Here is a 72,089-nt window from a genome sequence, read left to right as displayed (position 1 = left end):
ATCCACCACCTCGGGTGTGCAGGCCACCGTCGGGCATTTTGACTCTATCCCGGCCACGTCTCCCTCCGGCGCTTTTGGCTCCAACCACAAGGGTGAGCAGTGTAACTCCCCGACCAGCAAGGCAGGAAGCTCGGTCTCCCTCTCCTCTTCCACCATGGCTGGTGAAGGAGGGGCCACGAGAGTTACCTCTAACATGACCTCCACCGTTAGCACTGGGATCACCACCAACACCACCGCCGCCGCTGCCACCGTACTAGCAACTGACCTAGGGGGCACCACCCTAGAAAGGAAGGACTCACCGCCGTTGCTTGGTTCCCCCCACCGCTCACCGCGACATGCTGTAGGGTGGGCCTCCAAGCCTCCTACATGGGAGTTGGGGCGAAGCCCAATCCCATCATCGCTCGGCCACTGACAAAAGGGCAGGTAAGTCAAACTCCAAAAGACTCAACAGCAAAAGATTGAAAAGAAACAAAGGAAAACATATCGGGAGGTGAGTGGTACGACTCTGAAGGCAAGACCCGACGTTGATGGGCCTATAGGACAAGGACTGCTCCTAGGCTGTGACTCGTGCCCCTCACTTTAGCTGAGGGCAGAGTTGCCCCAACCGGCTCCTACCCAGCCTACGGGTCACCGTGACCCTCGCCTCAGGAGTTCTTGATCAGAGCAGTGGGTGGGGCTTCCTCTAGCTGTGAGTCACATGATGCATGGGTGCTAGTCTGCTCCTTGGACCACCTGGCATGCTCGACCGCTTCTACAGCAGGTGGGGCTTCCTTTGGCTACGAGTCATGCGTTGGCACTAGTCCCAGCGATGCACAAGTGCCAGTTCGCTCCTTGGACCGCCCGGCTTGCTCGGCCGCGTCCACGGTAGGCGGCGATGGGACCGGCGACGCCACCAAGGGGCATGGTCACTGCATTCGCTTTGCCTCCCGTTCGCCGATGGTGTCTGTGCTCGCCGCACACTTCCTCAGTGTGGGAACCACCGCATGCTGCTCCGCCTCCTGCTCATCACCAGCGGACGTCGCTGTAGGGTCACGACGCTTCGCCGAGGTCACAATGACCTCCCGACTTTCCTCCTCCTTAGAGAAAACCATGTCATCTACATCCGTGGGATCCTCTGATGCGAGCTCTGACTTGACGTCGCTCCTACATTCCCCAGCCTTCACGCGTCGGGCGATCTCCTACTCCTTCTCTTGCTTTCGTCGAACCTCCCTGGTTCTCTTCTACCTCCTGGCATCCGTCGCCTCCTTCTAGGTGACCTACCGGGCCACACCCTCTGGTCCCTTGGGAAGGTGCGGCTGAGACTTGTAAACTCCAAGCCCCTATGGAATAGGTGGCCCAAAATCAAAAATAGGAAATGTAGAGGAAGAAGCATGGACAAAATAAAAGGGAGCATACCAGTCTAGACACGATCATGGAGTTGAAAGGTGCGGGCTTCCCTTCAACCCTCTCTTTGGGCTTCAGCTACAGCACCTGGCTAAGGTGACTCCAGACCTCATCGTCCGGTAGCTCCTCCTACGATGCACGGTCTGGGTCCGATGGGCCGCTGTACATCCACATCGGTCGTGTCCTCTCTGCCAACGGTGCAACCCGGTGGTGATACAGGGTGTGGAACACCTGCACCCCATCAAGACTGTGCCATACAATCTTCTAGAGCTCCTCCTCAATGACCTCCACCTTCTTCTTCTCTTTACGGGTACAACCCCATGACCAACTGTCCTGCTTCTCTAGCCTCCCGCCGGTGAACGTCGAGAATGGTGCCTCCACCGGATTTCTGATGTAAAACCACTCCGCATGCCACCCTCGGTTAGAGTCATAGGGGATGTACGCGAGATATGAACCTCCCGCGCTTGGTTTCCTCTGCAGGGCGAAACCTCCCACCAACGCAATCTCAGCCGGATTCCCCGCCGTCAAAGCTCTCCTAGAGAACAGCCGCCAAAAGAAGTCCATGTGTGGCTCCATCCCAAGGAAAGCCTCATAGACGGTGATGAAGCCAGCAATGTGCAGCACCCCCATCGGATTATGGTGCTGCAACTCTAGGAACTAGTGCACGAGGTATCCTAACCCACGCTCATGGAAGGTGAGAAAGGACACCACCTCATTAGGACGAGGTTGTGGGAACTCCTCCCTCCCGGGAGCCCTCTAGTGCGCCACCTCCTTCGGTGGCAGGAACCCCTTCGCGACAAAGGCCTTCAACACTGACTCCCTCATGGTGGATGAACTCTAGTCCAACATTTTTCTCTGAGATCACAAAAGGATTTGTGAGTTTCTTTTTCTCTTCTCCCTCGCTCTCTCCCCTTTCTTTCCTAGAAACCACCGCGGCTCTCAAGAACAGTCTCAGCAAAAAGGAAGAGAAAAGGAGGTGGCAGATGAGGAATAGGCAAAAGAATAGAGCGAAAACCTTCTCCCTCCTCCTACTTAAGGAAAAGGGTACAACAGTTAGGGGAGGGCACGGTGATCAGGAAAGGCAAAATGGTGGAGCGAAAAACCCTCTCTCTTTCCCATTTAATGCAGATGAGACGAGCCCTGACCGATAAGACGTGCCCTGCCCGACAGAACAGCTCCTAATCAGATGGGATGAGTCCTTGGTATGGCCCACCACTACTGCACGCCAGCCACTACCACACACCGGGCATGAGAACCAAAGCACCACCACACATAGGCGGCCCTCCGCTTTCCCAGGCGGGACTTGGAAAAACCCAAAACGAGATCTTCGCCAGGAGAGACCATCGGGTTTTCTAAAAGTCAATCAAACAGCTCAGGAAAACATGCCGAGAGACATGTAGGGAGCAAAGGGATGCCTCATGTAGGCCATGCTGACTCCATCACGAACGATGAGCACGGGTCTCGGTCGGACATTTCTGACTGCAGCTCTTCAAATCCCGTCACTCGAGTCATCAAGGTAACACTACCAACCCCCGCTATTTTCTTTATTTAAATCATTTTCATACATCCATATGCGCATTCATTCCATACGCCCATGCCTCCTAGATGATTTGGGCCCTAAACCACCTGGGGGCTCGAGAACTAAGCATCACACATATAGCGAAATGCATCACGATGCTCTGTCTTGCGTCACGAAGTGGTAGTTGCCTCATTCGACATGAGCAACAACAGAGCTAGGGGAGAAATGTTGGGAGTATGCCCTAGAGATAATCATAGAGATGATTATATTGCCTTGTATCCATGATATATTATGAGTTCATTGAATTTCCATTAAAGACAACCTGTATCGATTAGCAATTATGTGAATTGTTTGTGAAACTCTTTTACTTGAATGGTTATTCTAATGTTGTCCCTGGTCAGAGTTCATGTGAGGACACACATGAATAATGGATCAGCACATTATTAGTTGATGACTATGTTTCATAAGTCATAGACATGGAGATGTCAAACTAATAATGTGGGCACATGTATGACATGGGGCTAGACTGACCCAACGTGAGATGTCATTATTATCTCTATTCACATCATGTACGTTATGTCCTTAGACCTGAGATTGTTGTATGTATTCAAGATGTGAAACAACCTACTCAAGGACTATCAAACGCTACTCCGTAACAGGGTAGTTATAAAGGTGGTTTTCGGGTTTGTCGGGAAACATGCTATGAGACATAGACAATTAAGATGGAATTTGTCCCTCTCTATATGAGAGAGATATCATTGGATCACTCTAATGATTAGATCAAGAAATGCATGGCCGTGCTTGGGTTAAGTGTTAACCTATGAGTTGGACCAAATATCATGAGGCAAGGGAATAACAAGTATGTTGTTTTGTGGTGGTTCGTCTAATATGATCTTTGCATACACATAGGAGTTGACATGCCTTGCTAGAGGCCGCTATCAACTAATGGCTGAGTAGGAGTACTCGGGCCATGTCTATGTGTGTGTGAACCCATAGAGTCGCACGCTTAAGGGGCTAGAAGCCTAATTTAGATTGGATCCGAGTTAGACAAGGCTTAGGGTTACTAATAGGCCTCCAACTCAGGAGCTCATTAATGACACCTATAAATATGTGGGGTGGGCAATGGGGCTAAGCAATCCATGCCTTTTGGCAGCTGTTGCCGCCCATCCTATGCCCATGCCTGCTGCTCCTCATGGATGTAGCAGTCTGGAGGCGCAATGCTTCCTCCCTGTATGTGTGGATACCTCGGAGGTGCTGCATCTAGAGCACAAGGATGAACCGCACGAAGGGGACGGATGGATGGATGACCTCGCAATTGCACGGCACTGCTACGATGCGTTCGACTACATCGAGTCGCTTCCGCTGCACCTGCGCGTCTAGTGGTAATCCCGTGATCTATAACTAGCAGTAGATCCTGGTTTATGAGGTTGAAACTTTTGTTTTCCGGCTAGCGTAGCATCCTCATAACCCTACAAGAAAAACATAGATGAGCCCTGTGTGGTCCTCACCTAGTCTGGCAGACAGGGTCATCTCAACCTTCTTATTTGATCCTGAACCTCTTGCCAAGCCCACAGAATCTCCATCGAGGGGAGGCCGTTAGGCCACCCGGGTTAGTCTCTGGAATGACCCAGGCATCTGTTGGGTTGCAGGTAAAGGAGTAGTGGAATGTCACAAGAGGGCTATGTCGACCCCATCATGAATAATGGACCCAGATTCTACTCGATCATACCCATTAGCGAACTCACCAAGCGTGTCACTCGAGCCCGAGCGATCGGGACAAGCGACAAAACTCAGCCCCTCCAGTTGTGAGGAACCTAGGATAGGGTAACGCACACAACTCACACTGACCCCTACTAAGGCCTAATAGGGCTCAGTGGCTCAAGACACAAAATGCCTGGGTCTATGACCCCAAACTCGCCCCATCCAGCTACGCTCCGACTACGCTCCAAAACTACCTAGGTCTACGACACCAAACTTGCCCCATCTGGCTACGCACCGACTGTGCTCCAAAACTACCTAGGTCTACAACCCTAAACTCGCCCTATCTAGCTACGCTCCAACTGTGCTCCAAACACCTAGGTCTATGACCCTAAACTCGCCCCATCGGGATCTAAGAGCTCTGGCTCGCCCGATCCCAAACTAACTAAACTAACTGCCTCGGTTGCATGGGCCGCACCGAGGCCAAGATCCATGACTTCGACTCGCCTAATCCAATAGCACACACCGATGCTAGGATCCATAAGCTCTATCTCATCTAATCCCTAAAAAACTAACTGCCTCGCCCGATCCCATGGCGCGCATCGATGCCAAGATCCACGAGCTCCGTCTCACCCAATCCCTAAAAACAACAAACCACCTCGGCTGCACAATGATGCCTTGGTTAAACAACTCCATCTCAACTAAAAACACGCACACACACCTACTAAACAAACACCCCCTAGACGATTCTACCCAAACCACCTAAGGGGCTCGGGGGCTACACCCATGGGTGCGCTCGCGCGCACCCACCGACAAAACAAAAACCTCCCCCGCTGACAAACATAGAAAACCCCTAGATGGTTCTGCCCGAACCACCTGGGGGCTCAGGGGCTACACCTGTGGGTGCACTCATGTGCACCCACCGTCAAGGCAAAAATCCCCTAGATGATTCTGCCTGAATCGCCTAGGGGCTCGGGGGCTCCTGTCGGGTTCATAAACCTAGGGTCCCTCACAGACTGGCTTTCTGACAAAAGGCTTGGCCCAAGCAGACAGTGAGCAACTCATAGGACGACCCAAGTAACTGAACAAACATGCCAGGAGGGTGATATAATCACCAACCAAAAGGTCTGGCCAAGGAGGAACAGCACCCGCTTGTTGACTCCGGCCCACCTCTCCGACCCGAGCACTGACTTCGGTCTCCAGCCGCCTTCGGACGATCTCTCCAACCGGAAGGCCTGGCAAAGCACTACCTCTGACTCTGACCCCATGCCTCTGACTGGGCTATGCAAAGACCCTACTCACTGCTCTTCTTTGACTGGGGCAACTAGAGCCGACTGGGACCAACCGACCGAGGACGCCCACCTAGAAAGGACTAGGGAATGAACAGAGAAAGCAAGGCAAGGCGCTCCAGTCAAACCATGATACCAGGGACCGTACCCTGTACACCTATAGGAATAGTACTCTGCAACCGCTCTGACATAAACAGTGTTGTAGGCGCTGACATTTCCCTCTACAGTATTGTGGGTGCCGTTAATTCCCATATGATAAGGCCCCCCACATGCCTCTAGGCATTGATAGTGTTGTGGGCGCCAGGATTTACTGTACCGAGTGAACATGGTGAAACTCCTCACATGCCTCTGCACATCAATAGTATATGCAGGTGCCGACATCTGCCATACCCGAAACAAGACGATGTAACCTCCCACATACAACCAACATCCAACAGTATTATGGGCACCTGCCATCCTCCTATCCCTACCGATGTGGGCAACAAGACTTAGAAGCATTCGTACTCTCTCCCTCGCATTTGTAAGGCCATCCCTTCATCTATAAAAGGGGATGCGCTCTCTCCCAAGAGACTCAGTTGATTCAAGTTCATACAAGTTAATCCAGATCGATCAAGTTCACTAGCTCACAACCATAGAACCGCCAGGTTTGGACCTCAAGCACACGCTTGAACACTTAGCCCATAGAGGAGCTCATGTCGCTCTCAGCCCTTCTGACCGGACCTCTCATGCACCCCATCTTTCTCCTTCTCATTTGTAACCCCACAGCAAACTTCGAGCACCTAGGCTCAGGAATAAAGTCATCGACTGACTCAAACTGGACATAGGGCATGTTGCCTAAACCAGTATAAACCCTATGTCATTGAGTGCTAGGCCACATCCAATCACAATGTATGGCAAAACTATAAATATTTACTTGTTGGTCACTTTCTGCACCGACAGGTAGTTTTTTGAAATGGTTCAGATTGCCCTCCATGGGCTTCCGACCACCCCTCCGGTCAGCGACGACCATGAGTGAGCCCTCGCGCCATTGCTTCTTGTTTTTCTTTTTGGTGGGATGATTGGAGGTGCCTTCACCGGTGTCCTCGCCTCACCTCACCTTGCCATTGAAGCAATCGAAGATGGCTCTGACCGCTTCTTCACCTGAGGCTGGTGGCGATGTCTAGGAGTTCCTTGGTGGTTTGTGGGCCCTTACATCCCAGCTTGTGGACCAAAGACTCACAGGTGGTCCTAGATAGGAAAGCTCCTATAACATCGGCCTTAGCGACGTTAGGGAGCTCATTGCATTGCCAGTAGAAGTGCTGGATGTACCCATAGAGGGTTTCTCTGGCCTTCTACCAACAATTTTTGAGGTCCCATGGGTTTCTAGGGCACTTGTATGTGCCCTAGAAGTTTCCCACAAAGATCTCCTTCAGGTCTGCCCAACTTTGGATTCTATTGGACGGAAGGTGTTCCAACCAAGTTCTTGCCGAATCGGCCAAGAACAATGGAAGGTTGCAGATAATAAAGTCATCATTATCCGCACCACCAGCTTGGTAGGCAAGCTGATAGTCTTTGAGCCATAGTCTGAGGTTTTTTCCCTAGAGTAGTTTGGGATATTGGTTGGTGGTCCATAACTTAGCGGGAAGGCAGCGTTGAGGATGTGTCGGCCAAAGGCCTGAGGCCCTGGCAGGCCGATGCTCGGGCTTCGGTCTTTGCCACCATCGTAGTGTCCACCATGATGACGGTGATAGCCACGTCTAGCTCCCTCTCTCGAGTCATTGTAGGTGCATCTGTAGGAGTCAAGGGTGTTGCACACGTCATGGTTGTGGCTGAGATGCTGATGCACCAGGACCATGGTGTGCTGCCTACTTTCTTATGGTTCCTAGTGGACCAACGCGTCCCTATCGGGATGCTCTGAGGGCGCGCGCTAGCTAGCGTTGAGCTCACGTCGCCGAGACAATGAGCTTTCGGCCTACTACGCCGCCACATGCTCGAGCAGCTTGCGAATCTCATTGTGGGCCTGATGATCCTTGGGCGTCATGGCCTCTAGATGGCCATGGAGCAAGGCCACCGTGGCGGCGATGTTCTGACTCACTCAGGCGAAGTGAGGGAGGGCTTTATCGTCGGCGATGATCCTCTGGTTCATGTCATAGGCCTTGGCATGGGCGCACCCACCATCTCTGCAGTGCTTGATCTCCTGATCAAGCTCCACGCATTCCAGCTCGAGCTGGAGTTGTGCTTCCTCGATCTCTTGGTGTTGGGCTTTTAGCTGCTCCACCGGCATGCATGGCGGGGTTGCTGTCTCCCTCTTAGCCTCGTCGTCAAGGTCGTTTGTTGGGGTAGCCTCCCCCTCATGGATGCTTTCAACATGCCCCTTAGGGGTACCCATCATGAAGCATTCACGAGAGGAGTGATGGCTCCCCCTACTAGAGTTAGAGCTAGAGGGCGACTCTAGCTCCTCTGCTAGGAGGTCATGGAAAGATTCCACAACATGTTCGATCACCCCCACAAATTCATTGTTCATGGGAGGTGGGACCATGCATTGTGCCACAAGGTGGCTAATGGTCGCTACGGTGTTGCGGAGACCAAACAAAAGCACTATCGGGGTGCTCCGAAGAGAGGGGTTCCCCTCCGCCGCGCCACGCCATGATGTTGGCATCAGAGAAGGTGAGGTAGCTTGGGTCCTCCCTGGATGGCTGGGGTCCTAGGGAGACACCGAGATGGCACTCAAGCCCCCCGTAGTCGAGGTCAATGGAGGGGAGAGGTTGGATGGTGGCTTGAGCTAATGCCAACTCTCCTCCCACCATGATGATGAAGTCTAGGCCCCTTGAAAGGTCCTTGTGTGGTTTTGGTAATTGAGTGACAACCTAGGTGGACTAATTGTGTTTATGTGAGATACATAGGTGATTAGTCCACAGGTACATATGCGTGAGAAACATATGCCATGAAGGTGAAAATGGCTTGGAGATGTTGCGAAGCTCACACATGTGATGATGAAGGAGCTCATTGCACATGAGACATGACATTGAGTCATGTGATCAAGGTGGAGAAGATCAAGACAAGACTTGGCTTGATGGACCAGTTGCAAGCGTGAAGGGCAAGTCAGAGGCTTTGGAGCAATGGACCGCGTGGCGGTGAAGCTTAAGCAAGACTTGGCGGTGATGGATGAAGGCAATGGTGAAAAGCAAGTGAAGTCAAGATCGATGAACCAATATGATCATGTGACGATATGAAGTGGATCATATCATTGCTGATCATGTTGGTGCATGTGTTGCATCAACATTGGAGGAGATGGAATGGAATGCGCAAGGCAAAGGTATAACCTAGGGCATTTCATTTCACCGGTCATAGGTGTGTAGAGAAGTTTGTGACCGGGTTAGGATAGATGGCCGTACTATCAAGAGGGGCAAACTTGTTTGCATATCGGTCATCTAGTGCCACTCGAGTGATCTAACTTTGCATCGTCACTAGGATTGAGTGGCATGGCAAGTTGAGTGGCTAATCCTTTGAAAAATGATTGTGAAAATGCTAACACACATACACATAGTGGTGTACACTTGGTGGTGTTGGCACATTTCCAAAGGAGATGAAGTTAGAGTTGATGTGGATCAACTCGGCGATGGAACGGAGGTGAGAAGGGTTCGTAACTCCACCGGCGAAGTGTCCGCCCGTAGAGTGCGGGCAGTCCGACGGTGCCACCAATGCCCTATTCCAAAAAGATAGGGTCTCACAGAGTGGACTGGACACTGGTCACATAGTGACCGGACGCTGGGTTCCAGCGTCCGGTCAGTAGTGGCAGTCAGCGGGCAGGCGTCGGTCATCGACCGGACGTTGGTGCTGGAAGTGACCGGACGCTGACAGGGTGCGTCCGGTTAGGGTGATGTGTGATGACACGGGCATAGCAGAGAAGCTAGAAGTGACCGGACGCTGGTACTGCATCCAATCGCGACCAACCGAACACATCCGGTCATGTCTGGTACCTTACTAGAAACGACCGGACACTGGGGTTGCTGAGTCCGATCAGTTCAAGCTGCTGCGTCCGGTCAACATATGACCGTTGAGATCGGGTGAACTATATTTGAAGCAGGGGACACGTGGCGTGCATTGCATGATCAGACACTGAGGTCTAGCGTCCGGTCGATCGGACCGAAGCGTCCGGTCATCCCGACTTCTGCCCAGTGAAGGGGTAATGGCTCTATTTGTTCATGGGGTTATAAATAGAAGCCATGGTCAGCCTTGGGCTGGTAGCTGAGCACACTAGAGCCTTGGTGGCTTGTGTAGTAGTGCTTGGGAGCCCTCCATCTCACATAAACTTGATAGTGATCATTCGATTGTGTGAGAGAGCGATTCTAGTGTGATTGCATCATGAGGTTGCATCAAGTGGCACTAGGTGATCGAGTTGCAAGCTGGTGGTGCTTGTTACTCTTGGAGGTTGCCACCTCCTAGATGGCTTGGTGGTGGTCTCCATTAAAGCCCGCAAGAAGCTTGTGCGGTGCTCCAGAGAAGAGCTTTGTGAGGGTCATTGTGCTCGCCCCGCGGGAGCCGCGAAGAGCAACTCTAGTTGAGCATGTCATTGAGCTACCCTTACTTTTGGGGTAGGTTCTTGCGGTGCTCGACGTGCGGGCTTGGAGAGTGATGCCAATTAGCCGCTGAACCACCAAGTGAGCGGTCGACACAACAGGGACGTAGTGTGTTGGCAAGCACATGAACTTTGGGAAAAAAATCATCATGTCAACCTTGTTCTTCTTGTTGGTTTGCATCCTCGTTACACAAGCTTGTAATTATTTTCATATACATTGTGCTTGTGTAGTTGCTCTTGTAACTAGTTAGCTTGTGTAGCTTACTAGTTAACTTCTTGCTTGTGTAGCATAGAAGTAGCTCCCTTGCGTGGCTAATTAGGTTTGTGTAACCTTGTTAGTCACTTTGCTTAGTTTGTGTAGCTAAGTATTTGCGCTTTCTAATTTGGCATTGGTTGCCTTGTTATTGAGCATTGCTAGTGAGCTTAATTGGCTTTGTGCTTTTGCTTACTAGCATGTGTAGGAGCTCCCTTGTTACTCAAAGTACTAGTGGCATAGGTTTGTGTGACCTTGCTCCTAGAATTAGTTAGGTGAGCTCTAGCTAGCCCGGTACCTTTGTTGCCTAATTAGTATCTTTGGAAGGTGCTAGAGAACATAGATAGAGGGGTGTAGTCTTGGCTAGACCGATAGTTCTAATTCCGCACTTGTTTCGATTAGCCGATGCGATTAATTTTAGAAAGGACTATTCACCCCCCCTCTAGTCCGCCATCTCGACCCCATAAGTGGTATCAAAGTGAGGTCTCTCATTTATGGTCTTCATCGACCCAAGAGGATGGCGTCTAATGGGCTAGATGTTTGTGAGGCACACATTTTTTATGGCACAAACTTTGCGCTTTGGAAAAATCACATGCTTGATCATTTTTGTGCAAAGGGACCTAAATTTTTTTAGGTTGTCACAAGTGGTCTCACCCATGTCTTGGACCATAGAAATCTCACCAAAGCTCAAAGAGTTCTCTATGAATTTGATACACATGCTTGTTGATTTCTAATGGATGCTTTAAGCTTTGATTTGATGAAACAAGTAAACATCAAGGGAACCACTCGTGAGATATGGGAGTCCATCAAGGAAACCTTCGGTGATTCCTCCACATGGGATGATGGCAAATTCAAGAAGGAGAATGAGCCCAAGAAGGAGGTGCATGAGTGTGTTGAGCATGACCACAACTTGGTTATATTGGAAGATTGCTCCACCTCATGGTCAAGTGATGATGATGATCGATCCACTACAAGTTCACTTGACAAGGTTGATGATGATGCTACTACAAGCTCTCCAACTACACCACATTGTCTCATGTCACAAGGTGACACCAAGGTATCAAATGATAATGTGGTTGATTATGTTGATTCATATGATGAGCTTGTTAGTAGACTTGCTAGCATGACCATGTCTTTAGAAAATGAGAAAGCTAAAACATTGAAATTAGAAAATGAAAACTCATTTCTAAAGAACTCGTGTGAAGAACATAAGAAATTACTTGATGCTTATAAATCTTCACATGATGAGCTAAAATTGAATCATGAGACACTACTTGCATCTCATGATGAATTATTAGAACAACATGCTTCTCTAATTAAATTATTTACAAAGAAACTTAAAAATAATGAGAGCTCATCATGTGGATCAATTGATCAATCACATATTGTTGCTAACCCTTGTGATGTAGGCAAGAAGCATGTATCCACCTCTTGTGATGACTTAGTAGATATGCCATGCTCTTCATAATTAGATGCTTGTTCTACTTCTATGTCTTGTGAGACTAACCTTTTGAAGGAGAACAATGAGCTCAAAAATGAAGTGAAAAAATTGAGCAACAAGCTAGAGAGGTGCTACAACTCAAAAGTCACCTTTGAGCACATGTTGAAGACTCAAAGAAACTATGGTGACAAGTGTGGCCTTGGCTTCAAGAAGAAGATGACAAAGGGTAAAAGAAAGAGAGAAAGAAAGATGAAGAAGCAACAACAAAGAAAGCTTTCTCATACCATGTGCTACCGGTGTCATGAAGCGGGACACCTTGCAAATGGTTGCCCTAATATTGAGAAGCTCAAGAAGATAAAAGAAGATGAGAGGCTCAAGCATGTCAAGTGCTTCAAGTGCCGCACTTGGGGTCACCTTACCTCAATGTGCCCAACCAAGCAATTGGTGAAGCAACTAAAAGAGCCTCAACCAAAGCCACAAATTGAGCAAGAGAAGACACCCCAAGAGAAAATCAAGATCAATCATGAAGATGGTGGTGACTTGATGATGAAGAAGAAGAAAACAAGAAGGGGTGGAAAGGCAAGGCATCCAATGCAAACTCAAGATGCCAAGATGATGAGCAAGAATGAAGATGATAAGAAAGATTATGCTCACATCAAGTGCTTCAAGTGTGGAAATACGGGACACTTTGCCTCTAAGTGTCCTACCAAGCTTGAGAAGAAGGCTCAAGCAATCCATGAGAGGCAAGGCAATGAGAAGCACCACATGAGCAAAGAAGAGAAGGCTCAAGCAAAGAGAAAGTGCTACTCATGCCGGGAAAGGGGACACATAGCACATTCATGTCCCCTAGGTAATATTTCTAAGCCAATTTCAATTGTTGATGATAATTTGCTTAGAAAGGATGGTAATGGTACCTCTATGGTTGCTATTGCAAAATATCCCACTATTCATACTAAGGTTATGCCTAAGTATGTTGCTCCTAACTTGAGAGGACCCAAACTAGTTTGGGTACCATCAAAGAGTGGATGATTATTTATAGGCACCATCGGTATTGGAGGCTTGGTTCAAAAGATATTCATCTTGTTGATCATGTAGTTGAGCCAAGTATTGCTAAGTGATGATCATTATCCCAAAGGCATGACAAATTGAGTGAAGTCCAAGTGCTATCAACATACAAGTGTCATTTCAAGTTGGGGTGATTTATTGGAATATTTGATGGCTTGAGAAAATATTTGAGTTGAAACTTGCGAGTTGGATGATCATGAGCTAACCAAGGTATATCTCTTGTTGATCATTTCATTTGGGTGCATATGAGTTGATTGAATTGGATAAATATGCAATATTGCTTGCTATGAGATGATTGAATGGATAATTGATTAGTAGTCAAGTTTGGATTGATTTGTGTTGGGTAAATTCATGAGATGACTTTTATTAAGTGGTTCATGAGATGATTTGTGTTCAAACAAGTTAGTTTCAAGTTTGATTCATATTTGATGAAGTATAGCTCAAGTGATTGAAATCTGTCCTATATTGAAAATCTGAGTGAGCTGTGATCTTAGCCATATTTGAGTAATTAAAACTTACTGGATTGGCATAAAAATTGGTGTACATGCTCTAGACTTATGGTATAAGATGCTGTACAATTTTCATGAGAACTGGATAAGAAATGCTTCGGTTTTGGAGTGGATCTTGTCAGCTATAGTGCAGTTGTTTTCAGCATGCAACAGTGGTGGAAGAATTGAAATCTGGTAGCAATCTAGAAATCAAATGAAGCTAAAATTTTTACAGCTACTAGGTAACTTAGTATTGCACACCTCCACCAAATTTAGTGGTATTTGGATTTGTACTTTGGGAGATATGCTTATTTCTTTGAAGGGTACAAAATCTGTCAGAAAAGTGACAAATGTTGGATTGATCTAGAGTCACTCTGATTGAAAGGTCCTCAAGTTGGAAATATATTTACAAGTGATTGAGGTACCTAAGTTTGATTTTGAGATGATCTAGAAGCATGACAAGCAAAGAGTACAAGGCTATTTGATTGTGGAGTGTACTTTGCACACATTCGGTACTCAAATTGAAAGATCAAGATCAAACTCAAGATGAAGTTGAAGTTTAAGTTCTAGTGACTATTGAAAATCATTTGGTAGAAAGAAAAGGACTTAAACAAGAAGAAAGAAAAGGACTTAAAGAAGTAATCAAGGTTACTCACCAAGTTAAGTCCATCACTTGGATCAATCAATCAAGTCAATTCAAGTAAGTATCAAGAATGATTCTTGGAGAGAGGTCACTTCTCCCTAGTGTAGGGGCTTGCCGCCTACGTGTAGGTGAACCAAGTGTGGTACTTGGAAGGCTAACATGGAAGTGGTGATCCGAGGAACATTTGAGATGCTTAGTTGAAGCAATCAAAAGGGTTGATCAAGAAAAGCAAGCAACACCCAAAAGAGAGCTAGTCATGATATTTCAAATGGTATTGTCAAATTGATGCTCTCATGCAAGCAAAGATCAAAAGATGAAGCAAGCCAACCACAATAAGAAAGTGCACTTGATCATAAGTGGTATTCATTTCATATGGGTGAAGAATGGAATTCAACATGGTATCTATTGGTCTTCACCAAGTTTATAATTGGATTTCACATTGCTATTGGAGTAATGAATTGGAATTTATGTGACTATCCTCTACTCCAACATAGCAAAGGTATCATTGTAATGTGCATGATCATTTCATCCCTTACTAGTATGCGGTTAGTGCATATAGTACATACTTCATAGGATCATGCATAACAAATGAAATGCTTAAATTTATAGCCTACCACTATTGTTTGAATGATTACTTGATCTAGTGGTTAGTACATGAATTTGTTCATGAGCTAGTGAACCCAAGTACTTGACTCAATTTGGATTGCTAACAAGTGATAAGTACAACATTGGCAAGATAACCCTTGCAAGAGGTGTGAAGAAGCTTGTCATTGGTTCAAACCGGACTTGGAAGCTTAGACAAATCAATTTAGTTCAAGTCAATCATAGAAGGTCATGATAGTGATAAGAGTATAAGCACAAGACAACAATGCAAATGGATATCTAGTTTGTTTATTTCAAATGGTATCTAGACTTAAGTATTTCATCAAGAATCTACAAGTAATGCCTAAATCAACTCACAAGTGATATCCTACAAGTGGTACTCATGAAGATAGCAAATGTTCAAGAAATGGTTCTTATTGATAAATCCAACAAGTGGTTCTATACTAAAAGATTCTTTCACGTGATATCACATCTACACATAATATCAATCATGAAAGATAGATGGTTCCACAAGTGATCCTCAACTTTAAGTGATTATCAAATGAAGAATGCATCCCTCACCTACAAGAGCTCAAGTGTATCAAATGGATGACCCATGCTATCACATAGGGGGAGGTGTCACACAAATTGGTATCAAGATCAAAGATCCTATGTGTGGTATCTCAAGAAGCCTTACATAAGATACAAGTGGTATGAGTTACAAGTGGAATCTATAAGTGGTGTCATTCCAACAATCAAGTGATGTCCATCAAAAATACAAGATTCAAGTCTCAATCATCTACCCCAAAATGCATACCTTTGCATCAATGAGAAGCACACCTTTTATGGAAATTGATGACAAAGGGGGGGAGATTGTACAAAGATATGAAAGCTTTGAGATTGAGATTATACAAGGAGGAGAGATAAGATATAAAAGCTCAAAGAAGTAGAGGTTGGACATGGATATGGACAAAGAGGGAGCAACATTGAAGAAAAGAGATAGATCAAAATTTCTTGGATAAGAGAAGCACACAAGTAGGGGGAGCAAGCTCATGAACTTTGATTGATTGCATTTGATATGTGCATATTCATGTGCTTGCTTGCATTGCATAAGCTTTCAAATTCAATATGCATGCTTGTGTGGTGTATGCTAGTTGTAGAACTTGAATAATGATTTGATAACTAGCATGCATAGGATGATAGCTAGACACTTGGTATGCTTTTCAAGTAATGCTAGTACCTTGCCTTTAATATTGATCTCACAAGGTATCTAGTGTTTTTATTTCCAAGTGATATCTAGCTAACCATGGTGCTAAGGATGAACTTAAAGGTGCAACTCTGATTGGTACACGTTTCAAAGGTTTATTCTATACACCTTAGCATCATTTAGTAGTAATTACTCTCCCACAATTTTAATCTATGCATATGTGTGAACTTCAAATCAAACACTCTAGCACATATGTAGGGGGAGCTAATACTACCATCTCAGGTTTGTGGTACTTGTCCAAAATAATTTTCACATTGTAAAATTGCTTGGGCAAACAACATGAATCCAAAAGAGCTTAATTTCCATATCTTTGTAGAGTTGTCATCAATTACCAAAAAGGGAGAGATTGAAAGGTCCTTGTGTGGTTTTGGTAATTGAGTGACAACCTAGGTGGACTAATTGTGTTTATGTGAGATACATAGGTGATTAGTCCATAGGTACATATGTGTGAGCAACATATGCCATGAAGGTGAAAATGGCTTGGAGATGTTGCAAAGCTCACACATGTGATGATGAAGGAGCTCATTGCACATGAGACATGAAATTGAGTCATGTGATCAAGGTGGAGAAGATCAAGACAAGACTTGGCTTAATGGACCGGTTGCAAGCGTGAAGGGCAAATTGGAGGCTTTGGAGCGATGGACCGTGTGGCGGTGAAGCTTAAGCAAGACTTGGCGGCGATGGATGAAGGCAACGGTGAAAAGCAAGTAAAGTCAAGATCGATGAACCAATATGATCACATGACGATATGAAGTGGATCATATCATTGTTGATCATGTTGGTGCATGTGTTGCATCAACATTGGAGGAGATGGAATGGAATGCGCAAGGCAAAGGTATAACCTAGGGCATTTCATTTCACCGGTCATAGGTGTGTAGAGAAGTTTGTGACCGGGTTTAGGATAGATGGCCGTACTATCAAGAGGGGCAAACTTGTTTGCATATCGGTCATCTAGTGCCACTCGAGTGATCTAACTTTGCATCATCGCTAGGATTGAGTGGCGTGGCAAGTTGAGTGGCTAATCCTTTGAAAAATGATTGTGAAAATGCTAACACACATACACATAGTGGTGTACACTTGGTGGTGTTGGCACATTTTCCAAAGGACATAAAGTTGGAGTTGATGTGGATCAACTCGGCGATGGAAAGGAGGTGAGAAGGGTTCGTAACTCCACCAGCGGAGTATCCACTCGTAGAGTGCGAACAGTTCGACGGTGCCACCGGCGCCCTGTTTCAAAAAGATAGGGTCTCATAGAGTGGACCGGACACTGGTCACGTAGTGACCGGACACTGGGTTCCAGCGTCTGGTCAGTAGTGGTAGTCAGCGGGCAGGCGTCGGTCATCGACTGAATGCTGGCGCTAGAAGTGACTAGACGCTGACAGGGTGCGTTCGGTCAGGGTGACGTGTGATGACGTAGGCAGAGCAGAGAAGCTAGAAGTGACCAGACGCCGGTACTACATCCGATCGTGACCGACCGAACACGTCCGGTCATGTCTGGTACCTTACTAGAAATGATCGGACGCTGGGGTTGCTGAGTCCGGTCAGTTCAAGCTGTTGCGTCTGGTCAACATATGACCGTTGAGATCAGGCGAACTGTATTTGAAGCAGGGGACACGTGGCGTGCATCGCATGATCGGACGCTGAGGTCCAGCATCCGGTCGATCGGACCAGAGCGTCCGGTCGTCCTGACTTCTGCCCAGTGAAGGGGTAACGGATCTATTTGTTCATGGGGTTATAAATAGAAGCCATGGTCAGCCTTGGGCCAGTAGCTGAGCATGCTAGAGCCTTGGTGGCTTGTGTAGTAGTGCTTGGGAGCCCTCCATCTCACATATACTTGATAGTGATCATTCGATTGTGTGAGAGAGCGATTCTAGTGCGATTGCATCATAAGGTTGCATCAAGTGGCACTAGGTGATCGAGTTGCAAGCCAGTGGTGCTTGTTACTCTTGGAGGTTACCACCTCCTAGATGGCTTGGTGGTGGTCTCCGTTGAAGCTCGCAAAAAGCTTGTGCGGTGCTCTGGAGAAGAGCTTTGTGAGGGTCATTGTGCTTGCCCCGCGGGAGCCACGAAGAGCAACTCTAGTTGAGCGTGTCATTGAGCTACCCTCACTTTTGGGGTAGGTTCTTGCGGTGCTCGACATGCGGGCTTGGAGGGTGATGCCAATTAGCCGCCGAACCACCAAGTGAGCAGTCGACACAACGGGGACGTAGTGTGTTGGCAAGCACATGAACCTCAGGAGAAAAATCTTCGTGTCAACCTTGTTCTTCCCGTTGGTTTGCATCCTTGTTACACAAGCTTGTAATTACTTTCATATACATTGTGCTTGTGTAGTTGCTCTTGTAACTAGTTAGCTTGTGTAGCTTACTAGTTACCTTCTTACTTGTGTAGCATAGAAGTAGCTCCCTTGCATGGCTAATTAGGTTTGTGTAACCTTGTTAGTCACTTTGCTTAGTTTGTGTAGTTAAGTATTTATGCTCTCTAATTTGGCATTGGTTGCCTTGTTATTGAGCATTGCTAGTGAGCTTAGTTGGCTTTGTGCTTTTGCTTACTAGCATGTGTAGGAGCTCCCTTGTTACTTAAATTACTAGTGGCATAGGTTTGTGTGACCTTGCTCCTAGAATTGGTTAGGTGAGCTCTAGCTAGCTCGGCACCTTTGTTGCTTAATTAGTATCTTTGGAAGGTGCTAGAGAATATAGATAGAGGGGTGTAGTCTTGGCTAGACCGATAGTTCTAATTCCGCACTTGTTTCGGTTAGCCGACGCGATTAATTTTAGAAAGGACTATTCACCCCCCCCCTCTAGTCCGCCATCTCAACCCCATACCCCTAAAGCGCACATGTGCACCTAGGACCCAGCTGATATCGTGGCTATCCATCTGTGGCCTAATGTTAATGTCGGAATGAGCAAAGGTCCCCTACCCGACGCGCCAACTATCGGTGTTTTGAGTAAACACCAACGAGTAAATTTGTGTTATTACGCGTCTGGCCAAGATGGTGTGCTAAATGAACACAAGGTTTATAGTGGTTCAAGTAGAATGTCCCTACATCCAGTTTGTGGCTGCTGCTTATGTTATTAGCACCAAAAAGTTTATAGTAGGGGTTACAAATGGGCGAGAGAGGGAAAAGGCCCCAAGTCTCTGATGGAAAGGTTGAATGGGTGCTGAGAGCTTGGTTGCTGCTCAGCTATGTGTGATGTGATGCATGGTGTATTGAATTGATTTGTCCCCTTAGTGGGGTCTCCTGCCTTCCCTTTTATAGACCAAGGGGAAGCAGGGATTATAGATGGGAGAAAGAAGAAAAACTAGAGGCAAAGGAGGTCCTTCAAAGATGTCGGGTCTTCCTTTTCCTCTGAGCGAACCCCGTTGACACAGCAGACGGTGCTAGGGGTAGCTCCATGCTGGGTGCATGTCCATTGATCCTGATAGGGCCACGCTGGGTGTCTGTCCACTGATGATGCCATGTTCTAGCTTTGTCAGCAAGTGGTCACATCCCATCCTGCTCCGGCGGTCGACGCGACGAACCAGGGTTCTGATCCGTGACCCTAGTGGTTGTTGTATGCTTCTGTCAGGATCCATGCCTGAGGGCAAATGGCGGCGCCGACAACACTGTAAGACAAATGTCAGTGCCTACAACACTATTCAGGCTCTGACATGCCTAGAATGGCTTAAAGTGCCCGTCTTGTCATATCCTGACAGTACCTTCCTGTAGGCGTGTAGGGTATGGTCCTTGGTATTATGGTTGACTTGAGTGCCCTGCCTTATTTGTGCACGTAGTTATAAAGGAGCAGCACGTAGATGTCGGGCAAGGCAGAGCCAGCCCTCGGATGTCAGGCAAGGCAGAGCCAGCCCTTGGGGGTCGAGCGAGATGGAGTCTACCCTCAGACATCGGGCGAGGCGAAGCTAGCCCTCGGGGGTCAGGCGAGACGGAGTTTGCCCTCCGACATCGGGCGAGACAGAGTCTGCCCTTCGACGTCGGGCGAGGCGGAGTCTACCCTCGAGGGTCGAGTGAGACAGAGTCTGCCCTCAGACGTTGGGCAAGGTGGAGCCAGCCCTTGGGGGTTGGGCGAGATGGAGTTTATCCTCAGACATCGGGTGAGATAGAGCCAGCCCCTCCAAGGGGGTTGGGCGAGACAGAGTCTGCCCTGAGATGTCGAGCGAGGTGAAGCCAGCCCTCGGGAGTCAGCTTGAGGTGGGCCCCATGGTCTCGGTGGACGAACGAGGAGTGACCCGGTAAGCGGTGTAGTCACGCTCTCGATCGCACGAATAAATCAATGTTGACGGTCATTAGCTACTCCTCTTTGGGTACCCAAATATTGGTCCCCGGCACGTGCTTTCTCAAACTCCTATCAGACTCTGAGGTTTGACGATCTAGCACCGAATTTTTTACATTTTAGCCCTTTTTTTAAAGTTTCTCACAAATAGACCCCTGGAGGAAAGATTTCAGAATATGGACCCTTAGCTCAGCGCCATTGATGCTAGCACCGAGCTAACACGTCTCGGTGCCAGCGTCCCTAGCGCCGAGCTCCTAGGCTCGATGCGAACGTGGAAGGTGACATGGTAGGGAGCTTAGTGCCAATCACTCTGGCGCTGAGCTCGGCGCCGTAGATCTTCGCGCCGAGCTCGGCGCCATAGATCTTCACGCTGAGCTCGGTGCCAGAGTGACTGGCATCGAGCCTTTATTACCTATGGGCCTCGCCTCTCTCTTCCTCTCTTCCTCTCCCTCTCTCGCCCTACCAGAGCCCAGCTGAGCTTCGCCGTCGCTGCCGCCACCCGTGCCCACACCTCCACCGGCCGCCCTTGCCCACGGCGCGCCGCGCTCACACCCACACCAGCCCCCTGAGCCCACCGAGCGCCACCGCGGCCGCCCCACGCCGTGCCACTGCGGATGGCCTGCGCCCCACGACAGCCCCCCCCCCGCGCTGCACCATGCCCCGCGGCCACCGTGCCTCAGCGTGCAGGAGCGCCATGCCCCATGGCTGCGCCCCTCCCCCCCCCCCCCCCCCCGCGCCGCGCTGTTGCACGCCGTGGCTAGTGCCCCTCCACCCACGCCCCGGTCCCCTCACCGGTTCCTACTCCCACGTCACGCCCTCTCCTCGCCTTGGCCTCGCCCCACCTTGCCGCCCTCCACCACTGGCCTCGGCCGCGACCACCGTTCCTCCCATGCCCGTTGAGTCGGACTCACCGTGCGGAGCCTCGGGCATCCCGCGCCTGCCGCACGCCACCGCTGTCGTCGGCCGTGCCACCGCCGACCCCGCCACCTGTAGCGGCCGACCGTGTCGCCGCCGGCCTAGATCGTTGGCCTAACCCACACCCATCGTCCGCTACGACTCCATCGACATTCGCAGACTAGTCGTTGGAAAGGTAAAATTATGAATATGCATTGTACCTACTTAGTTGGCATTTGTTATTTACTAGTTAATGTGATAACTCAGGTAGTTGATTTAGTTAGTGATCTAGTGAGATATATGTAGATAGATAGAAACATAGATATATAGGTACATAGATATAGTTAGATAGCTACTTAGATATGTAGTTACATATTTAGTTAACTAAATATGATCTAGCTATTTAGTTAGTACAATGTATATATATACGTAGTTATTATCTTATTTACTTAGTTTGTAGTTAGAAAGTACTTGTTAGGTACTATCTATCATCTAATTTGGACTAAAGGACATGTGTTCCATTATGTGTTTGAACTAGATGGACAACCTAGTGACCATATATCATGGAGGCACCATTGAAAGTGATTGCTATGGATATGTTGAGTTTGTTGACATGCAAAGCATGCCTATGCTATTCAATGATAGGCCTTCATTTAGTGAGATAGTTGCAAGGGCTTGGGAGGAGCTACATTGCCTTGGAGATGATGGCATTGCAGTTGATGGTGTACTACACCTAGGTTCTCCTCCCAACATCTTCAGGCAAATGATCTCAATTGGTTGTGCGGATCAGTGGGAGAACTATGTGAGATCGGCTATGAAGAGCCAGTTCCAATGTTTGAACGTGGTTATGTGTCGGATGTTAGTTGATCCCATCCCTCATGGGTTTTCCCCAACAATGGATCAGTAGGCACACATTGACCCTCCCGTTCTGGAACCTTATATGCATGTGGAGATTGCACCTACGGTTCCCGATGCTCAATCTGCCCCCAATGCGGTAGTTGGAGATGGTTGTCAGACTCATGTTTCCATGGCAGATCCTTCTCATGAGATCCCTTTTAACACATAATCATCCGAGTAAGTGTCTTAACCGCATGGTTTTTGGGAGCTTACCCCGTTCCTTACATCTACTTCTTTCATTCTTTCCTCATTTCTCTACTTATGTTGCAGGAGACATTCCTAAGAATGTGGATGTGCCCCCTATTGCTGCGCAAGTGCACTTTGGAGATGGATTCCGTGGCTCCAATAGTGCTGAAATTATGCATGATTTGGAGCCATATGTGATGGCTAGGGCTCTTGATTCTGATGATGATCGCCCTGTTGGAGAGCTAACGGAGAGTGATGTTGAGATGATGAGGCGTATCTTTCTCGGCCGCCGTGATCCTAGAGTTCACGAGTTCAGCGGTCTTGCTCATTTTGATCAGGCGTTTGCAGAAGGACATGATGATGAGCTCCTAGAAGCTCCTGAGGCCAGTCCTAATATGGTAATTGAGAATGGGAGGGTGTTCAATGACCTCCCTGCTTTGAAGAGATGGTTGCAGGCTTTTGTAGTGATACAAAAGAGACCTTACAAGGTATTGCATTCATATGCGGAGCACCGTTACACAGTTGTGTGTGACAAGGAACACTACCCATGGAGGGTTTGTGTAGGGAAGCAATAGGTCACCAAAAAATGGAAGATCACAAAAGTTGTTGGGCCACACAATTATGCTGACCATGAGCTGACACTGAGGCATCGACAGTTGACATCTACCCTCATTGCCAAGCGGTTGATGAGAATTTTGTAGGGAGAACCCAACATGAAGGTGAGGACAATTATTAGGATCGTTGAGGTGTTGTATGGAGGTTATGTGTAACTTATGGTAAAGCATGGAGGGCTAAGTAGTGAGCATGGAAGATGATATATGGGGACTAGGAGGATGGGTATGAGCAGCTGCTAGTTCTTTTCAATACAATCAAAGCGGTGAATCCAGGCATGCATTATGAGTATATCCCAAAACCAAATGCATGGAAGGATGGGAGGTAGATATTCTTCCGTGCTTTCTGGTGCTTCCCTCGGTGTGTTGAGGCCTTTAGGCACTATCATCCCATCTTCTTCATTGATGGTACATTCTTGATTGGCAAATACCATGGCACACTTCTTATAGCCATATCCTATGACGTGAATAACAAGTTGGTTCCTTTGGCATTTGCTTTGGTTGAGAAGGAGAACAATGACAGTTGGGGATGGTTCTTGAGGCTAGTCTGGATACATGTGGTTGGGCCTGGCAGGGAGGTTGGCATCATATCTGATAGGCACCAGGGCATACTTAATGCCGTGCGAGAGCAGAAGAGGGGTATACACCTTTGCACCATCGTTGGTGTACTTGGCGCCTTACCGAGAATCTACTCCGGAAGGATGGCATAAAGGGTAACTTTGATCTGTTCCAGGAGGCTGCTCGATAGCTTGAGGACAAGTACTTTCAGGAAAAGTTAGAGCAGGTTAGAACCGCATCAAATGCAGAAGGTAGACAATGGCTCACAGGTTTGATGAGGGATTTGGAGAAATGACGAGAGCTCACGACGCCGGTGGATGGAGGTATGAGTTTTAGTGCAGCAACATGGCAGAGTCATTCAATAAGTTGCTATTAGGGATACATGGTATGCCTGTGAATGCAATCATTCAATTCACCTTCTATAAGCTTGTTGCCTGGTTCAATGATAGACACACCCATGCATTGCAGTTGCGGAGTGATGGAGAGATATGGGCTCTGAAACCAAAGGCACACCTAGAGAAGGCAAGACAGAGGGCTAGCACACATGAGGTTACATGCTTTGACCATGCCACATGGACTTATCAGGTCAAGCATAGGGGCAGTACAACGTCCGACGGCGAGGTCCGAGAGTCGAGGATACATGTGGTTGTCCTCCAAGATTTCAAATGCACTTGTAGTAAACCAAGGCAGTATCACTTTCTATGTTCTCATTTGGTGGCAGCAGCTAGGCATCGCAACTATAATATCGAGAGGAGGATACCTCACGAGTTCAGTGTCGACACGCTTGTGCACACATGGAGCCCCCGCTTCATGCCTTTCTAGGACCCTGGAGAGTGGCCTCCATATGATGGGCCAAAGTACATTGCAGATTCAGCTTACCGTTGGAACAAGCGTGGATCAAGGCAGAGGACGAGGCATAGGATGGTTATGGATCAGATACCCAGAAGAACAAGGCATGGGAGAGGAACTCCATTTGTTACTGACCCCAAACAATACGAGTGCGGCAAGTGTGGTAGACTTGGCCACAATTTACGAAGTTGCCATTGACAGATTAGTGAGGTGTGACTATTGGTTGATTTTATTATTTTATATTTGTTGTATTCATTTAATTAATTATGCATGTCTCAATTTATGCTTGTATTTGTGTCAATTACTTATACATTTCTAAGTTCATGTTTCATTGTATATTGAAATTCTAATTTATTCACTTTTTCTAGGATGGTGCAATTCCACCTGCTCGACCCGACGTACGAGGCGACCCACCGAGGACGTCTCATAGCGCTGGGGCAGGTAATAATCTATAAGTTTTGTTCAAAATTTGGTGAGCATACATGTGTTCATGAAGTAACATGAGACTATGTTTTATTCGATGCAGGACCTTCCGCTCCTTTGTCCTAGAACCCATAGTGGGTTCTTGGACATGCGGTACGACGATAAGTACACTTCTTTCCTGCAAAGAGCTGGCCTGGATGTCATCTCTTTTTAGGTTCATCGTGGGTTGTCCAACTTCAACTCAGCGGCCATAACTGCGTTGATTGACAGGTATTAAATTGAATCATTGCCTCCATTCATGGCCATTTGTTCATGCGATTGACTTTTTGACAAGTAATCTTGCTTTGTCTTAAATATAGGTGTCGGCTGGAGACTCACAACTTCCACCTACCTTTAGATGAGATGACAGTCACGCTCCAGGACTATCAGAAGATGCTAGACCTAAGGATTCACGGCAACCCAATCACCGGACAGTGCAGGTCAGAGGGCTGGAGAGCATGAGTGAAGACCTTCCTTGGGCGTGAGCTTGGCGAGCAAGGGGCTCGCACTTCTGGAGTTTCCATCTCTTAGCTACGGGAAGAGTTCGTACAGTGCCCCAAGGAGGCAGATGAGGAGACAGTTGGGTACTACTGCAGGGCGTGGATTCTACACCTATTTGCCAGCGTTCTCTTCCCCGACGCCACGGGTGACAGTGCGTCCTGGATGTGGATCCACTGCCTCAGTGACTAGGACCAGGCGGGTCACTACAGTTGGGGCTCTGTAGTCTTGTGTTTTCTATACTGACAGCTGTGCGAGGGGTGTCGTCGGTCTTTGTCCAACGCGTCACTTGGTAGATGTTTGTACCTGTTACAGCTATGGATGTGGGCTCATCTTCCAGTTGGCCGTTTAGAGGTTCTGGCTCGTTGTGACTGGTTTCAAGGTCAGCCTCCAAATCGGCAGCCGACGTGGGCGTACCTTTGGGACCAGGTCAGGGTTCCGTACGGGAGGTTAGACCGGGCGTACATTGAGTTTACAAACGAGCTAGACACGCTGACGGCGTCTAGTGTTAGCTCGGCGCCAGTATCAATGACGCCGAGCTAAGAGTCCATATTCTGAAATCTTTCCTCCAGAAGTCTATCGGTGAGAAACTTTCAAAAACAAAAATGAGCTAAAATGTAAAAAATTCTCCCATATAGCGTCATGTCTCCGATCGATCCAATACTCACGTGCGTCCTCCTCACATAGGTCCTCTAGGCTTGCATGGGTCTACCAGGTGACAATTTCTCTGGAATCGTTTTAGGTGTAGAGATTTTTTTCTACCCTCTTCTTTTGGATCGGTAGTTTCTTAATTTCCTTTTTTAAACATAAAATACAAATATAAATACGGTATTATGGATCTTTGATCCATGGATCTAAGAAATAATGATTTCCACAGTCAATTTATTGATATAATTTTGATTACAAACAAAACTTATTCTCATTATAATCAGGCAATGGTCGAACTAATCAAACCGTTAATTAAAATCTTATAAACAGTTTGTTCACTAATTCAGTCTAACTAAATCTATCTCTACAATTCCTGACGAAGTCTGCTATGTAAACAATTGAGAGGGGTCTCTCATTATAATCATCGGCGAACAAACCAATCATTTGACTCCTCAACAACTAACTTCTTATCGACTTTAATTAGATATTAGAATTACATATTTTATGAGTTCTGAAAAAAGCCACGGAGCTCTCAATATTTAATTATAGCCATACTAGATAGTATTAAAATTAAAGTTGTTATATATTTAAGTTTAAATACTTTTACTTTTGTGGTTTGCGACCGGACAAAAAAGTTGTAAAGGTGGTATTTTAAATTGACACAGGCTTAATAGAACATTATTATATTATTGCCAACATTAACTTATATTATAGATGTCGGTCATTATAAAATAAATTATAGACTTGAAATTTATAAAAAAAATGATAAATCATAAATAGATATGTATTATTTTTGTCATTGTTTTTCATTGATATCTGGTAGGTTTTTCTCCCGTTGCAACGTACGGGTAAATTTGCCAGTGTTTCCTAAAATATAGATATCCAAGTGTCAAAACCGTATAAACAACTCGCTCCTCATACCTTATTATTATAAGGTGGTGATGATAACCACTAGGGAAAACCCTCGTGTTTCCTAAAATAGATATTCTTATTTAGCTGCACTTCTTAGGGATATATTCTTCTTAACAAGGTATCACCTTTTTGCGTGTGAGAATTTTGATAGATGCTACCAATTAACTGTTTGTTCAATTTAAAGGTTAGACAAGTACGACGTTGGTTAACTCTCCAACGTCAAATATTAACACGTTGTACTTCTTTGTCCATTCTTGAGCAAAAAAACACCATGCCACACAAATAGCACTTCTCGCGGACACTGGGTGTAACTGGCATTGGTAACTTAGGAGTATAAGTTACAATATTAGATGTTGTATAGGTTAGATGTTTTGAAGCAAGGGTAGAAATTAGAAAGGCACATGAGTTAAGGCCTATAAAAAGACTTAGGCCTTGTTTGGATGTTAAGTATTAAGAAACCATAGTATCAAGAAATTGTAGTTTTAGAACCATTGACATGCAAAACCGTGGTTTAGAAAAAAGAGGTATAGAGTGGAGTATTTAAAACTCTTCAGCAATACCATAATATTCAAAACCATAAACTTTGTTGTACCCAAACACTTTATGGCACTTTAAAACCAAAGTATTTTACAATACCATGATATTTTTCTAAAACTCCAAAAATATATTGTATCCAAACAGGCCCTTATCCTAGAAGAAAATACATCATCTAAAAATTGGAATAATAATCTCCTAAAAAAGAAATGGGAAAATCTTGAAGGAAGACTTGACAAACCAATGCAGTTTGGCTCGGTCAAATTTGCCCCCTGCATTGAAGGAACATACTCCTACAAAAGCTAGCGCCAACAACCAACATTTTGCTCTGCACAAACAAATCCAGTTTTAAATTTAAACACACACCCTTTTTCCTCGACAAGACAAAATTTCGCTGACCAATTCGTTTCGGCTCGACTTGCATTGCAAGTAGTATTCTCAGCATAAATTCCCAGTTCTTGGGCAAGCAATCAAACAATAGGCCAGCGCCCAGCAGTCATGTTACAGGACCAATCAACATCTGAGAGGTCAAGACCGAGACAGTATTTCCTGTCACTGGTAAGTAGGTAATGATTGCATCACAGAAACGACTACTGACCTGCCTTGCAAGTTCCAGCCTGACCAGATCACCAGACTTCAGAATCAGGGTCCTAGACAAGCCATCGTATTAATGACTGCATACCAGCACAAGGCTTTGCATACTTTACTCAAACTTGCATACCTTGCGGCAAAAGGTAATGGACAGAACACCCCAATCCATCCTCTTCCTGCTACTCATCTTCAGTCCCAGTGCAGCTCAGAACACCACCGGAAGCAGCCCAAACGAATTCCATGTTGGCGTGATCCTTGACTTGGGTTCACTGGCGTGTCAGTGGCCTTGGAAGATTTCTATGCAACCCACCAGAATTGCAGCAGGAAGGTGGTTCTCCATTTCAAGGATTCGGCGGGCAATGATGTCCAAGCTGCTTCAGCAGGTACGTGTTCTGTAGCATTGTCATCAAGACCCAACAACGTCACTTGAAACTGTTTATCTGTACAGTTAAAGGACGTGTATATTATTTGACACCTTTATGCAAAAGCATAGTTTCATAAGTGTCTTGTCAGTTACTGTGTGGGGGTACATGATCTTAGAACAAGCACAGGATCTTTGAGAATCATAGAAGTAGATAAAGATCTTTTGTTCCTATTGAAAATAAAATCATACATAGAGTGATATAGTTGTGGATTTATTGAATAAAAGGCAAATATATCCTATGCAGTCATCGGGACAAATATGTGTCTTTCAGAGACAGAATTTGTATAGAAACTTCTTTAGATAGGTGGCAAAAATGTTAATAAAACACGAGGGTGAAGAACAGAAGGGTTTTAACACACACCCAACTGAACAAGTGTGAGAACCAGGGTTGGAACTTGATCAGTTAGCTCCTCTCTGCAGAGACTAGCCAGCTGCGCTTTGGCAGCACCGTTCACTCGGACAAAACTGCATATCATTTGGACAGATGACAGAATCGTGAGGTTGGGTACAAATTGCAGATCTAGATTAGAGCCCTTAAACAAACATAAATGGGGGAAAATAATTTCTCTTTACCTTTTCCCAAGGCAAATGTTAATAGAAAACGCACTGCCATTTTTGCTGGACTCTATATTCCTTGTCTTCGGGGGAACTGTTACCAAAAAAGTGAATATTTGCTAGAAGAAAATGACAAAATATTCACTTTTCAAGAATGTCCTCCTCTAATGGTAAACATTTTTAGCGTTCCACCAACAGAACCCACATAGTCAGAGTGTCCTCTAGCAAAATTTGTCTTTACAGAATCTTGAAAGCACTGAAAAATAAATATGCTTAGTACTACACACCCACACCAGCCCCCTGAGCCCACCGAGCGCCACCGCGGCCGCCCCACGCCGTGCCACTGCGGATGGCCTGCGCCCCACGACAGCCCCCCCCCCGCGCTGCACCATGCCCCGCGGCCACCGTGCCTCAGCGTGCAGGAGCGCCATGCCCCATGGCTGCGCCCCTCCCCCCCCCCCCCCCCCCGCGCCGCGCTGTTGCACGCCGTGGCTAGTGCCCCTCCACCCACGCCCCGGTCCCCTCACCGGTTCCTACTCCCACGTCACGCCCTCTCCTCGCCTTGGCCTCGCCCCACCTTGCCGCCCTCCACCACTGGCCTCGGCCGCGACCACCGTTCCTCCCATGCCCGTTGAGTCGGACTCACCGTGCGGAGCCTCGGGCATCCCGCGCCTGCCGCACGCCACCGCTGTCGTCGGCCGTGCCACCGCCGACCCCGCCACCTGTAGCGGCCGACCGTGTCGCCGCCGGCCTAGATCGTTGGCCTAACCCACACCCATCGTCCGCTACGACTCCATCGACATTCGCAGACTAGTCGTTGGAAAGGTAAAATTATGAATATGCATTGTACCTACTTAGTTGGCATTTGTTATTTACTAGTTAATGTGATAACTCAGGTAGTTGATTTAGTTAGTGATCTAGTGAGATATATGTAGATAGATAGAAACATAGATATATAGGTACATAGATATAGTTAGATAGCTACTTAGATATGTAGTTACATATTTAGTTAACTAAATATGATCTAGCTATTTAGTTAGTACAATGTATATATATACGTAGTTATTATCTTATTTACTTAGTTTGTAGTTAGAAAGTACTTGTTAGGTACTATCTATCATCTAATTTGGACTAAAGGACATGTGTTCCATTATGTGTTTGAACTAGATGGACAACCTAGTGACCATATATCATGGAGGCACCATTGAAAGTGATTGCTATGGATATGTTGAGTTTGTTGACATGCAAAGCATGCCTATGCTATTCAATGATAGGCCTTCATTTAGTGAGATAGTTGCAAGGGCTTGGGAGGAGCTACATTGCCTTGGAGATGATGGCATTGCAGTTGATGGTGTACTACACCTAGGTTCTCCTCCCAACATCTTCAGGCAAATGATCTCAATTGGTTGTGCGGATCAGTGGGAGAACTATGTGAGATCGGCTATGAAGAGCCAGTTCCAATGTTTGAACGTGGTTATGTGTCGGATGTTAGTTGATCCCATCCCTCATGGGTTTTCCCCAACAATGGATCAGTAGGCACACATTGACCCTCCCGTTCTGGAACCTTATATGCATGTGGAGATTGCACCTACGGTTCCCGATGCTCAATCTGCCCCCAATGCGGTAGTTGGAGATGGTTGTCAGACTCATGTTTCCATGGCAGATCCTTCTCATGAGATCCCTTTTAACACATAATCATCCGAGTAAGTGTCTTAACCGCATGGTTTTTGGGAGCTTACCCCGTTCCTTACATCTACTTCTTTCATTCTTTCCTCATTTCTCTACTTATGTTGCAGGAGACATTCCTAAGAATGTGGATGTGCCCCCTATTGCTGCGCAAGTGCACTTTGGAGATGGATTCCGTGGCTCCAATAGTGCTGAAATTATGCATGATTTGGAGCCATATGTGATGGCTAGGGCTCTTGATTCTGATGATGATCGCCCTGTTGGAGAGCTAACGGAGAGTGATGTTGAGATGATGAGGCGTATCTTTCTCGGCCGCCGTGATCCTAGAGTTCACGAGTTCAGCGGTCTTGCTCATTTTGATCAGGCGTTTGCAGAAGGACATGATGATGAGCTCCTAGAAGCTCCTGAGGCCAGTCCTAATATGGTAATTGAGAATGGGAGGGTGTTCAATGACCTCCCTGCTTTGAAGAGATGGTTGCAGGCTTTTGTAGTGATACAAAAGAGACCTTACAAGGTATTGCATTCATATGCGGAGCACCGTTACACAGTTGTGTGTGACAAGGAACACTACCCATGGAGGGTTTGTGTAGGGAAGCAATAGGTCACCAAAAAATGGAAGATCACAAAAGTTGTTGGGCCACACAATTATGCTGACCATGAGCTGACACTGAGGCATCGACAGTTGACATCTACCCTCATTGCCAAGCGGTTGATGAGAATTTTGTAGGGAGAACCCAACATGAAGGTGAGGACAATTATTAGGATCGTTGAGGTGTTGTATGGAGGTTATGTGTAACTTATGGTAAAGCATGGAGGGCTAAGTAGTGAGCATGGAAGATGATATATGGGGACTAGGAGGATGGGTATGAGCAGCTGCTAGTTCTTTTCAATACAATCAAAGCGGTGAATCCAGGCATGCATTATGAGTATATCCCAAAACCAAATGCATGGAAGGATGGGAGGTAGATATTCTTCCGTGCTTTCTGGTGCTTCCCTCGGTGTGTTGAGGCCTTTAGGCACTATCATCCCATCTTCTTCATTGATGGTACATTCTTGATTGGCAAATACCATGGCACACTTCTTATAGCCATATCCTATGACGTGAATAACAAGTTGGTTCCTTTGGCATTTGCTTTGGTTGAGAAGGAGAACAATGACAGTTGGGGATGGTTCTTGAGGCTAGTCTGGATACATGTGGTTGGGCCTGGCAGGGAGGTTGGCATCATATCTGATAGGCACCAGGGCATACTTAATGCCGTGCGAGAGCAGAAGAGGGGTATACACCTTTGCACCATCGTTGGTGTACTTGGCGCCTTACCGAGAATCTACTCCGGAAGGATGGCATAAAGGGTAACTTTGATCTGTTCCAGGAGGCTGCTCGATAGCTTGAGGACAAGTACTTTCAGGAAAAGTTAGAGCAGGTTAGAACCGCATCAAATGCAGAAGGTAGACAATGGCTCACAGGTTTGATGAGGGATTTGGAGAAATGACGAGAGCTCACGACGCCGGTGGATGGAGGTATGAGTTTTAGTGCAGCAACATGGCAGAGTCATTCAATAAGTTGCTATTAGGGATACATGGTATGCCTGTGAATGCAATCATTCAATTCACCTTCTATAAGCTTGTTGCCTGGTTCAATGATAGACACACCCATGCATTGCAGTTGCGGAGTGATGGAGAGATATGGGCTCTGAAACCAAAGGCACACCTAGAGAAGGCAAGACAGAGGGCTAGCACACATGAGGTTACATGCTTTGACCATGCCACATGGACTTATCAGGTCAAGCATAGGGGCAGTACAACGTCCGACGGCGAGGTCCGAGAGTCGAGGATACATGTGGTTGTCCTCCAAGATTTCAAATGCACTTGTAGTAAACCAAGGCAGTATCACTTTCTATGTTCTCATTTGGTGGCAGCAGCTAGGCATCGCAACTATAATATCGAGAGGAGGATACCTCACGAGTTCAGTGTCGACACGCTTGTGCACACATGGAGCCCCCGCTTCATGCCTTTCTAGGACCCTGGAGAGTGGCCTCCATATGATGGGCCAAAGTACATTGCAGATTCAGCTTACCGTTGGAACAAGCGTGGATCAAGGCAGAGGACGAGGCATAGGATGGTTATGGATCAGATACCCAGAAGAACAAGGCATGGGAGAGGAACTCCATTTGTTACTGACCCCAAACAATACGAGTGCGGCAAGTGTGGTAGACTTGGCCACAATTTACGAAGTTGCCATTGACAGATTAGTGAGGTGTGACTATTGGTTGATTTTATTATTTTATATTTGTTGTATTCATTTAATTAATTATGCATGTCTCAATTTATGCTTGTATTTGTGTCAATTACTTATACATTTCTAAGTTCATGTTTCATTGTATATTGAAATTCTAATTTATTCACTTTTTCTAGGATGGTGCAATTCCACCTGCTCGACCCGACGTACGAGGCGACCCACCGAGGACGTCTCATAGCGCTGGGGCAGGTAATAATCTATAAGTTTTGTTCAAAATTTGGTGAGCATACATGTGTTCATGAAGTAACATGAGACTATGTTTTATTCGATGCAGGACCTTCCGCTCCTTTGTCCTAGAACCCATAGTGGGTTCTTGGACATGCGGTACGACGATAAGTACACTTCTTTCCTGCAAAGAGCTGGCCTGGATGTCATCTCTTTTTAGGTTCATCGTGGGTTGTCCAACTTCAACTCAGCGGCCATAACTGCGTTGATTGACAGGTATTAAATTGAATCATTGCCTCCATTCATGGCCATTTGTTCATGCGATTGACTTTTTGACAAGTAATCTTGCTTTGTCTTAAATATAGGTGTCGGCTGGAGACTCACAACTTCCACCTACCTTTAGATGAGATGACAGTCACGCTCCAGGACTATCAGAAGATGCTAGACCTAAGGATTCACGGCAACCCAATCACCGGACAGTGCAGGTCAGAGGGCTGGAGAGCATGAGTGAAGACCTTCCTTGGGCGTGAGCTTGGCGAGCAAGGGGCTCGCACTTCTGGAGTTTCCATCTCTTAGCTACGGGAAGAGTTCGTACAGTGCCCCAAGGAGGCAGATGAGGAGACAGTTGGGTACTACTGCAGGGCGTGGATTCTACACCTATTTGCCAGCGTTCTCTTCCCCGACGCCACGGGTGACAGTGCGTCCTGGATGTGGATCCACTGCCTCAGTGACTAGGACCAGGCGGGTCACTACAGTTGGGGCTCTGTAGTCTTGTGTTTTCTATACTGACAGCTGTGCGAGGGGTGTCGTCGGTCTTTGTCCAACGCGTCACTTGGTAGATGTTTGTACCTGTTACAGCTATGGATGTGGGCTCATCTTCCAGTTGGCCGTTTAGAGGTTCTGGCTCGTTGTGACTGGTTTCAAGGTCAGCCTCCAAATCGGCAGCCGACGTGGGCGTACCTTTGGGACCAGGTCAGGGTTCCGTACGGGAGGTTAGACCGGGCGTACATTGAGTTTACAAACGAGCTAGACACGCTGACGGCGTCTAGTGTTAGCTCGGCGCCAGTATCAATGACGCCGAGCTAAGAGTCCATATTCTGAAATCTTTCCTCCAGAAGTCTATCGGTGAGAAACTTTCAAAAACAAAAATGAGCTAAAATGTAAAAAATTCTCCCATATAGCGTCATGTCTCCGATCGATCCAATACTCACGTGCGTCCTCCTCACATAGGTCCTCTAGGCTTGCATGGGTCTACCAGGTGACAATTTCTCTGGAATCGTTTTAGGTGTAGAGATTTTTTTCTACCCTCTTCTTTTGGATCGGTAGTTTCTTAATTTCCTTTTTTAAACATAAAATACAAATATAAATACGGTATTATGGATCTTTGATCCATGGATCTAAGAAATAATGATTTCCACAGTCAATTTATTGATATAATTTTGATTACAAACAAAACTTATTCTCATTATAATCAGGCAATGGTCGAACTAATCAAACCGTTAATTAAAATCTTATAAACAGTTTGTTCACTAATTCAGTCTAACTAAATCTATCTCTACAATTCCTGACGAAGTCTGCTATGTAAACAATTGAGAGGGGTCTCTCATTATAATCATCGGCGAACAAACCAATCATTTGACTCCTCAACAACTAACTTCTTATCGACTTTAATTAGATATTAGAATTACATATTTTATGAGTTCTGAAAAAAGCCACGGAGCTCTCAATATTTAATTATAGCCATACTAGATAGTATTAAAATTAAAGTTGTTATATATTTAAGTTTAAATACTTTTACTTTTGTGGTTTGCGACCGGACAAAAAAGTTGTAAAGGTGGTATTTTAAATTGACACAGGCTTAATAGAACATTATTATATTATTGCCAACATTAACTTATATTATAGATGTCGGTCATTATAAAATAAATTATAGACTTGAAATTTATAAAAAAAATGATAAATCATAAATAGATATGTATTATTTTTGTCATTGTTTTTCATTGATATCTGGTAGGTTTTTCTCCCGTTGCAACGTACGGGTAAATTTGCCAGTGTTTCCTAAAATATAGATATCCAAGTGTCAAAACCGTATAAACAACTCGCTCCTCATACCTTATTATTATAAGGTGGTGATGATAACCACTAGGGAAAACCCTCGTGTTTCCTAAAATAGATATTCTTATTTAGCTGCACTTCTTAGGGATATATTCTTCTTAACAAGGTATCACCTTTTTGCGTGTGAGAATTTTGATAGATGCTACCAATTAACTGTTTGTTCAATTTAAAGGTTAGACAAGTACGACGTTGGTTAACTCTCCAACGTCAAATATTAACACGTTGTACTTCTTTGTCCATTCTTGAGCAAAAAAACACCATGCCACACAAATAGCACTTCTCGCGGACACTGGGTGTAACTGGCATTGGTAACTTAGGAGTATAAGTTACAATATTAGATGTTGTATAGGTTAGATGTTTTGAAGCAAGGGTAGAAATTAGAAAGGCACATGAGTTAAGGCCTATAAAAAGACTTAGGCCTTGTTTGGATGTTAAGTATTAAGAAACCATAGTATCAAGAAATTGTAGTTTTAGAACCATTGACATGCAAAACCGTGGTTTAGAAAAAAGAGGTATAGAGTGGAGTATTTAAAACTCTTCAGCAATACCATAATATTCAAAACCATAAACTTTGTTGTACCCAAACACTTTATGGCACTTTAAAACCAAAGTATTTTACAATACCATGATATTTTTCTAAAACTCCAAAAATATATTGTATCCAAACAGGCCCTTATCCTAGAAGAAAATACATCATCTAAAAATTGGAATAATAATCTCCTAAAAAAGAAATGGGAAAATCTTGAAGGAAGACTTGACAAACCAATGCAGTTTGGCTCGGTCAAATTTGCCCCCTGCATTGAAGGAACATACTCCTACAAAAGCTAGCGCCAACAACCAACATTTTGCTCTGCACAAACAAATCCAGTTTTAAATTTAAACACACACCCTTTTTCCTCGACAAGACAAAATTTCGCTGACCAATTCGTTTCGGCTCGACTTGCATTGCAAGTAGTATTCTCAGCATAAATTCCCAGTTCTTGGGCAAGCAATCAAACAATAGGCCAGCGCCCAGCAGTCATGTTACAGGACCAATCAACATCTGAGAGGTCAAGACCGAGACAGTATTTCCTGTCACTGGTAAGTAGGTAATGATTGCATCACAGAAACGACTACTGACCTGCCTTGCAAGTTCCAGCCTGACCAGATCACCAGACTTCAGAATCAGGGTCCTAGACAAGCCATCGTATTAATGACTGCATACCAGCACAAGGCTTTGCATACTTTACTCAAACTTGCATACCTTGCGGCAAAAGGTAATGGACAGAACACCCCAATCCATCCTCTTCCTGCTACTCATCTTCAGTCCCAGTGCAGCTCAGAACACCACCGGAAGCAGCCCAAACGAATTCCATGTTGGCGTGATCCTTGACTTGGGTTCACTGGCGTGTCAGTGGCCTTGGAAGATTTCTATGCAACCCACCAGAATTGCAGCAGGAAGGTGGTTCTCCATTTCAAGGATTCGGCGGGCAATGATGTCCAAGCTGCTTCAGCAGGTACGTGTTCTGTAGCATTGTCATCAAGACCCAACAACGTCACTTGAAACTGTTTATCTGTACAGTTAAAGGACGTGTATATTATTTGACACCTTTATGCAAAAGCATAGTTTCATAAGTGTCTTGTCAGTTACTGTGTGGGGGTACATGATCTTAGAACAAGCACAGGATCTTTGAGAATCATAGAAGTAGATAAAGATCTTTTGTTCCTATTGAAAATAAAATCATACATAGAGTGATATAGTTGTGGATTTATTGAATAAAAGGCAAATATATCCTATGCAGTCATCGGGACAAATATGTGTCTTTCAGAGACAGAATTTGTATAGAAACTTCTTTAGATAGGTGGCAAAAATGTTAATAAAACACGAGGGTGAAGAACAGAAGGGTTTTAACACACACCCAACTGAACAAGTGTGAGAACCAGGGTTGGAACTTGATCAGTTAGCTCCTCTCTGCAGAGACTAGCCAGCTGCGCTTTGGCAGCACCGTTCACTCGGACAAAACTGCATATCATTTGGACAGATGACAGAATCGTGAGGTTGGGTACAAATTGCAGATCTAGATTAGAGCCCTTAAACAAACATAAATGGGGGAAAATAATTTCTCTTTACCTTTTCCCAAGGCAAATGTTAATAGAAAACGCACTGCCATTTTTGCTGGACTCTATATTCCTTGTCTTCGGGGGAACTGTTACCAAAAAAGTGAATATTTGCTAGAAGAAAATGACAAAATATTCACTTTTCAAGAATGTCCTCCTCTAATGGTAAACATTTTTAGCGTTCCACCAACAGAACCCACATAGTCAGAGTGTCCTCTAGCAAAATTTGTCTTTACAGAATCTTGAAAGCACTGAAAAATAAATATGCTTAGTACTACAAATTTGTTCTGCTGATATTAATTGACAGAAATTTCCTTTCTTGTGCAATTCCAAAGCTATTGAATTACTGGAGACATACAAAGTGCAAGCCATCATTGGTCCCCAGAAATCATCAGAAGCTGTCTTTGGTCCTCTTTGGCAGGGCTCCGGCGGCTCCGGCTCCCGCCCCTCCGCACCTGTCGGCCGCCCATGGGCCGACATGGGGCTACTGTTCACCGGAGCCATTTTTCTCTCTCCTCCTTTCCTCTCTCACAGACAGAGGCGGAGCCGGAGAAGCTCGTTTTTCAGGCTCCGCGGCTCCGGCTCCGCCTGGCACCTATCGGCCCATGGGCGGCCGACAGGTGCGGGAGCCGGAGCAGCCGGAGCCCTGCCAAAGAGGCCCATATCCAACCTTGGGAATACAACACAAGTACCTATTGTATCCTTCACTGCAACAAGTCCCTCACTCACTTCAGATATTATGCCGTATTTTGTGCGTGCAACATTGAATGACTCAGATGCTCAGTTCAAGTGAATGGTATTGCCTCTCTTATCAAAGCCTATGGATGGAGAGAGGTGGTTCCAGTATATGATGATACCGACTATGGGAGGGGCATTCTACCACACCTCATTGACGCCCTTCAACAAATAGATGCTCATATTCCATATCGTAGTGTTATCTCCTTGTCAGCAACAAGCGAAAACATTATGCAAGAGCTCTACAAGCTAAAGACAATGCAAACAAGGGCATTCATTGTTCATATGTCATTGACCAGGGCCTCCCTTCTCTTCACAAAGGCCAAGGAGGCAGGGATGATGACCAAAGGATTTGTGTGGATCATTACAAATGGATTAGCAAACATCATTGACTCACTCAATCCATCTGTCATCGAGGCAATGAATGGGGTAATAGGAGTAACATTTCATGTCCCCAGATCAAAAGAACTTGAAAGTTTTTCCATAACATGGAGCAGAATGTACCAACAAGACAACCCAAACGAATCACTATTTAATAAAGGGGAAATTGGCTGGTGGACACCCTGCTCATCCCTGTTCAACGGCGACGCCGCGGCGGTCGAGGTGGTCGACTGGAATGTGTCGACGGAGGTGGAGATGATGCGGAAGATCAACCACCTCAACCTGGTCCGCCTCATCGGCCTGTGCCACCACCGTGGCCGGTGGTACCTCATCACCGAGTACGCCGAGCACGGCGCGCTGCGGGACCACCTCCTCGCGGCCGCCACGGGCGCGGCGGCGCTTCTGACGTGGGCGCAGCGGATGCAAGTCGCGCTGGACGTGGCCGAGCAGCTGAAGGAGCTTCCCGGATGCACGCCTCATCGCCCGACGCGCGCCCCGCTCCCCTCTCCTCGACGTGCACCTCGCCGCCGCCATCTCCGCACTCAGGGACCTCGCCCTCGCCCTCACGCTCCTCTCTTGGTACGGCCGCACATCCAACGCCGCCAGCTGCGGCGAGCTTCGGCTCCTGCACGGCGACATCAGCCTCATGGTCCAGGCCTTCGCCGCCAACGGCCTCGATGTCAAGGACCTCGCCGTGCTCTGCGGCGCGCACACGCTGGGGAAGGCGCACTGCCCGTCGTACGTAGCCAGATCCAGCGGGGGAAACACCGCTGCCGTTTGGCTCGCGCCCGCCATGAACGACGGGCTCGAAGCCGAGATCCATCGTCCCCATTCCCATCTCTGGAGGCCGTCTCCACCCGAGCCCTATTCATAGACGGCTTCGCCTCGGCTTCCTCCGTCCCCTGCGCACGCTCGCCGAGACCTTCAAAGCCGGGAGCTCCGTCAAGCGACGCCACCAGATTGCCTCTGCTCCGGCGCAGGGAACCAGACCAGGCTCGGGTCGGTTATTAGCTGGTCCAACCAGACCCAAACGTGGCTCAGGGGCACCGGATGTCCAAACTGAATTTCTCTCTCTCCTCAACCGGTGGAAACCGGCCCGCGGTGTCCTCTGGCATAATTACAACAAACCAGAGTGTCTTCTAGCATACAGCTCCACTTTGGGTGTTCGCCAGCAAACGACCACCACTGTAGGTGTCCGCCAGCCAATTTCCCTTTAATAAACTAAGCATTTTCGGGATATGGGGATATGATGTGTTTGGGCATTAGCACAAGCGGCAGAAAAGGTTGGGGTATTAATTAACAAAAATAAGAGACTGCAGTTCAGTAAAAATTCTACATGCTTGGAGTCATTGGCTGTTTCCAGAATTGGACCAGAGCTCCTAACAGCAGTTGTACAGAACAAATTCAGAGGCTTAAGTGGAATTCGACCTTACAGACAGCTGCAAGTGTCTGCATTGCAAATAATAAATGTGGTTGGGAGGAGTTGGAGACATTGGATTTTGGACTTTGAAAAATGGTTTTCCATACCAGTTAAATGTCATGTGCATGTCTGCATGCAGGGGTGCTCCCAAGGCAGCGCATGGCCTGGCACAGCCCGAGGAGGCTGGTGGCTGAAAGGGCCAATGTCATTAAGGCTATTAATAGCAATTAAGGAGCAGCTGAAGGGGCCTCAAGTATGAAAGGGCCAGAGTCTGTGCGCCTAGCAGGGAGCTTAGCTCCTATATATTGTAACCAGCATCAATGGAATGGAGGGAGCAATGAAGAAACAAGTTATCTCCTACCTCTCATCTACTTTGTCTTCAATCTCACCTCTGCTGCGGTAGCCAGGCAAAAACCCTGGCACCATTACCTGGCCTTGGGAAACCCCCAAATACTCTAGTCTCCCTCCACGCCGACTTTGCCCGGCCTTCCTCTTGGCAATGGTTATCCACCCTATCCCTCGTATGAACTAAGGTTCACAACATCTGGTATCAGATAGCTTTGGTTTCGATCCATATCCATGGCTTCTGCTGTCAACGATGCCATCGGTGCCCTTGCTGATGGGATGCGCCGTCTCACAGAGGACATGGATCGCTTCGTCGTGATGTTCAACCGCTACGTGGAGAAGTTAGAGCGTGAACGCCTTGCTGCGGTGCTGCTTCAGGCGGCAGCACGAGGGCTCCTGGCACGCCGGCGGGTGCGGTCTCTCCGTGAGGAGGCTGTAGTCCGCCTACAAGCGGTGGCGCGAGGATTCATGGTGAGGCTCACCACAAGGAAGATGCGGGCAGCGATCAGAACTGCACTTTCAATAGGGTGTCCCTCCTCTGTTCATACGCCACCACCTGCCACCATCACACCTCCCACCGCTGTTCCATCCTCGCCACCGCTCTTTGCTGCCTCCATCTCGTCACCCTTACTGCTCCCAATCTCATCACCAAGGGCAAAATCCACCACGGCTGATTTGGCCAAGCTCATCCACTTCCTCACCACCTCCTCCAGTGTCTTGCAAGGGCGGGTCGCTGCCCTACAGCAACAGCATCCAGCGGCGGCACGGGGATCAGGCCAGGGTGAACTCCAGGGCGACCGGCCTCCCCGTTTCCAGAAGCTAGTTGCTGGGCTCCTTCCATGGGATCCAGGAGGACGCCATCGGGTTCGACGATAGCTCTCCATGCTTCCAGCTCGAGGACGAGCTGGTCTTCAAGGGTGGGGGAGATGTCATGTGCATGGCTGCATGCAGGGGTGCTCCCAAGGCAGCGCATGGCCTGGCACAGCCCGAGGAGGCTGGTGGCTGAAAGGGCCAATGTCATTAAGGCTATTAATAGCAATTAAGGAGCAGCTGAAGGGGCCTCAAGTATGAAAGGGCCAGAGTCTGTGCGCCTAGCAGGGAGCTTAGCTCCTATATATTGTAACCAGCATCAATGGAATGGAGGGAGCAATGAAGAAACAAGTTATCTCCTACCTCACATCTACTTTGTCTTCAATCTCACCTCTGTTGCAGTAGCTAGGCAAAAACCCTGGCACCATTACCTGGCCTTGGGAAACCCCCAAATACTCTAGTCTCCCTCTACGCTGACTTTGCCCGGCCTTACTCTTGGCAATGGTTATCCACCCTATTCCTCGTATGAACTAAGGTTCACAACATAAATCAAAATGGTTTGAAATTAACAATGCCAGACTCAATGCAACAACTAAATCCAGTGATTTGGCCAGGAGAATCAACAGAAGTACCAAGGGGTTGGGAACTTCCTGCAAGTGCTAACAAGCTTAGGGTTGGTGTGCACACAAGTGCATACCCAGAGTTTATAAAAACATCAAAGGATCCTGTCACGAATGCAACAAGAGCGAGTGGACTCTCAATAGACATATTTGAGGAGGCAGTAAAGAGACTGCCTTTTGCACTTGCTTACGAGTACCAAGCATTTGATACCGTTGATACACAAAGTACAGGGAGCTATAATGATTTTGTTTACCAAGTTTATCTTCAGGTAAGGAATAATTTCTAAAAGATACTACTCAATTTCCCAATCTTCCAAGTGAATAAACTAAAATGTGCATATATTTACTGTAAACAGTATTGTAGTGAGTTGATATTTTACAACATTTATATTTTACAGCATTTATAGTTTCAACCAGTGTAAAAAACTAATCCTACTTTCGACCAGAATCAAACCTTGCTGCTGGTTTATTGAAAGGACATAAATCCGAAAGGCTTGTTTCTTTCTTTCCCAAAGAAAATATATACTGGCCCTAACTGTTTTCCTTTTATCAAATACAAATTAGAATGTACTATTGAATCAGATGTAGTGCATATCACATAATAAGTAGACTCTACTTTTCATTTCACAATTAAGTACAACCAATTGATGTCAATGCAGAGATATGACATAGCAATTGGAGACATAACAATCAGATACAACAGAACGATGTATGTCGACTTCACTATACCATACACAGAATCAGGAGTGGCAATGATTGTCCCAGTCACGGAAAAAGTCAACAATAACATGTGGATTTTCTTGAAACCACTAAGCAAAGGAATGTGGTTTGGAAGCATAATGTTCTTTATATATACTGGAATTGTTGTCGGGCTGTTAGAGAGACTAAGTGGCAATGGATATCTAAATGGTCCCTTTTCACTCAAACAACTTGGGATTCTGATGTTTTTCTCCATATTCGAAGAGAGTTGAGTAAAATACTTAAACAGTATACTTTCTCACTGATTTTGTTCATCTACAAATTTCAAACAACTATGGCAGCCATCGAAAAATTGCTTAATATATAACTTTTTTAAGAAAAACTCAATATATTGTTTTACAAATTGAATTGGTGTATTGAAAAAAATAACATTTCTGTAGTTAATTCTGCAGAGGAGAAGCTGGAATGTTTTTTGTCTAGAATAGTTCTACTTGTATGGATGTTTGTTCTTCTGGTGCTAGCATCAAGTTATACTGCAAGCTTCGCATCAATGCTTCTTGTACAGCAGCTTGCACCAACGGTGACTGACATTCATGAACTCCAGAAGCAAGGTGCGTATGTAGGGTTCCACCGAGGTTCCTACATAAAGGGCCTATTGGAAGATATCGGTTTTGACAGATCAAAAATAAGACCCTATGATACTTCTGATGACTTCCACATTGCTCTTTCTAACGAAGGCAGACATGATGGTGTTGCTGCCCTCGTTCTGGAAGTCCCATATGAAATTGTTTCTCGCCAAATACTGCAAAGGTTACACAATGGTTGGAACTATTTACAAAAGTGCTGGCTTTGCATTTGTAAGTTCAATTACTCTTTGATAGCCAATTATTTCAATCTTTCCTAACTATATTAAAAATTGCTAGTTTGCTACTAAATTATGATGGAAAATCTAACATCCGAATAATATAATCATGTGCTGCATTAAAATCCACATTCCATTGTATCACTAAAGCTGAAAAGGTTAGATCAAAATAAAGGTGAGATTCAGAAATTCTATTTTTCATGGCTAGTACTGAGTCAGATATACTGAAGAATTCTTTAAATATTAGTATACTCAAGTTAATAAGGACTTCCTTTTTGGCAATTAGGCACTTCCTAAGCGATCTCCGCTACTTACTGAAATATCAAGGGCAATCCTCAACATAACAGAAGGAGATAGTATCATTCAGATCGAGAAGAAATGGATTGATCAAAACAGTTGTCAAAATGAGGAAAAAGTTGCTGATTCAGGTGCTATCACTTTTGGCAACTTTGGGGGATTATTCCTCCTAACTGGACTCGTGACAACCTGTTCCCTTTCTATAGCCTTGCTGTGGAACCAGTACAAAAAAGGTCAACAGATTAACATAGATTATCAGAATCAACAAGGACATGGGCAACAAGAAGAAAATGGGCACATTCAAGACGGAGATCAAAACAATGAAGAAAATGGAGGCTGCAATGATATAGATAACCAAGCCACAACAATATCCATGACTCATAGTCCGAACACAAATAGTGAGCAGCTAGGGGACTGCCTGCAGAATAACAAGGCAATAACATTGACTCATTTTGGTTCTCAAGTCACCCACAGGGGAGGCATAAGAAATATAGGTGATCAAGTGGCTCAAGTTTAGTTTCATAAATTACGGAGCCAGGCCGGGTTGATGCTTGAAGCTCAAAGATCTGCAGTAGCCCTATTGATCGTGGGTCAAATAGCTAATTCGTGCAGAAAAAGAATAATTTTTCAATTAATTTTGTGTCAGACATATAGGTTAGTAAAAAGGCACCCAATCTGTAGAACGGTTACTAAGTTTTCACATGACAAATTGATTATTATAAGGGGCCGTTTGGATCCCTTCATTTTGGAGGAATTGAAATCTACATAATGAATTAGGCTATTTGGCTTGGAATTTGACATTCCATAACATTCCCAAGCTCACAAATAAGCCTATCTCAAATTCATAGCGTGGGAGATGGAAATGGATTCTATAGATCACTATGCTATAATTCTATTCTCCAACTTATAGCACACTCTTCAACTCACTTCCCTACAATAGAAATGCAACATATAAGTATGTCCCTTATATGCCTAACAATAAATATACAAATATATTGCATATATAACTATATTAGCTTAATTAATCTATGTCTAAATTGTAATTATTAAAATGAATTCAATTCTAAGGATCCAAACGGGCCCTAAAAGAAATCACATCAGACAAGAATTATTGATTTATTGTAACTAGTGCACATGGAACTTCCAGTAATCATATTTTTCTTGTCATACGCTTTTGTCGTTGGCACTGGAACAAACTATCATACCTGCATAGTCGACATGCAAGTATGCCACCGCGTGGTGTGATGCAACTATGCAACCGGCAGCGAGCGGTTCATCACGTTGCTGGAATCCTGAAATCAACTGGTACACCTAGAGAACAGAAATGAGAGTAGAAAAGTCACATTGAGAAAATCAAATACAGTAGAAGCAACAGGCACTCAGGCAGTCTGTAGAAATTAACAGCACACACCATCAGAAACATTCAGGAGCTGCGGCGATGGTGGAGGATCGAGCAGGGGGAAACCTTGGAGTGGTAAAGCGTCGTAAGGCAAAGAACTGAATGAGCGAGATACCCATCCCAGTGCCTTGGTGGTCGCCGCCCAGCCGCGCGCGGAACGGGCTGTCGCGTCCGGAGCTCGGTTGGCTGAGAGCCTCAGCGCTGCGCGCCATCCTCTGGAGGGGGACTGGGGGAGAGAGAGGCAGCGGCGGCGGCGGTGATCGCCCCGGCGAGCGCAACTGCGGAAGAGAAGAGATACGGGTGCGCCGCGCCCGCGCTGAACTCCGACGGCCCACTAAACACGAGCAGCCGTGCAAAGGCCCAGTGGCAACACAGTACCGAGCGCATTTGCCGGGCCAAGCACGTGGCCCATCGTTCTCTTTTTTGTTTTTATCTGACTGTTTTGTGCCAATGGGTTGCAATGGTAATCCAAAATTTTGACGGAATGACAGTCATGTGGCTACTACTATAAGCCATGTTTTTATATAAGGGCTAATTGCTAGCTAGCTAAATATTAATTAAAATTAGAGCTAGTGCATCCAATCAGGATTTATAGGTGAACTAATTTTTTAGACAGGTCTTTAACTAGTTGGTAGCCAACCATAGCTAATTTAAACTAATTTTAGCTCTAATTAGTAACTAGCCATATATATCAAGCAGCCCATAAGTCTTATGCCCGTGTGTATGTGTCTGGTCCAGGCTTTTTGAGGAGGTTATACCCTATTATCCTACGTCCAGTGTACATAGCTATATTGTTTCTGCGCTGTATGTGACAAGAGTATTGGAGGCACCAATCAAAGGCCCTCCACTGCATCTTATATATTCCAGGGTGTAGGGTTATATATAAGGTCTGCTCAATTTATAGACTTCATGTCGTTTCTTGAGGTGTTAGTCACTTAATATTCATGTTGTCTTCGTCTGAATCCATCCTTGCATCCATTGAACTAAATACCTTATGTACTAGCATACATCATTAGTCCAAATAATTATGGTGTCATATACAATCACCAAAATCATATATCACTCTACCTAGATGCCATTTTCCTTACACCAGACATGATATTTTAAGAGTTTAGGGCATCAACGGCACCCCAAACAGATTCAGAGACCTAAAAATGCATTCTAAGAATTTGAGAACTAAATACCTTATATACTAGACATTTTTTGCTTTTTTTTTTAAAGAGGAATCCATAAGTTCCATTAACCAAGTGACACGGCCAAATCGCTGGTCACCGTAAACTGAATACAATCGGGAGTATGGATTGTCACAATATCAGAACTACTAGCTTGGGAAGTACGACCAAGCACAGCCATCTTGTGTGGTACACGATTACACTCCCTTGGGAAATGATTGACAGAGGCAGAAATGAATGCATGATGAAGCCATAAAGGTTCGAAGACGAGTCCCCCCATGACTGAAAGCCCATGTCTGAATTCAGCAAAGCGTTTGTCACTAGCATGGCATCTGTCTCAAAAATGATACGGCCAATCCCTCTTGCTGCTGCTGCTCACTCCTTGCAGACATGCTAAGATTTCAGCAGAGAATGGTCCAAGTTTTTACTCAAGATAAATAAACCTGCATGTTTACTTCATTTCCTTTACCTTCTCACCAATCTTTGCCTCGAAATTGCCTTACCGCAACAAGAGAGTAATTGAATTTAGAATGGCCAGATGACGCTGCAGGTGCAGGACTTCTTTTCCCAAGGTGAAATTGCAATACGTACCAGTCTATCACTGATTGCCAAAGTAGTTGAGGAAAACATCACGCTGAGCCAATCAAAGCAGCATACGCCATTAATTTAACTTTGCTCAGTCAAGTCAACCGTGTCACACTTACCAATAGATAGAAAGAGCGTCGACTACAAGCAACTGACTTTGAGAAGGCAAATCGACAGTGAAGCCCAGCCCAAATGTCAACTACTGCAGTCCTTCCTGTGTGATCAACTACCAATAATTAGTTACTAATTCATAAAAGCATATCAACAAATACACAGTCTAGAAACAACTTGCAACCAAAAAAGAAAAGTTAGGGCATGTATGGTAGAGCTTCATCTGATTCTGATTCTCTATGAAAATTGATTCTATGAGAGAAGCGATTCTGTAGCTGAAAGTGATTCTCTTTGATTCTTTAACATAAACTCTAAGTCCCCGTTTGGTAGAGCTCCCACCAGCTCCAGCTTCTTGACGCATTGGCTCTGTGAGAGAAGGAGATAGGAGAGAGAAAAGGAGCTCCATGAACAGTGAATGTGTCAGAGAAGCTGGAGCTGGTAGGAGCTCTGCCAGGGGCCTCAAAACCACGATGGAGAATCACTTCACAGGAGAAGCTACTTTTTTTAGCTCTTAGCCTCTTATTTCATTTCATAGAATCACTTCACAGAATCAGCAGAGAATCACTTTTCTCAGAGTTCCTGCTGGATTCAGTAGAGAATCAGCTTTGGGAGCTCTGCCAAACGGGGCCTTAATATGTTGTCAAATAGAGGACGACAAAGTTTTCAATATCTAGGTCAAAATCAATTCATCATCATTGTTTGTTGTATTATTCAAGTGATTGCTAAGCTCGAAGCAACAGTGTACTGCAACAAACTAAACAGGCTCATTGCAGAAACACTATGGAAAGGGGCTACCGAAACAGTCTATATAACTAATAGGAATGAGGGTGCAGTGCAAGTAGATTCCACAAACCTGACAGCTCCCGAAATGGAGATAGCTAACAGAATCGTCCTGCTCCTCTTGTTATTATTACCTGGAATTACTGTTGCACAAAATGCTTCTGGAGGAGGAACACAGGAGGTCCATGTGGGGGTCATCCTTGATTTGGGATCCTTGGTCGGCAAAATAGCAATCACCAGCAGGTCATTGGCTCTAGAGGACTTCTATGCTGCCCACCAAAACTATAGCACAAAGCTTGTTCTCCACATCAGGGATTCCAAGAGTGATGATGTCCAGGCTGCATCTCGAGGTAGATGTCTGAAACCTTGCTGTGTGTCCATTGCATTTACTGGCTATTTTTGTGCTGCTGAATGATAGGATGCACACACTATTGCTCAACTATACACAGTTGTTTTATTTGAAAACATAACTTGAGCATATTCATTCAGCATGGCTAAGTAGGAACAGAAGAGCAAGCACGCAAAGGAGAATGAGGCACTAACAGTGTTTGCATAACAATAGAAACTTGATGTAAAAGGAACGGTACACATAAAGAAAAACAAAACATGGAGAACTTGGCCATTACATGTGGAGAGAAGCAATCTTCATTAGTGACAATGTGCACTTCTCAACAAATAGATAAGGAAGCAATTTGCATCATATAAGAAAATGGCCACGTCATACCTAGTTGTTCCTGATAAGATGTGAGAGGCCAATTTCCTACAAGCTCTTCACCATTGGGATTGCATCAGGACAAAATGGGCAAGTTTTGTCGCCTTTTTTATTGAGTATAATGTTACAAATCCAATTGAGAAGGTGTTCAACACTACCTTATTTCCTTCTGTTTCTCAGAACCGGTTAATGATGTGCATACTGCTAGATGTGATTCCTAATATGATATATTTGAAGTAATTAATTAACTAACAAATAACAGAGCTAGGATTAGTTAAAATAGTATTTACCAGATGTGCCTAGGGAAAAAAGGTCAAAAACTGCAGAAAATAGACAAACTGTGAAAACACAGATTATGCAAGCTGCGGTATCAACACTGTTTTGGTTGTTTGGACTAAAGACAAAAATCAACTGTAAATATCCACGTTTAAGTTTACAAGCACTTACAATATATTGTTCTCTAGAAATGGGATGTGGATTTTTATATTTTTAGGACAATATATCCCGTAGTGAGGTCACAGATACAGTGAAAAAAACATTCATTCTGTGAATCAAAAAGTCAAAAAGGCATCGAGAGGCCACATCTTTTATTCAACACGTAGGAGGGCTATGTATCTTTATATTACGAAGAAGGAAATAACCCTTGCAAGAACGACCCCCCCCCCCCAAAAAAAAAAAAAACAACAACTCACATACACAAATGTAAAACACATGCTTTTGTTAAAAGATAGGAACGACCTCCACCGAGAGAGAATATAATCCACATTCCACACCATGCAACGGGGCAGCTAGATAAGATATGCCCTTGGCCCTAGTTAAACCCCAAAGCCTCATTTCCTTCGTGGCATGGCGTGAGTCCCCTCACATCAGGTGGCCCACCAAAGAAACAATGATTATGGTAGTCCAAAGGGGTCAAGCTCGAGTTAAGACCTTTCTTGACTTAGCCATAAATGGCATTAGCTAGACCACCAATTCTCAAAGGAGGCTTCACCTGGCTGAGGAGAAAGGTTCTGTAGCCCAAACTTTGAATTAGTCAATATGTAGCAAGATATGGGGAGCATAAACTACCCTAAGTTTGAAACGGTAGAAATAGTGGCGACTGATGAGTAAACTTTAGTTACTTATTTGTATCTTCTGAAGTTTGCTTTAAGTGGCCTTTTTTTTCTGCAAACATCATATTCCGACACTGCAAGTGCATCAGTAACTTTCAGCATGTTGCAGTTCAGGAACTTCTGTCTTATGATTTTGTTTCACTTGTGCCATCCTTGCAACAAGGATTGTCTTCAACTGCAAGTATTTGAGGGGATCTTTTGTGTAAATACTATATTTTCATTTATAAAGATGATCATCTACCAAAGTACGTCTTTGTATGCTGTTCTGCAGCTCTTGACCTGTTGGGGAATTACAATGTAGAAATTATCATTGGTCCTGAGAAATCTTCACAAGCTATATTTATCTCAGAACTCGGAACTAAAAGTCATGTTCCAGTCATCTCCTTCACTGCAACAAGCCCAACTCTATCCACTAGCAGTCTTCCGTATTTTGTCAGAGCAACACTAAATGACTCAGCACAAGTGAGCTGCATTTCCTCAATAATTAAGGCCTATGGATGGAGAAAGGTCGTCCCAATCTATGAAGACACTGAATATGGTAGAGGTATCATACCTTACCTTGTGGATGTCCTCCAAGAAGTTAATGTGCAGGTTCCCTACCGCAGTGTGATTCCTCCATCAGCAACTAGTGAACAAATTACCGAAGAATTATATAAGCTGATGACAATGCAAACAAGGGTCTGCATTGTGCACATGTCCTCAATGTTGGCCTCCACCCTCTTCTTAAAAGCTAAAGAAATAGGAATGATGGAAAAAGGGTATGTATGGATCATAACTGGTGGAGTAACTAATCTCATTGATTCTCTGCATCCTTCTGTTGTGGAATCAATGAATGGTGCCTTGGGTGTCCACTTTTATGTTCCCAAATCAATGGAACTGAATAACTTCACTACAAGGTGGAATATGAGGTACCGAATTGACAACCCGACTGATGCACCATCAAAATTAAGCATCTTTGGACTGTGGAGCTATGATACAATCTGGGCAGTAGCACAAGCTGCAGAAAAGGTAGACTTGTCAATGCCACATTTCGGAAACCAATATCCAAACAAAAAACAACAGACTTGGAAACCTTGGAAACATCTAGTAATGGTCCAGAACTCTTGAAGGAAATCTTGCAGAGTAAATTTATAGGTTTGAGTGGCATGTTTGACCTTTTAGACAGGCAGCTGGTTGTTTCAGCATTTCAAATACAACAACATAGCCTTTCAGTCCCAAGCAAGTTGGGGTAGCACCAATTGAAGAAAAGCTTGTCCAACATCGGTTGAGGTGGTTTGGCCATGTCCAAAGGAGACCTTCAGAGGCACCAGTGCATTGTGGAGCCAAGCTAATAATATGAGGAGAGGTAGAGGAAGACCGATATTGACATGGGGGGAGACAATAAAAAGATATTTGAAAGCTTGGGATATACCTAGAGATCTATGTTTGAATAGGAGTACTTAGAAAGCAGCTATTGAAGTGCCTGAACCAATCTCAAACCCAGATCTGAACCCTGTGATCTGGCCAGGACAGACATACCTAAAGGCTTTGAGGTTCCTGCAAGTGGGAAGAAGCTTCAAGTTGGTGTACGCCCAAGTGGATATCAACAATTTATAAATGTTGAGAAGGATCAAACCACAGGTGCAACTAAAGCAACTGGCCTTTCAGTTGATGTGTTTGAAGAGGCAGTAAAGATACTCCCATATGCAGTGCCTTTTGAGTATGTGTTATTTGGCTCTCCGGAGGATACAAGTAGCAGACGCTATGATGATTTTGTTTACCAAGTTCATCTTAAGGTAAAAATAAGTTTAGGACCTGTATATTTCCTACTTGACTTTCTTTAGTAAGTAGTAGAGCCTCGAGGCACCAGCCAAACTTGCACATGGTTTACGACAAACCAATGTAGGTAACTCTAAATTCCTAATATCCTTCAGTATAGTACAGTACGAACACTTTTCACCTGCTTGTTTTTTTCATAGTAAAAGTTCATGTACACTGATCGCATCCTCAGTATTTCTTTTTGTCATAACAGAGAATATTAACATGTTATGTAGTTCTCCAGGATTAATTTACATTAGTTGCATAATATCAGTTGCATGATAATAAACTGTACAGTGTAGAACCCAATGGAAAAGCCTGATTTCATAGAACATATGCCGCAACTATCTACTGAGTGGTAATCTCAATTATCCATCCATATTATTATTTTACTATCAATTAAAAACCATTATACTAAGGTAAATACTTATTATTCTTTTCATTCCATACAGATATATGATATAGTGATTGGAGATATAACAATCAGATATAACAGAACTTTCTACGCTGACTTTACTGTGCCATACACGGAATCAGGGATAGCAATGGTGGTTCCTGTCAGGGACAGCATAAACAAGAACACATGGATTTTCTTGAAGCCACTAACACCTGGCATGTGGTTTGGGAGCATTGCGTTCTTTATCTACACTGGTGGTGTTATCATTGGAGTTTCTAGGCAACAATCAGAATGTTCGTGGGCCAATTCCCAGACAGCTCGGGATTCTAATCTTTTTCTCCCTATTTGAAGAGAGTTGAGTACACTCATCACATTGGTTTTACCCTCCAAAACGCATAAAATACAGAATTTAGTATAGAGCTGAGAAATCTACATGGGAGTAAGAATTTATAGATTGCAATCAGATAAGAGAAAGGCTATATGAAAGCAGATCTCTTGTATGTTGCTAGACATGACACAATGCTAATCAGTTTCTTCTAACTGCAATATTACTACTAACTTTTTCACAATGATGCTAAAAAAGAATTCTTTAGCCAAAATCATCATGTTTTTACAGGAGCGATACCCACATGACTCGCAATACTCACCTTGTTATACTGCAATTTGAGTGTCTACTAACTGCAATCTATCTAGTAGCAAGATCACCGCATATGTTCAGCATATCTTGTTCCACCTTGCTATGTTTTAAATATGGATCTAACTGTAGTAAATGAAATTTCACAACATAATGGAACTCTCTCTAAGCTATTATTGAGACCTGGATCCAGGGGTAAGGAAGCATGTAGTTAGGTGACTTATTATGAAGTTAGAGACTTAGGGTACACATTAACCTTAGTAGTTAGCCTAGCCATATAAGTAATATTTTTTTTGAAACAAAGCCATATAAGTAACAATATAGCTATTATTTCTTAATCTTAAATAAAGAAAATATATGTTCCAATTTCTAATTTGCTAAATGGCCCTGCAGTACCTACTGTAAGTTTATAAGTCATCATATCACAGCAAGTATAATTAGAAACTGACAACAGACAAGACTTTTTTTGCTACAATTATCAAATAATTGACATATATTATCTGATTTAAAGGCAACAAATTCAACATTATTCATATTGATGAGCATATAAAATGGCTCCCACAAAAAAGAAATATGATGGCTAATAAATGCAGTAACTTTGTCCTTTCTGTAGTATCCAGTAAGCCAAAATAAAAAGGGTAGAGGATGCAAAATTGTTATCCTACACTATACCAAGTAATATTTATGCGAGTCAACAGTTATGTAACTAAAAAGGTTAACAAAATAATTTCTGTGATGTGTAAATTACAGCTATCAAGTTGGATTTGAGATGTCTAAAACATTAACTCAGTTATCATAGCTTTTGCAGAAGAGATTGTGGAACGCTTTTTATCTCGGATAGTGCTGATTGTGTGGCTGAGTTTTCTCCTGGTACTTACATCAAGTTACACTGCAAACTTGTCATCAATGTTGACTGTACAACAGCTTCAGCCTACCGTGAATGATATCCAAGAACTCCTAAAAAGTGGAGAAAATGTACGATACCATCGTGGCTCGTATGTCAAGGGACTTTTGGAAGAACTTGGTTTTGAAAGATCCAAGATCAAGCCCTATGATACACCTGACGATTTTCACAATGCACTTTCAACAGGAAGCAGTAATGGTGGTATTGCTGCTCTCGTGCATGAAGTTCCTTACATTAAACTGTTCCTTGCAAACCACTGCAAAGGTTACACTATGGTCGGACCGATTTATAAGGCTGCAGGTTTTGGATATGTAAGTTGAATTGCATCTAATCTGGTTCTTCTGCACCAGTACATTCCTAGAGATAAAATGAACGAGTTCATCAGTTTGTTTGTTAGTATGAGAAAAAAAAGGAATCTCAGATAGCATTCACATGAAAGACAACATCCTATAGTTATTTTCGCCTTATATGGCCAATTCAATAGTTGTGCCTTGTAGAAATGTCGAGATCTAGGTGTCAGAAAATTTGAAGTATTAATTAACCGTCATGGCATATAAGAATTTTTTAAGTACTAATTAATCATCTTGCATATAAGATAAAAAATGAATCATTGTTGCCATTGTTACATATGAATCATCAAAACGGCTATGCTGTTTGTCCAGGCACTTGCAAAGGGAAATCCCCTACTCAGCGACATCTCAAAGGCAATCCTAAATGTAACAGGGGGAGATACCATACTTCAAATCGAGAAAAAATGGATGGGATATCAAAATGACTGCCAAAATGTGGGTCCCATCACAGGTTCAAGCAGCCTCACCTTTGCCAACTTTAGGGGACTGTTCATCCTAACTGGAGCTGCTTCAACTTCTTCTCTTTTGATAGCATTGGTAATTTATGCCTACAAAAAGCAGCACCGGTCAACAGTAGTCATGGAAGTTGATAAAACGCAGGTAGAAGAGAACAGAGCAAATGAAGATAAGGATGAGCCTCAAGAAGGAAACCAAGGAGCGGTACCTGAGGAACATGTCCAGTTTAGAGGAGACAGAGAAGAAAACAGCCAGCTGCATGAGCAAACTGGTTCAGAAAAGGTGTGACAGAAATCCACACAAGCACAGATGCGTGCAATGGTTCAGTTGCCTCTCACAGGGGTGAACCAATCACCGTTCTCCAAGCAGAATCCATCTGAAGTTGAGCTTTTTTTTTCTACTATCTTACAATGATCTCAGTCCCAAAAGTCTTTTTTTTTTTGCGTTAATCTCAGTCCCAAAAGTCAATGAGCTCAACAAAGGCTCTTGTTACCCTTAAACTTGCAAGCGAATAAACTTGTATTATGCAGGAGTACTTTTTGACACTTGAACCATCTGATAACTGAAAAATGCCCAAGCAGAAACTGAATCCTCTGTTGAGGCATTCGATCGAACATCTGCCCAGCATCAACTACAGACGAGTGCACCATGCTCTATCCGCACCAATCCAGTAACACCTCGAACTCTTAACCCACGGCCACGTACGTTCCGGCACCATGGGTAGTTACCGCTTCAGGCAGGTGCCTCGGACACGAGTGTAGGTTCGTGACCACCCTGGATACAAATGCCAGCGCCCACGGGCGTTTCGGACTGGTAAGTTGCGATTGCGAGGAAGACGATGTTTTTTTTTTTTTTGAGCAACGGAAGACGATGGATGAGAAGAACAACAGCACAAACTAACGCATGTTCCTAGGCTCCTGTCCATTCCAGCAGGGCCTACAGCCTGTTCGTTTGGCTGTGGCTTGTCGTATATCAATCCAGCAGCATTCTAACGTATATATCTAAACGGCGTTGAAACAGCACGGGCGTTTAATATATCTAAACGGCGTTTAATATATTTAAACAGCGTTTAACATAGTAAACGAATGTCACATGTTTTATTTAGACCTTAAATGGTGAATTAAACAGTAGAAGTTTAAACCGTTAAAAGTTAAATGTGATTAAATATGGAGGATTACAACTACTGCATTGCACCAGCTAATTAACATATTAAGTATATAAGATGGAGTGAGATTTAGTTTTATTCCAAAAAAATATTTGATACAATACTTGTTTTGTGAAGGACGGGTCTGATGCAAGCGGTAGAGTCTTACTGCCTGTGACCGGAAGGTCCCGGATTCGAGTCGCGGTCTCCTCGCATTACACAGGCGAGGGTAAGGTTTGCCACTGACACCCTTCCCCAGACCCCGCACAGAGCGAGAGCTCTCTGCACTAGGTACGCCGCCCTTACAATACTTATTTTGTAGCTTATTTAATTTTTTTTGGCTACACAAATATGTATGTCTTAGTATTAATATACAAAATTGTTTAGATCATTTAACTCTGTTTGAACACCGTTCTAAATGATCTAAACGCTAAATTCGACTTTTTAGCGTTTATGATAACACTGGTCGAAATCAAATAAATTTAGTCCTTGTGTTGATTTCAAATGTGGTGTTCTACTTTCTAAAATGATTAAATTTTTTTGTTTAATATCTAAAAATTCATAACTAATTTATTTTAAATTGGAAAATTACGAAACTAGTACCAGTTTCTTCCTAAAAGTGTCTGATGCTCTGTTTAGAGTTATTTGGGTCTTATGAAGTTATGTCCCTATTGTTTATTGCTTATAGTCATGCATACTATTTATTTAAATTATCGTTTTGCATCTACTTTATGTTGATTACTTGTTTGGGGCACTGCCTAGTTTTAAACCTATAACCTAATCAAGAAATCAACATAAAGTAAATTACTACTCATGCAATGCCTAAATATGATCTATACATATCTATGAGGTTGGTATCACCTTTTCTCATCTTTTTTCTATGTATAACTTATAGCCTGCCAGATCATCCTGCACGAGTGGAACATCAAGAAATCAGAGCAAGTTTGTTTACGACTCCTGTGCAAAACTGGGGGAAAACATTCTAAGTTCCAAATCCAATTCAGATACCAGACACCACCACATTCAAATTCATCGGCATCACTACTGACATCCTACACCACACTGCACTCCTGCAAACGATAACAAAACGCAGCGAGATCGAGTGGCCATGGCCGTGCTACAAAACGCTGCTGCCAAGTTTGTCCCTCCACGCCAAATAACCATGCCGTTTCTGGACGATGTCCGGAAGAAGGGCGGCGTCCTCGATGACAATGTTGGAGCCTTGATCGATTCTGTACGATACATCGATGCCTTCAAGATGTAGGTGGTAAACCACACCGCAGTGACCTGTGTCCCTGTGGTCATCATCAGTGTCTTCGCCACAGTGGCCATTGGCATCAGCTTCCATGCTCACTTGATGGGGACGGGTCCGCTGTGAGATCGATCTGATGTCCCAGGAAAGGACCTGCTTGATAAGATCCTGAAACTCGTCTGCTGAAGCATAGAGCGACTGCTGCTGCTGAAACAAATAAACAGATTTTGAATTGTAAGCCCAAATTCTTATTTACAGTTGGCCTAGTGTAATCCCTTCTCATATGAAAAAAAGAACTGAAATTTAATTGCTATTCAGCATATAAGATTTATTTTTTACAGACAAAACATCAATACCACTTACTATATGCGTCCAGCAAGTGGGAAGCGCAGAAATGAAATGTTCAGAAAAATGGACAGACTCCACGGCTAATGCACCATCAACCTGCTTCAACAAAATTCTCAAAGATTACTAGGTGATGAACAATGAAGGTACTCGATTGTAGCATTGGCATAAAATATAGCAATATGAGATCTTGCACGCGAGCTGTGAATCAACAATTCCTGAATGGAACATAAAATTTTCTTTCAATACCCAAATCTTACTCTCAAGTATCATTCAATAACCCCCATATTACAGAAGAAAAGATTTACCAAAATCCTGAACTGTCTAAAAATTAAAATTAAAGCACGAGCTACACATCTTTTCAATTAGATAAGGCCAGTGCACTTGTATGAAGATAACTAATTAGCATGTATATGCAGACAACATCAAGCATCAAATGCTGTCCAGCGTTCACTACTGTGCAGAACGATGATTGATCCAGAAAAATAAACACACTTATTTCGAATTGATGAGAGAGAAATGAATTTTCAAGTTTGGAGAAATGCATGAACTGAGATGCAATATTGTACATACCTCTAACCAATTGGGAACAGCTGCACCTTTAACACTGTCAGAATATGGCAGGTATGGTTTAATATCAAGCACAGGCTGTTGATAGGTGATCAATGTATTAGGAAGAGTTCACAGCTGACAGAGCTTAATTATATCAATCCTTTGCATAATACTGGACCATATAAACGCTTAAATTGGTACCGTGCCATCAACCAAATCTACTCCAGAAAGCAAAAGAGTATGCCCATCCACCGCCTCCACCTGTAAAACGTTGAAATGAAGAGAAGAAAACGTCAAACCACTATAGCATGCTTAACAAGATTAACCAAAGCAGGCAACAGCTCAAAGCGCATAAGAAATGTTCACATCCAAGCATACACATTAGCCCTAGCATCTAGCATGCTTAACAAGGTCAATCAAACTAGGCAATAGCCCAAAGCAAATAAGAAATGTTCACACCCTAGAATCAATCGAATCAATATATTAGTTGCCTTTCTTATAATTTAAGTGACACAGTAGGATGTTTTGGTCACAAGAAAACCTTTCTGAAGAGAATCCCTGTGGTGAGATCTGTGTGAAAAAACATCCTTCAGACAGTAGATAGCAAGCAGCGTTATAGATTGCAATGATCGTTACGATTATTGTCTACCTAGAAGTTCACAATTCCTCAATCCTAATATTGATTTCTTCAATGTGTTCCAGAAAGCAACAATAACTGAAGAAAAACGCAGGACCATTTCAGGTGACACCTTAGCTACGCTGAGTCCGATTGGATTAGGCCGATGTGGCGATCTAGTTGCCAAAACCCCCATCTTGCCCCCTTTCAACCTCGGTACCCTTACCTTCCATGAGAAAGCAGAAGATTCCATTAGTTCAACCCAATATCCACTACAACATTCAGAAGAATATTCATTTATATCAGAAAAAGGAACCACCAAAGGGCTAAGAACAAAACCATACCTTAGCTTTTAGCTTAGACCTAGCAGAATCTTTCCACAGTTTATCAAGATCAGTGTTAAGGTGAAAAACATAAAGAATCCAGCAATGTGAGTAACTAGCTAGTCCCTCCAGCGCTGCTGCTGGAACTCGGGCAGGATCAAGCACCACAGTTGCCCTGGCCAACGTAACTACCAAAGGTTGCCTTGGTGTACCATTCCTGTGATTGTAGGGTCAACAAGGCAAGACGTTTAGTAGGTTCATAGCTCGGTTTCCACACCTGAGCACATACATCCACACCAAACATTCATTCTGGTAATTATCCAATAAATTGATTGAATACTACGAGTCGTTGGAAATGGGGAAAAAAATAGATGGCAATCAGCACCTAGTGGAGAAGCAAGACTGGACAGTGCCAATCGGCGCCAGCGGGTAAGATGCTGGGGCGGCGGCCTTGGCTGGCCTCGCCTCGTCGGAGCGAGGCTCCTGCTGACTCAGAGCCCTCCTCAGCGACTGCAAACAAGGAAACGAAATAGAGATTCGGCAGCACGAGCCTGATGATATGGCCCAACTCGAAGGGAAGTGCACGTTGGAACACGAGAAAACTTGCAGCGCCGGACGGCGGCGACCTCACCTGCTGGGCCCGCACTCTGCCGCGGCGCTCGGCAGCGGCCTTCTCTGCAGCGACTGCCAGTGAGGCCTCCACCTCGCGGACCCGCGCGGCCAGACGAGCGCATTTGCGCCTGTAGAACAAGCCTGTGGGATGGGCACGTCGGTGAGGGAGGAGAGGTTGATGTTGGGAACTTGGAGCTAGAAACGATGACGTGAGGGAAGAGCGAGAGATTACATGAGAGGACGATGGCTGCGGCAGTGGCAGCTATGGCGGCGCCGGCGAGGCTTCGCGGCGGCGCCACGGTGGAGGGGCGTCGATAAGGATTCTCTTCCCGACAATTCATCCCGTCCCCTTTCACGTTTACTGTCTATCGTATAGATTCTTGCTCATCCCTGTTAGGCGGTCGGATAACAGATACCCATAAATAAGGATACTTGGGGTCGCATCTTTGCAATCGAAGACGTTTCTTTTTCACTCGGGTATAAGTATCGGAGTCTCGGAGATACCGAGGAGAAGGAGCGAGGTTGCAAGGAGGACGAGCAAAGGTGACAGCTCGAACTAAGAAAGCGAGGGGGCACGATCGCTCGTGAGGCAGGCGTGCTTGTGCTGCTAACGGAGATGATGAAGAAAAATTAAACTAGGGTTCCTAGAACACACAAACTATACATATGATTGTTCAGATTTGAACGAAAATATCTATGAGCTTCTTTAAGCCTAATATTCGTACGACAGCTCAAATATTGGGGTTTCCCAATGGGTAAATGGGATGGATAAACAGGGAACCTTCCCGTACCCGCTATACCCGTTGAGGATGAATTCTTGTCCATTTAGATGCCCGCGGGTAAAGATATGATTCCATCTCCATCCCCTAATATCAAATACCCGTTGGGTATTGGGTATCGGGGCCCCGTTGCTATCTTTAGGCGTCGAGTCGACGGCACCGAGGCTGCGCTAAGACATGGGCTTCAGTGAAACTGGGCTGCGCTTCGGGTTGGAGAACGTGAGTCGACGAACTAAGAGAGATTTCGTCGAGTAAAAAAGTGCACGTTACCTCCTCAACTTTCGTGAAAATCTGATTTTTCTCTCTGAACTCTAAAACCAGGCAAAACATCTTTCTCAACTTTTAAAACCGTTCATCTTATCTCCCTAACCCTGTTATAAGCAGTTTTGAATATGGTTTTGTCTTTTTCTTTTTTATTTATTTTGGCTGAATCTTTGAAAAACATAGTAAATCATAGAAAAATCATAAAATAGAAAATCTAATTTTGTTGGACTCTACGTGAGTAGATCTACACAGTGAATATATAATATGGTATGCTTTAGTATAAAGTTTTTGTTGTAGCTTTAGATCTATGTTTTTCTGTAATTAAATGAAATAATTCATAGCTGTAGTTTCTATGGTCTAATTATGGTGAAAATTTTATGGTTGGCTAATTATTGTATGCTTAAACTATAGTAAAAATTTCATACTTATTGGATCATGTATAACTTAGTTATAGATTTTATTTAGGTTTATTCTTGTTAAATATAAATAAATCTATAACTAAGCTATACATGATTCAATAAGTATAAAATTTTTACTATAGTTCAATTATACAATAATTAGCCCACCACAAAAATTTCATCACAATTAGACAATAGAAACTACAACTATGAATTATTCTAATTAATTACAGAAAATCATAGATCTAAAGTCACAATAAAAATTTTGTACTAAAGCATACCATATGTTCACTGTGTAGGCTACACATGTGGAGTCTAATAAAATTAGATTTTCTATTTTATGATATTTTTGTGATTTACTATGATTTTTTAAAGATTCAGCCGAAATAAATAAAAAAGAAAAAGACAAAACCGCCTTCAAAACTGCTTATAATAAGGTCAGGGAGGTAAGATGAACGGTTTTAAAAGTTGAGAGAGGTGTTTTATCCGGTTTTAAAGTTCAGACAGGAAAAACGAACTTTCGTAAAAGTTAAGGGAGGTAATGTGGACTTTTTTCTTTCATCAATGGGAAAAGTCTTTGGGCATACTTTTTCCTTTTTCAAACTTTCTTTGGACTTTGCTGATCTTGTTTGCCTCACCTAGCCATCCTCATTCAACAAAGCATAGATAATCTTGCTCCTGCGGTGAGCTGATTTAGCTCTATAGCACTGGAAGGAAATCTTTACAAATTTTTAAGATTAAACCAGATTTTAGAATTTATAATTACATTATTTTTTCCGCCCAACCGGTTACCTTTGAGTCAACCAAAACAGTCACATTTGGAGCTAACCAATTAAAAGATCCTTGTTTGGTTTCGGAAATTGAGTAACAATCTAGGTGTACTAATTGTGTTTGATATGAGATACATAGAAAATTAGTCCACAAGTATATGTGTGTGAGCAACATATATCATGATGGTGAAAATGGTTCGGAGATGTTGTAAAATTCACACATGTGATGAAAAGAGCTCATTGCATATGAGACATGATATGGAGTCATGTGACTAAGGTGGAGAAGATTAAGACAAGACTTGACTTGATGGACCGGTTGCAAGAGTGAAGGGCAAGTCGGAGGCTTTGAAGCGCTAGACCGCGTGGCGGGATGCTTGAGCAAAGACTTGGGCACTTGGCACCGATGGACCGATGCAATGGTGAAGAGCAAATGAGGTCAAGATCAATGAACCAATAAGGTCACATGATAATATAAAGTGGATCATATCATTATTGATCATGTTGGTGCATGTGTTACATCGACATTGGAGGAGATGGAATGGAATGCGCATGGCAAAGGTATAACCTATAGGGCATTTGATTTCATCGGTCATAGGTGTGTAGAGAAGTTTATGAACGAATTTAGGATAGATGTCCATACTATCAAGAGGGGCAAAATTGTTTGCATATTAGTCATCTAATGCCACTTGAGTGATCTAACTTTACGATGTTGCTAGGATTGAGTGACGTGGTAAATTGAGTGACTAATCCTTTGAAAATATTTATGAAAATACTAACACTTGCACTTGTTGGTGTATACTTGGTGGTGTTGAAACATTTGCAAAGGAGAAGAAATTGGAGTTGTTGTGGATCAACTTAGAAAAGAGAAAAAAATCGGTGTACTCTAGACTGTAGGATGGTCCTCGGATTGGAATACTATTTTAATCCATTGTGATTTGGATCAAGTATGCATGTGGGTTGTGTAGCCCTCTGAGTAAGCTTTCCAAAATGTCTAAGATCATCAAAATAAGAGTTCAGAGCTAAGAGTTATAGCCGTTTTAGCGCTAAAAGGTCTGTGACTGGACTCTGCGCGTCCAGTCAGCACCTACGAGTCTGGTCATAGCATTCGGTCAGTGTTTTTAACATGTCTAGGAGCGATCGGACGCATGAAGAGTCTGGTCAGTGATGACCTGACATGTTCGGTCATTAAAAGAGCTCTCTAGAACCTCTCTGGAAGTGACCGGACGCTGGAAGAGTCGAGTCCGGTCATATGATAAAGGTGAGTCCGGTCATTTGTGTAGAAATGCGTTGGTAACCGGACTCAGCCTCGGCGAGTCCGATCGTTAGACCTAGGTGTGTCCGATTAAGAGTATGTGCGTGTGGGAGCTAGCCGTTGAAGCCCAACGGTCGGCTTCGAAAGAAGGGGATGTGTGGCATCATCCTAGCGACCGAACTTTGTGACCTTGAAAGCTCTAGTTTGGTTTTGGTGAATTGATAAAACCCTAAGTGTTAACCTAGTTTATCAAGTGATCATGATATAGGTAGCACACTTCAAGTAGAGAAGCTAATGAAGATCATAACATGACAATTGTGATGGCATGATGATGATCAAGGGCTTAAACTTGAAATGAAGAAAGAGAAAAACAAAAAGTTCAAGGCAAAGGTATATTTTGTAGGAGCTATTTTGTTTTGGTGATCAAGACACTTAGAGAGTGTGATTACATTTAAGTTTGATAGCCATACTATTAAGAGGGGTGAAACTCATATCGGAATACGGTTATCAAAGTGCCACTAGATGCTCTAACTTATTGCGTATACATTTAGGATCTAGTGGAGTGCTAACACCCCTAAAAATGTTTGTGAAAATATGCTAACACATATGCACAAGGTGATCCACTTGGTGGTTGGCACATTGGAGCAAGGGTGAAGAAGTTAGAAATGAAAACGAGTTGGTCACGAAGACGCTGGCGTCAGTCAACTAACCGGACGCTGGGTCTAAAAGCACAGGACGCTGGCAGCTTGCGTCCGGTCGAACTGGTCGATCGGCACAGTACCTAGGGTATTGCACCGGACGCTGGTCTATGTCCGGTCAAGGTGGACCAGACGCGTCCGGTCGAAGAAATACGCCTCGGGGAGCTTACTGGAAACGACCGGACACTGGGACTTCAGCCTCTGGTCAGTTCTGCTGGAGCGTCCGGTCAGCTTCATAGCCGATGAAATCTGATAAACAACATTTGAAGCTGGTGACGCGTGGCGTCCATCGGGCGACCGGACGCTGAGGGCTAGCATCCGGTCAGTTCGACTGAAGCGTCCGGTCATCCCTTGTTATGCCCAGTGAAGGGGCATAACGGCTCTATTTCGTGGGGGCTTCTATTTAAACCCCATGGCCGGCTATGGCTCACATCTTTAGTTATTTTCATTGACATAGCAACCTTGTGAGCCTAGTCAAAGTCCTCCCTCCATCATTGATTCCTCATCATAGTGAGATTGGGAGTGATCCAAGTGCATTGCTTAAGTGTTTGCATCTAGAGGCACTTGGTGTTCGTGTTTCGCTATGGATTTCACTTGTTACTCTTGGTGGTTGCCGCCACCTAGATGGCTTGGAGTAGCGAGGATCATTGAGCGGAGGGTGGTGATTGTCTCCGGCTCTGATCATGGTGATTGTGAGGGTTTCTTGACCTTTCCCCGGTGGAGCGCTAAAAGATACTCCAGTGAATTGCTCGTGGCTTGTGTGATCCTCATCTTATGTTGGTTGTGCGGCACCCTATTGAGGGTTTGGCATGTGAAGCCAATTAGCGCGTGAACCTCCAAGTGAGTGAATCGCCATAACAAGGAGTAGCTTGTCGGCAAGCAAGTGAACCTCGGTAAAAATCATTGTGTTCATCCTTTGATTTCGAGGTGATTGGTCTTCATTGTTATTCATCCTTGTGATTGATTGGTTCACTCCTCTACACGGTGGTATAACTATCTTGATCACTCTCTTTACATTATCACAAACTAGTTGACAAGCTCTTTAGTGTAACTAGTTGTGAGAGCTTGCTTGCTTGGTTGGTGTGGCTCTTTAGTTAGCCTTTAAGAGCACAATAACATAGGGTAGTGTCATACCTCTTGTGTGAATCGACACTATCTAAACTAGAATTATGGTAGGTGGCTTACATTTTGAGTAGGCTAGCGCAACACTTGCTTCGCCTCATTATTGTCTAACCTTTTGTTAAGTGTTGTTGTAGAAATTTTTATTAGGCTATTCACCCCCCTCTAGCCATTAGGACCTTTCAAGTGATATCAGAGCCGAGGTCACTGTTATTTGAGGCTTAACAACCTTCGGTGTTAAAATAGCTCAAATCAACAATACCAAGAAGCCACCCCAATTTGATGGCATAAATTATCCTTATTGGAAGTCAAAGATGACAACACACATCAAGTCAATCAATAGAAAGGTATGGAAGGTGGTAGAAATCAAAATTAAGATTAGTGATCCAGAGAATCCCACCACCACCGAATAAGTGCTTCTCCAAAACAATGACATTGCTCTAAGTGCCATTCATAATGTAATTGATGAAAGAATATTTGAGCAAATCAAGAATATTGAGATAGCACATGAAGCTTGGAAGAAGTTCATTTGAGGGCACTCAAGCCATGAAGGGTGCAAAGGCATATATCCTCAAAGAAAAGTTTGCAAGCTTCAAGATGAAGGAGGATGAGAGTGTGCCGGAGATGTTTCATAGGCTTTAAGTGCTTATCAATGATCTCAAAGCACTTGGAGAAGAGGTGAAGGACAAGGACTTCTCTCACAAGTTCTTGAGATGCTTACCCTCAAGATTTGGTACATTGGTCACTATTTTAGTGAGGAGTGGTTTGGACACCATGACACCAAACCAAGTGTTGGAAGATATAATGACCGATGATACTTATAGAGATGATGATGAGAAGGAAGAAAAGAAGGAGAAGAAGGATGAGAAGAAGAAAAGCATGGCATTCAAAGCCACATCATCCAAGGGCAAAGCAAAGCAAGAAACTTCAAGTGAAGAAGATGAATCTTGGGATGATGATGATGATGAGAAGATGGCTCTATTTGTCAAGAGATTTGGCAAGTTCATGGTGAAGAAGGGCTACCGTGCTAGAAGAAAGAAGTCTTCATCCAAGAACAAAGAAGAGTCAAGAAGGTGCTTCAAGAGTGGAAGCAAAGATCATCTTGTTGCTCAATGCCCATATAATAGTGACAATGATGATGACAACAAGAAGAACAAAAAGAAGGACAAGAAGGAAAAGAAAGAGAAGAAGGACAAGATAGCCTTCAAGAAGAAGAAGGGTGGTTCATATGTAGTCACTTGGGATAGTGATGACTCCTCAAGTGATGATGATGATGATGATAGTGATGATCACAAGACCACCAAGAAGAAGGTTCTTGCAAGCATTGCCATCAATGAGAAGCCTTCTCTCTTTGAATCTTCATCATGCTTCATGGCTAAGGCCACTAAGGTACAATCTTGTGATGATGAAAGTGATGAAGAATATGTTGATGATAATGAACATGAAAATGAAAATGATAGTGATAGTGATGATGATGAACCTACTAAAGATGAATTAATTGACATACTAGAAGATGCTAGAGAACACTTTGATATCAAGAGAAGGGAATACAAAAGCTTGCGTAAGGAACTAAAAGCCCTTAAGCAAGCCTTTGATGAGCTCAATGCATCTCATGAGAGACTAGAGGAAGCCAATGAGAAGCTTGGTAAAGCTCACAAAAAGCTTGAAAAAGTTCGTTCCACTTTGCTTAATGAACAAGATAAAAAGAAGCATGTTGAAACTTGTGATGTAGGTGTAACTTGTGATTTAATTGATATATCACTATCTATGCCTATCATTGCTGCTACCACTAACCCTTCTTGTAGCACTTCCACTTCTACCTCATCTAGTAGTGATGATCTTACTTGTGATGCCTCACTAGTGGTTGAGAATGAGAACCTCAAGAAGGAGGTCACTAAGCTCACCCACACCTTAGCTAAGGCTTATGGTGGTGAGGACCGCTTGCTCATGTGCTTAGGTAGCCAAAGAGCTTCTCTCTACAAAGAGGGATTGGGCTATACCCCCAAGAAAGGCAAGGCGGCCTTTGCTCCTTACAAGACTAGTTTTGTGAAGAACAATGGTCGGTTTTACACTAGTTGTAAGTAAGTTGGTCACAAAGAGCAAGAATGCAAAAACAAGAGCAAAAATGCTAATGTATCCTTCATTAAGCTTGATTTATGCTATATGCTTACTAAGGGTACAAATGGTGTAAAGGCTAAGTTCATTGGCAAACCATGGATGGACTCAAAGAAGAAAACCATTTGGGTGCCAAAGAGCTTAGTAACTAACCTTCAAGGACCCAAGCAAGTTTGGATACCTAAAAAGAATTGATCTTCTTTTGTAGGTCAATTACAAAGTCGGAGGAAGGCATTAGGTTCTTGATAGTGGGTGCACTTAACACATGACCGGTGATGCAAGAATGTTCAACTCAATCAACACCAATGACAATGATGGCTATGCTAGTATCACATTTGGTGACAATGGCAAAGGCAAGGTCAAAGGACTTGGTAAGATTGCAATATCTAATGACTTGAGCATATCAATGTGTTGCTAGTAGAGAGCTTAAACTTTAATTTGCTATCCATAGCTCAATTGTGTGATCTTGGATTCAAATGCATATTTGGAGTAGATGATGTAGAAATCATAAGTGTAGATGGCTCTAATTTGATCTTCAAAGGCTTTAGATATGAGAATCTATACTTGGTTGATTTCAATGCTAGTGAAGCTAGATTGTCTACATGCTTGTTCACAAAGTCTAGCATGGGTTGGTTATGACATAGAAGGCTTGGTTATGTTGGAATAAAATAATTGAATAGATTGATTAAGTATGACTTAGTTAAAGGCTTGAAAGATGTTGTGTTTGAAAAAGATAAGCTTTGTAGCTCTTGTCAAGCTGGCAAACAAGTTGGAAACACCCATCCTAAGAAAAGCATGATGAGCACTAGTAAACCATTTGAATTATTGCATATGGATTTGTTTGGGCCAACACAATACACTAGTATCGGTGGAAACAAATATGGATTTGTGATAGTGGATGACTACACTAGATACACATGTGTATTCTTTCTAGTGGACAAAAGTGATATATTTGCAACATTCAAATCATTTGTCAAGGGCATTCACAATGAGTTTGAAACAACCATCAAGAGAGTTAGAAGTGACAATGGTAGTGAGTTCAAGAATACTAGAATTGATGAGTTATGTGATGAATTTGAAATTAGACATCAATTCTCGGCCAAGTACATACCCCAATCAAATGGCCTTGTTGAGAGGAAGAATAGAACACTCATTGATATGGCAAGGTCTATGCTTAGTGAGTATAATGTGAGTTAATCCTTTTGGGCCGAAGCTATCAACATGGCTTGCTATTGTAGCAATCACCTCTATTGTCACCGATTGAAAGAGAAGACACCATATGAGCTCTTGAATGGTAGAAAGCCCAACATTGCATATTTTTGGGTCTTTGGTTGTAAATGCTATATCTTGAAGAAAGGCACTAGATTATGCAAGTTTGACAAGAAATGTGATGAAGGATTCCTACTTGGTTATTTCACTACAAGCAAAGCATATAGAGTTTAGAATTTGGATAGTGGTACTCTTGAAGAAGTTCATAATGTTGAATTTGATGAAACCAAGGGTTCATAAGAAGAGAATAAGAACTTGGAAGATGTTAGAGGCATTCAACTTTCAAATGCCATGAAGAACATGGATATTGGTGAATTGAGGCCTAGGCAAGTGATTGATGATGAAGATGATCAAGTGCAAGTGCTCTCAAACTCAAATATGCAAGATGATATAAATCAAGTTAGTGCAAGTGACTCTCATGACAATAAACAAGATCAAGTGGCTAGTACATCATCTCAACCCAATGATCAAGCTAGTGCAAGCAATCAAGTTCCATTGCTCCAACCAACAAGCATTGCAAGAGATCATCCTTTGGATACAATCATTGGTGATATTTCTAGAGGTGTACAAACAAGATCAAGATTGACATTATTTTGTGAACACTTCTCATTTGTGTCATCCATTGAATCAAAGAAGATAGATGAAGCTTTGATGGATGTTGATTGGGTGAATGCTATGCATGAAGAATTGAATAACTTTACAAGAAATCAAGTATGGGAGTTGGTAGAAAGACCAAAGGGACACAATGTGATTGAAACTAAATGGGTCTTTAGAAACAAGCAAGATCAAGATGGGATAGTAGTAAGGAACAAAGTAAGATTGGTAGCATAAGGCTATACACAAGTTGAAGGTCTTGACTTTAGAGAAACATATGCCCCAGTTGCTAGATTGGAAGCAATTAGAATCTTGCAAGCCTATGCTTGTGCCCACAATATCAAACTCTATTAAATGGATGTTAAGAGTGCATTTCTCAATGGTTATATCAATGAAGAAGTATATGTTGAGCAACCTCACAGTTTTGAAGATGATAAGAAGCCCAACCATGTGTACAAGTTGAAGAAGGCATTGTATGGCTTGAAGCAAGCACCTAGAGCATGGTATGAGAGATTGAGGGACTTCCTCCTCTCTAAAGGGTTCACAATGGGCAAGGTTGACACCACTCTTTTCATGAAGAAGATTGGAAAAGAACTATTTGTATTGCAAATCTATATAGATGACATCATATTTGGATCAACCAATCAAGAATTTTGTGATGAGTTTGGAAAGATGATGGCTAATGAGTTTAAAATGTCTATAATTGGATAATTGAGTTACTTCCTTGGTCTTCAAATCAAGTAATTAAAGAATAGTACATTTGTGAGTCAAGGCAAGTACATCAAGGATATTGTGGTAGAACCTCCTAAATTATAGGACCCACATGCACTTGTCATTGTTCAACGACCTTTGACAACTATGTATATGTTCTAGGTAACTTAAGAAGTCTGTCGGGTGTCCTCGGGGAACCCCAAATTATCCATGATTTCCGAGCAGGATCACATTACAAAGTTATTACAGTATTACAACATTTGTTTAAATATCAATACCAGAGTAAAAACAGTGGAAGTCTTACAATAACTTAGTTTATAAACTAGTTGTTTCAAACCTTACAAACTAAGTTCGATAATTATTACAAACCGTAGTAGTAGTGGAGTGGCATTATAATATAATACAAAACACACAATGAAACTACCCTGCCCAAGGGCTACATATTTACTTCTCATCGTCATCACAAGGAACAACTGTCATGCAGCACGATCCAAAACAGATCTGCTCATAAGGCTCACCTGCAACAAGGGTCAATGAACCCTGAGTACAAAAGTACTCAACAAGACTTAACCGAAATATTAACTGATAAACTTAGGAATGCAGGCTCAGGGATTCAAGGTATAGCTTTAACAATAATCAAAGTTCTTTTACGTAAAAGCTCTTTAACAAAATTCTTTATATAGAAAACTTCATAAAATCATATACAAAGCTGACACGATCCATGTTGAGATCATAAAACTTCATATCCAACATCTTCACAAGCCTTATTCAAGTTCCAGTTATTAGTACTACGATGATGAACAGAGAAGTGAGTCTCCATAACCGAGGAGCAACGACGATTCGAACCGATTAAACCTAGCTGGGGATTCCAGACCACACGACATATGCAGGTCCCCGACCTACATATATCAACCTACTCTCGGATCCTCTAAAACAAGAACAGGTCCACGCCACCCGAGAATACAGTACTCCACCAATCTAGCCCATTACCACGTGGGTACACGCTATTCCCGCCATCTCTCCACTCCCAGTGCGCGAGTAGCCATTCTCGTAATAGAATCGCCAAGTTAAGGCTTACCAGAGTATGTGGTTAGTACTACAAAGTCTCACCGCACACAGTTCAACAATGGACGTGCCTTAATCGACATAGGCGGAAAGAACCCACTCACAAGACCTCCATGTCTTGTGGCTCACACACACCGAGTCCACCCGATCTAGATTTATTACTCTACATCCCCATATCACATGATAACATAAGTAACCAAGGTTCCATTTAAAATGTGCAGGTGGCAAGTAATCACCCGACTTTCATCGTTCTACGCCTAGCTAAGCAAAACTAGGCATATACGAATTTAAAACTGGTAATATAGTAAATATGAAATAACAAGGGTGGTAATGCACCAATTAGGTTCTTACTTAACTCCTAATTACTTAATGCAGTAATAGAAAGCAAAAGCGAAATTGATTTGTAAAATACAAGGTAGGGTTGTATGCATCCGGGGCTTGCCTTCGTTGATGAAAAAGTGTGGTTCATGCGACGTTTCACAAGTATTCGATCCGACCTCAATAGATGGATTAACTTCCTCAACAACTTGATTAATTACCACATGTTCACCTTCATTCACTACACATAGTAACAATGCCATGTTTAACATGATGCGGAATACGAAATATGATGCTCGATGATGGATGCAAAAATTAAGAATTTGAATACAACTTTTCTTTGTGGTACAGTTGCAAGTCAAACTAACCAAATCTTTTTCGTATTACTTACATCAATTGCCAAGGATCATTACCAACTAATGACCCAAGGTCATCACTCAATCCAAAATTTCAAACAAAACCTAAATCATTAAAGGTTACTATTTGCTTTTATGAATTAATTATTTAATTCAAAATTATGAAATAAACCAACTTATCCTGATTGAGCTCAAAATTTTAGTATATGTTTATTACATGATAAGTAAGTGGCAAAACAAATTTCATAATTTTTGGACAATTAAATAAGCCTAGAAAAATCATGGAAATCCATTTATTAATAAATTGAGCAATTTTTATCACATTCAAAAAGTACTGAAAAACATTATTTCATATTTTTCTTAAATACTATACATCACAGAGAAGTCACACAAAAATTTTCATAATTTTTGGAGCTCTAAATAAATCTACACAAAAATAACAAATTACATCACTATTCATTCAAATCTAAAAATAGAAAAATTCAATTTGAACGTTGAGTCACTGACAACCCGACCCCACCTGTCATCCCTAACCTCCGACGTTGACCACGACGGCACGCGTGCTGACCGGTGAATTCTCACCGTCGGTGAGACCAACAGCGACGGCGAGGGTACTAACATGATCACTATGTCACAGCGCATCGATTTATGGCACTAACACGACCAATTATGGACTAAACCGAGCACTACGCCGACCATGGCGACCACGACGGCGCTGCTGCACTACGCCAGCGATGTGAGACCTGTAAAGCTTAAACGGATGGCTCAGGAAGCACCAGCAGCTCACCCCGAACGAGTTGGAGCCAAGAGCCGAGCTAGATGATCAACGGAGGCGCTGGTCGACGTTCACAGCAACCACGGTGGAGCACGCAACGACGACAGCGATGTTCCGGCGACTATGGTGGACAAAATGGTCAATCAACCAGGCACAAAGCACCACGGCATCACGGAGAAGCTGAAACTATGACAGAACCGCCCAATTTATACAAGATCAGTACGGTTGTCCCCGCTAACACGTTGACATACCCATACTTTCACTCATAAACCCGGTAGTCCGCCGAGTGTCCCGAAAGACCTCGGTAAATCAACATCACAACCAAGATCGCGTGATTAAGCAATTACACATCACATACACCGGGTTGCAGCGGAAATAATATTACAAAGGGGTTAACAAATAATAGTACAAGTTTGGGGTTTCAAAACTGCTTAATGGAAACAACATAGCTTTCAAATAATTACATTAATATAAGTTCCAAATATATTGCTAGCATAGTGACATCATCCAACAGAAGCATATAGATGAGAAGTAAGTATAGAATCACCGAGCCTACCGGTGTTTTGCCACCATCATCAACAGGTCGAGAACATCACCTGCAACAAGGTGGGATAAACCCTGAGTACTCGAATGTACTCAGCCAGACTTACCCGTCGAAAACCAAAACAAATGACACCAAGGATCATGCAAGGCTTTCTTTAGTGGGCTAGCTGACTTATTTGCGAAAAGCATAAGCTATCATGAAGAAACCA

The 72,089-nt window shown here is 43.9% G+C and overlaps 2 protein-coding genes, 1 long non-coding RNA gene and 2 pseudogenes across 8 annotated transcripts; 2 read left to right on the top strand and 3 right to left on the bottom strand.

Moving 5' to 3' along the window:
• Nucleotides 1–27,909: 27,909 nt before the first annotated feature.
• Nucleotides 27,910–29,317, bottom strand: LOC136541972 (uncharacterized). The gene is made up of 4 exons (XR_010780542.1): nt 29,092–29,317; nt 28,880–28,983; nt 28,225–28,534; nt 27,910–28,153 (listed from the first exon to the last, which is right to left on the bottom strand). It is a non-coding gene; the product is annotated as an uncharacterized lncRNA (long non-coding RNA).
• Nucleotides 29,318–36,263: 6,946 nt separating this feature from the next.
• Nucleotides 36,264–45,326, bottom strand: LOC136541971 (uncharacterized). Of its 2 annotated transcripts, none has more exons than XM_066534177.1 (6): nt 45,013–45,326; nt 44,807–44,912; nt 37,446–37,521; nt 37,234–37,337; nt 36,579–36,888; nt 36,264–36,507 (listed from the first exon to the last, which is right to left on the bottom strand). In XM_066534177.1, the coding sequence occupies exons 1-5, from the start codon at nt 45,022–45,024 to the stop codon at nt 36,746–36,748; spliced, it is 441 nt and encodes a 146-aa protein (XP_066390274.1). In that variant the 5' UTR covers nt 45,025–45,326; the 3' UTR covers nt 36,264–36,507; nt 36,579–36,745. The 2 variants fall into 2 exon arrangements, with proteins under 2 accessions (XP_066390274.1, XP_066390276.1); XM_066534179.1 differs by having other exon boundaries at nt 36,579–36,840.
• On the top strand, nt 37,582–44,184 carry LOC136542905 (glutamate receptor 2.5-like; annotated as a pseudogene).
• Nucleotides 45,327–47,736: 2,410 nt separating the features above from the next.
• LOC136544120 (glutamate receptor 2.8-like) lies at nt 47,737–54,298 on the top strand (annotated as a pseudogene).
• A 1,789-nt stretch (nt 54,299–56,087) lies between these two features.
• Nucleotides 56,088–59,265, bottom strand: LOC136546271 (uncharacterized). Of its 5 annotated transcripts, none has more exons than XM_066538241.1 (10): nt 59,087–59,265; nt 58,874–58,995; nt 58,628–58,752; nt 58,264–58,459; nt 57,953–58,145; nt 57,845–57,873; nt 57,505–57,564; nt 57,325–57,399; nt 56,770–56,850; nt 56,088–56,610 (listed from the first exon to the last, which is right to left on the bottom strand). In XM_066538241.1, exons 1-10 carry the CDS (start codon nt 59,193–59,195, stop codon nt 56,272–56,274), a joined length of 1,329 nt encoding a protein of 442 aa, XP_066394338.1. In that variant the 5' UTR covers nt 59,196–59,265; the 3' UTR covers nt 56,088–56,271. The 5 variants fall into 5 exon arrangements, with proteins under 5 accessions (XP_066394338.1, XP_066394336.1, XP_066394341.1 ...); XM_066538239.1 differs by having other exon boundaries at nt 56,088–56,613; nt 59,087–59,262; XM_066538244.1 differs by lacking the exon at nt 57,845–57,873 and having other exon boundaries at nt 58,053–58,145; nt 59,087–59,261.
• Nucleotides 59,266–72,089: the final 12,824 nt, after the last annotated feature.

The sequence above is a fragment of the Miscanthus floridulus genome, chromosome 3 (assembly GCF_019320115.1).
Source record: "Miscanthus floridulus cultivar M001 chromosome 3, ASM1932011v1, whole genome shotgun sequence".
NCBI classification, from domain to species: Eukaryota; Viridiplantae; Streptophyta; class Magnoliopsida; order Poales; family Poaceae; genus Miscanthus; species Miscanthus floridulus.
This window is presented reverse-complemented; position numbering and strand designations above follow the sequence as displayed.

Bases quoted from the DNA above. Each gene is read 5' to 3' on its own strand.
- LOC136541971 (XM_066534177.1), bottom strand. The intron at 37,522-44,806 runs GTATGATAGTTT...TTTTGGTAACAG, and splicing joins CTTGCATGTCGACTATGCAG to TTCCCCCGAAGACAAGGAAT. The intron at 37,338-37,445 runs GTAAAGAGAAAT...AATGATATGCAG, and splicing joins AACATTTGCCTTGGGAAAAG to TTTTGTCCGAGTGAACGGTG.
- LOC136546271 (XM_066538239.1), bottom strand. From the start codon at position 59,195: ATGAATTGTCGGGAAGAGAATCCTTATCGACGCCCCTCCACCGTGGCG. The intron at 58,460-58,627 runs GTGCTGATTGCC...CTACAATCACAG, and splicing joins CAGTCTTGCTTCTCCACTAG to GAATGGTACACCAAGGCAAC. The intron at 57,874-57,952 runs GTAGACAATAAT...TTTTTCACACAG, and splicing joins GAGGAATTGTGAACTTCTAG to ATCTCACCACAGGGATTCTC.